The following is a 72089-nucleotide window of genomic DNA, read 5'->3' as shown; positions in this document are numbered from 1 at the left end:
GTTAACAATGGAAAATCACCTTTTTGTTTTTTTTTCACTTGGGAGTTGAATACAAAGCTGGTTTTCTGTGTTTCAATTTCTTTCTGAACTTGAAAGTTGACATGGTGGATTGGTTTGTGTACAGCTAATTTTCAATGACAGTTTTTGGAAGTCAAGTTAAAAACATATGTAAATTTTCTAAATAGTAGGGAGTAGTCATGGGACAGGAGACTTGTAAGTTTTGTTTACATTGCCTTCATGGTTTAGCTTTTTTCTGCATCTGAATTCTGCATGTATATGGCATGACTAAGCAAGTGTTGGAGATGAGTATCTGAGAATAGCGTGAATGTAGAGAATAGAATTTGGTGCCAAAAGAGAATGTAGAGCCACTAGATCCCTGTGACTTAATGAACTTCATTAAGGAGTTTGCATAAATTGTAGAGTAGCACTTCCATCACCCTTTTTACTCCAGGCTGATCTCCATTTACTCCATTACTAGTTTCCCTCCAAGGGTACAGGAGTTCATTCCTTCTGTTGGAGTAAAGATTGGCAATGCAGATCTTAACTTCACCAGAGACCCTGGCCATGTAACCATATGTTTGCCATAATCATTATGTTGCTAAAACTTCTTTCCAATCCTTTATTTATTTTTTTAATTGAAATAAATCAACTTGCCAGGACCTTCTGTCCAGTGGTCTTAAAACACTTTTATTCTTTCTTACCTATAAATGCATTACATTGATATTTACATTGGTCTATTGTAATTTTCTTTATTAGTTTTTGTATAAAAAAAGAAAGATGCAATCAGCATGATATTTAGGAGTCTGCACAGAGATAAAGGTAAAACAGGGTTTTGCAAAACCATTCTATGTTTCAGTTCACGCCACCAAATATGTAGATACATTCCATTTAGGGATGGAATGTATTTTTATCATTACTTTTTCTAAACTACTTCACATTTCAGTAATCCTTTCTAGTATGTTCCACTTGAATGTCTCTATTGACCGGGATTGCTGCTTAACAGCCTATTCCACAATATTAGGTAAAGAGGATTACCAGAATCACCCAGTTATCTTCTGTGCAATGGCCCTAGTTCTGACATCTAGAAAAACAGAACACATTTACTCTTTCTTACGTATGAAAGAGATTTGCTACTGTGAATACAATGGGTGATTGCTTGCCTAGTTTGAATATCATCATTCAAACCCACTCCATATGGCATAGCTCCTACATTCTTGATGATCATGGCCATTATCTTATAGTTATGGTTGATTTAGCTAGGAGTCCTTTTTGTTTATTAGTCTAGTATCTACTGTGTGTCAGATATTGGGTTAGACTTGAGAACATTTATTATTTATTTATGTACTTATGTATTTATTTATTTATGTAAAGTTTATTTAAGTGTATTGGGGTGACAATTGTTAGTAAAGTTACATAGATTTCAGGTGCACAATTCTGTAATACATTATCAATATCTCACATTGTGTGTTCACCACTCAGCATCAGTTCTCTTTCTTTCCATCACCATATATTAGACCCATTTATCCTCTTCTAGAGCCTCCCTCTCACATTACCCTCTGGTAACCCCTCAATTATTCTGTCTATGAGTTTTTGTTCCTTCATTTGTTTGTCTTGTTCTTTTGTTCTTTTCAGTTTTATATATACCACATATCAGTGAAATCATATGGTTCTCTACTTTTGCTGTCTGACTTATTTTGCTTAGCATTATAATCTCAAGATCCACACATATTGTCCCAAATGGCAGTACTTCATCTTTTCTTACCGCCGAACAGTATTCCATTGTGTATATATACCACAACTTCTTTATCCATTCATCTATCGAAGGACATTTTGGTTGTTTCCATGTCTTGGCTACTGTATATAAAGCTGCAATGCCACATGTCTTTATGGATAAATGTTTTCAGATTTCTTAGGTAGATACCCAGGAGAGGGATTTCTGGGTCATATGGTAATTCTATTCTTAATCTTTGAGGAACCTCCGCACTGCCTTCCATAGCAGCTGCACCAGTCTGCATTCCCACCAACAGTGTATGAGGGTTCCTTTTTCTCCACAACTTCTCCAACACTTGTTACTATTTCTCTTGTAGATAGCCATTCTAACTGTACTGAGGTAATATCTCATTGTGGGTTTTATTTGCATTTCTCTGATGATTAGTGATGTTGAGCATTTTTTCATATATCCATTTGACATTTGAATGTCCTCTTTGGAGAAATTTCTCTTCATGTCCTGTGCCCATTTTTCAATTGGGTTGTTTGTTTTTTTGTTGTTGAGTTGTATGAGTTCCTTGTATATTTTGGATATTAGCCCCTTATCTGAGATGCTGTTTGCAAAAATCTTCTGTCACTCAGTTGGTTGCCTCTTTATTTTGTCAATGGTTTCTTTTGCTGTGCAGAAGTTTTTAAGTTTGATATAGTCCCATTCATTTATTTCAGCTTTTACTTCCCTTTACTTGCCTTTGGAGTCAAATTCATAAAACGCTCTTTGAACCCAAGGCCTATAAGTTTAGTACCTATGTTTTCTTCTATGCAGTTTATTGTTTCAGGTCTTATGCTTAGGTCTTTGATCCATTTTTAATTAATTTTGGTACATGGTGACAGATAGCAGTCCAGTTTCATTTTTTTTGCATGTGGCTTTCCAATTCTCCCAGCACCATTTATTGAAGAAACATGTTTTTTGCTTCTTTGTCAAAAATTATCTGTCCATATTTATGTGGGTTTATTTCTGGTTTCTGAATTCTATTCCATTGGTCTATGTGTCTGTTTTTCTGCCTATACCATGCTGTTTTGATTATTATTGCTCTGTAGTACAAGCTAAGTCAGGGAGTGTGATACCTCCAGCATTGTTCTTTTTTTCTTAGGATTGCTTTGGCTATTCGGGGTCTTTTGTGGTTCCATACAAATCTGATGATTTTTTTGTTCTATTTCTTTAAAAAATGCCATTGGGATTTTGATGGGGATTGCATTAAATCTGTATATTGCTTTGGGTAATATGACCCTTTTAACTATGTTGATTCTTCCAACCCATGAGCATGGAATGTCTTTTGCCATTTCTTTGTATCTTCTTCAATTTCTTTTAAAAATGTCTTACAGTTTTCAGCATATAGGTCTTTCCCATTTTTGTTTTTTTCTTAGGTATTTTATTTTTTTGCATCAATTGCCAAAGGAATTGCTTTTTTTTTTTTTCTTTATCTGAGATTTTATTGTTAGAATATAGGAATGCAATGAACTTTTGTACGTTGATTTTGTAGCCAGCAACTTTATTGTATTCGTTGTTTCTAAAACTCTTTGGTGGAATCTTTAAGGTTTTCTATATGTAGCATCATATCATCTGAAAAGAATGACAATTTAACTTCTTCATTCCCAATTTGGATGCGTTTTATTTCTTTCTCTTGCCTGATTTTTCTGGCAAGGATTTCCAACACTATGTTGAAAAGCAGAGGTGATAGGGGACAGCCCTGTCGTATTCCTGAACATATAGCAAAGGGCTTCATTGTGATATTAGCTGAGGCTTTGTCATATATAGCCTTTATTATATTAAGGTATTTTCCTTCTATACCTATTTTTTTAAGTTTTTAATCATAAATGGATGTTGTATCTTATCAAATGCTTTTTTTTGCATCAATTGGTGTAATCATATGTTTTTTTTCCCTTTATTTATTTATGTATTTATTTATTTATAAGAATATCTTTGCTGGGTATATTATTCTTGGCTCCTAATTTCTCTCTTTCAATAGTTTGAATATTTGGTTCCACTCCCTCCTGACTTGTAGAGTTTCTGCTGAAAAATCTGATGATAATTTAGTTGGCTTTCCTTTGTAGGTTACCGTCTTCTTTTCCTTGGCTGCCTTGAGGGTTCTTTCTTTGACATTAATTTTTGACAGCTTCAATACAATGTGCCTTGGAGAAGTCCTGTTGGAGTTGAGGTAATTAGGTGTTCTATTTGCTTCTTGGATTTGAGGATCCAGTTCTTTCCACAAGTCTGGAAAGTTCTTGTCAACTATATGTTTGAATATACTCTCTGTTCCCTTCTCTCTTTCTTCTCCTGATATGCCCATTTGCCTTATATTGCTTTCTGATGGAGTCAGAAAGTTCTTGTAGAGTTCTTTCATTTCTTTTAAGTCTCAAGCCTCTTTCTTCTTCCATCCATGTCATTTCCAGATTTCTATCTTCAATGTCACTGATTCTTTCCTCTGTTTAGTCAACTCTACTACCTAAGCTGGCTATTTCATTCTTCTTTTTTCAGAGTTCTTAATCTCCAGAAATTCTATTTGGGTCTTTAAAATTTCAATCTCTTATTTTTAAAATGTTCATTTTGTTCTTTGATTGTGTTTCTGAATTCATTCAACTTCTTGTCTGTGTTTACTTGCATCTCGTTGAGTTTTTTAAGAACTGCAGTCATGAATTCTCTGTCATTTAAGTCACATATATCCATGTCTTTAAGTTCATTTTCTGGAGACTCTTCATTTTCTTTCTGAACCATCTTGTTACCTTGGTTATTCATGGCAATTAATGATTTATTATTTTTCTTCCTAGACATTTACAGGAGCGGGTTCTGCAACAGGTTGATATAAAAAGGTCTTTCTTTTGTTTTCCAGTAGGTGTCCAAAGAATGTTTTATTTTCTCTCTGACTGCAGCCTTTTATTGTCTCCCACATACAGTGTTTTATTTTCTCTGCAATATTTTGGCTTCTCACACAATGGGGAGATTCCCTGGATGGCAGGCTTCTTCTCTGTGAACAGTTTTCCTGGGCCACAGGGCGCTGCCTCCGTGGGGGCATGTTGAGAGCTTCTGATGAATCAAACCTCTTCCTGCACCAGATTCAGAAACCATGTGTTTCAGCAGCTCTGTTTACTCCTGCAGGGATCTGCCCAGATGGGTGGGTACAAAGGCAAGGTGTGTTGTGAGAGGTGGCCCAGAGCAATGGCCGTGACCACCACAGCCAGTCCTGCTTCCTCGGCTCCCTCCCCTTTGCCGGAACTAGTTGGGCTGTGAGTCCATCTCTGCGGACCACAGTTCTCAGAACTGCAAATATTCTGTTCTTTTGATCTGACTCTGCTACTATTCTACTTCTAGCACTGGATGAGGGGAGAGCTCTGGGAGGGTAGGGAGGGCGCAGCTAGGCTCAGTGCCTAAGGCTTCTGTTCTGTGCTCAGCAGTGAGGGCTTAAACCACCGTTTTCAGCCTTCTTCCCTCAGTTTTTGCTCCAAGGTTTCTGATGTGAGCGTTGGGTTGAGGTGTGTTATATGCTATCCCCTCAGCCCTGTGGGCTATAAGCAGAGCCCTAGCAGTCCGAATTCTTCCCTCTCCCACAGCTGCAGTAGTTCCGCAATGCAGTGAGCTCAGAGCACTGAGCTAGGTCTGCACCCTGCGCCTGCGTGGCCCAGTCTCCGCACTTTTCCATTTCCTCCTCCCCCACTTGCGCAATTTGCCCACCTTTAGAAAATTTCAGTAATGTGCCTCTTAATCTTGCCTGTGTACTGTGCAGGGAGTCCTTTGTAGAGTTACAGTTGTTCAATTTGTTGTAAATTCCAGGGGAGATTTCAAGAGGCTCGCATCACACTACCATTTTTATGACATCCACTTCCGTAACTCAGGAACATGTATTTTTATTTAAAAAAGATTTGCATATTACTTCCTACGAGGTCTGACAATTAAATTCATGAACTTGTTGCAATGATGTTGCTAACTTTTTTGATAGCAGAGGGATTATTCATTATTAATTTGTATCAGCTGGACAAACAATTAACCTACTTTACTATTTGGAAGTGCTGAAAAGACTGCCTGAAAAAGTTAAACGACCTGAACTTTTTGCCAACAATTCGTGGCTCTTGCATCATGACAATGCACCAGCTCACACGGCACTGTCTGTGAGGGGTTTTTAGCCGGTAAACAAATAACTGTATTGGAACACCCTCCCTAGTCACCAGATCTGGCCCCAATGACTTCTTTCTTTACCTGAAGGTAAAGAAAATATTGAAAGGAAGACATTTTGGTGACATTCAGGACATCAAGGGTAATACAATGACAGCTCTGATGGCCATTCCAGAAAATGAGTTCCAAAATTGCTTTGAAGGGTGAACTAGGGGCTGGCATTGGTGCATAGCTTCCCAAGAGGAATACTTCAAAGGTGACCATAGTGATAATCAGCTATGAGGTATATAGCACTTTTTATAGGCTGAGTCATCAACTTAATTGTGTGACCTCGTGTGTGTGCATGTGCGTGTGTGTGTAATGATTATAAAATAATTAGCTAGTCCTCATATATGAACTGAAACTTAAAATATTAATAATGGATACATTTGTTAAATGTTTACCATGTGGTAAAGTTTCTATGATGACCTTATTATTCCTCAGGTAGACTCTAAAGGTGAGTGTTTTATTACCTTCATGTAATAGATGAAGAAACTAAAGCCTCAAGGGAATAAATCTCTTGTCTAAAGTCTTAACATTATTTAGATGACAACTGAAATTGAACTCAGCAATCTGACTTCAAAGCCCAATCCCTCAACCGCTTTTGGCTCCTTTCCTATTGAAATGAGTGGGACACCAGACATCACTTTTCCTGCTCAGACATTGTTAGAATACCTCTTAGTTAATAATAGTGAGGGCCTGTTTACAATCTACAGAATAAGGGTGGTGTTTTTAATGCAACTGGTATAACTGTCTTGGGCTAGATTTCCCTGAAGCAGATCCAGAGAGCAGAGATTCATTAGGAAGAGCTTTCAAGGAGAAGTGGTCAAGAAGAAGTAGAATAGGGAAATGGAAGTACCTAGATCTTTTTTTTAATTTTATTTATTTTATTTTTTAATATTTATTTATTTATTTATTTATTTTTTGGTACCTAGGTCTTAAGCATGAGTATGGATTCAATCAGTCCCAGCTTGTTTAAGCATACATGTTAGCTCTGGAATGTGAAGTAAACATTTAAGTGTATCCCAACATGAGGAGAAGACACAGGATTTTCATACTTCTTCACTAGTCATTTATCAGTGAAGGGCTGTTCTGAGAGACTGAAAGTCCCAGAGTCACGTACAGATAACAAACTCAGAAACAAATCACACAAAATGGAAGTAGAGGGGCTAAAAGAAATATTAGAATGGATTCAAGGGGCAGATCTTAGTTTGTTGGTTCAGGATCTTCCCACCCCAACTTGTATTTCTTTCTCACATTATCAAATTCGGCTCTGAAAGTTTCTTTATTTCTTTTTTCTTAGTTTCAGGTGTACAAAACAATGTAATAGACATTTACACCCCTCACAAAGTGATAAACCTCCCAGTCTACTATCTGTCTGATATTGTACATAGCTGTTACGATTCCATTGACTATATTCCCTATGCTGTACTCCACACCCTGTGACCATATATATATATATATGCCACGTTTCCCCAAAAATAAGATCTAGCTGGGCAATCATTGCTAATGCATCTTTTGGAGGAAAAATTAATATAAGATCTGGTATTATATTATATTATATATAATATACCCGGTCTGATATTATAGTAAAATACGATCGAGTCTTATACTAATTTTTGCTCCAAAAGACGCATTAGAGCTGATTGTCCGGCTAGGTCTTATTTTCAGGGAAACATGGTGTGTGTGTATGTATGTGTGTGTGTGTGTGTGTGTGTGTGTATATATATATATATATACACACACAAATATATATATATATATATATATATATATATATATATATATATATATATATTTGTGTGTTTTTTTTTCTTTTTTTTAATTATAACTGACATTCAATATTATTCAGCTTCAGCTTCAGGTGTACACTGCAGTGGTCAGGTATCTACACCATCCATGAAGTGTTCTCCCTAATAAGACAAGTGCCCATCTGACACCCTACAAAATCTTTACAACATTAATTGATTATATTCCCCAAACTGTCTTCAGATACCTGTGGCAATACTATGTCTACTAATTTGTACTTTCTAATCCCCTTACCTTCTCCCCATCCCCAACCCCCTTCCATCTAGCAACCATCAGTTTGTTTGGTTTTTTTCCCTTATATCTCGAAGAATGAAATCTTATCATTTGCAATGACAAGGATGGATCTAGAGGATATTATGCTAAGTGAAATAAGTCAGATGGATAAAGACAAATACCATATGATCTCACTTATATTTGGTAGCTAAAGAACAGAATAAATAAACAAAATGGAAAGAGACTCAGAGATATAATGAAAATTTCTTTTTTCTATTTACAAAAATCTTTGAAGATTAAAATAATAGAAATAAATCAGCATCAGTAATGACTGGAATAAATTACTTGTTTAGATGTAGACATCAACATACTGTCAACTTTCATTTGGTAATTTTTTTGCTAATGCACCCACCTCTTCACCTATTGGAGAATATAAATATGTCCCAAAGTAACACATAAACTCTTTTTCGTGTATTAAGATGGGGAGGTTCCATTTCACAGATATTCCCTAACATTGCTAGCAGTGTTCACATAAAACCACCTGATTCTTCCCTGCTTCTCAACAAATAATTGGTTTTAGGTAAAGTTCTGTTTGCTTGAGGTGCCGAGGAAGTAGAAGTTCGTTATTTCACATCATTAAAGCCCTTGTTTCTATTTAACTTTTTGCTGTTGATTCTTGCCACTCAGAGACCATTATTTACACTTTGCCATTGATTGCTAAAAATGCTAACCAACTCTGTGCTGGCCAGTATAAATTATCTCCAGTTGTACAGATGGGCCCATTAGGATGGAATTATTATGAGATGATGGTTGGCCCAGGCCTATTCTTTTCTTGTAGTTTTCTCCTTTTCAGGAGACACAAGTTCTCTTAGGGTAGACAATATGATGAATTTGTTCTCCTTGGGACTCCTTAGCACAAGAATATCAAAGATTGTATATCTAGATATCTGTTTCTTTGCCTTTGGACATTAAATGATAGTTAACAAGTGCTCTTATCGTTGTTATAGTACATTAAGTTTACAATTCTGACCATCTATATTTTACTTAAAATCAAATACTTGGCTACCTTTCAGATTGTTATTAATAGTAAATATTGATGTGTGGATGCATGTGTACTATGCATATGTACATATACCATGCACTGAGTCGTGTTAATAATTACAATGTTCCAATACAGAAAAGTAGGTTTTCTTATCTTGACTTTATAGAGGAATCTAATAACAGATAAAATTAGTAACTTTCCTAGTGTATTAGTTTCCTAAGGCTGCCGTAGCAAAGTACCACAACTGAAATATATTCTCCTGTAGTCTGGAAGCTTGAAATTCGAAACCAAGGTGTTGACAGAGTTGGTACCTGCTAAGACCTCTGAGAGAGAATCTATTTACTCTCTCCCAGCTTCTGATGATGATTGGCCATCCTTGGTCGTTCTTGCTTGTAGGTGTATCATTTCCAAGTCTACCTCCAGCTTTACGTGGTCTTCCTCTTATAAGGCATCAGTCCATTCATTTAGGAGCCACACTACACAACTAGGATCACATCTTAACTAATTATATCTGCAACTACCCGGTTTCCAAATAAGGTCATATTCTGAGGTATTGAGGAATAGGATTTCAACATTTTTGTGGGAGACAAAACATAACCCATAACATCAATGTACTGCCAAAACAGATTCCAAACTAATTTTGTGCAACTCCAAATTCCATGACATTTCTGCTTTTGGAGTATAAGAATGAGAACCCTGATACATAAGTAAAACTACAAAATGAGAAGAAAACAGAAGTAGATTTTCCCTCTGCCATTTGTTTTAGAAAAACGGACTAAGAGCACTTTTAGATTTTGTCACTCTTATTGTCACAGAGAGTTTTGTTGAGCTAAATTAGGGGATAAACAAGTAGGTTTTAAATGAATAGTATGAAACGATGTGTGAATTTGAGGATAGACAGACCAGAGTGGAAGAAATGGGTAGCATGTAATTTAAGCAGAAAGACATTAATAATGTGCAATATTCCATAAACATTGTTTCACTGATTTTGTTGCTTGAGGCTTGCATTCATATAAAGGAGAGAGTAAATTATAAGGCAATTGCTCAAATGTGGGAGTAGAGATATAATTAAAAAAAAAAAAGAAGTGATAACTGGAAAAAATAATTGTTTCTTAAGACAAATACAACCCTTATAATTATAACCTCATTTGCTTTTCTAAAAAGAGAAAAACAAACAAACAAATAAACAACAACAAAAAAAAAAACCCCATGAGGAACAGGTTAGTAAATTTCAGAAGAAACATGCAATATTTAAGGTGAAACTCAATGTAATTTAAGGAGTGGGGACTTTATCTCATGAGAAACTGGATTAATGATTAAACTCAAAGTTAGAAAGGTAGAAAATGTCCTATCTAATGGTGAAAGAGATGTAGAACATCTCCACAACTGAGTGAAGAAATTGTTGAATAAATTAAGGAAGGAATAACTCCATTATGCATTTTCCTCCTAAATTACCAACCCGGCATACTATTTTTACTAGTAAAAACATAAATAATGCAGTGTCTTTCTAAATAAATCCTTTGTGTATCTTTAAGAGAATTATGCACCCAAATGCCTTTATGAAGCCTTGGAACAAAAGTGAGCTTTCAATGTAATGGGTAGGTTGTTGGGACCCATTTCTATACAATAAAAGTCTATAATTACAGAATCTAAGTCCTCATTTTAGTTCTTAGAAATAGATAAGAGATACAATTTGTAATATTATAACGAAGAATATTTTGATTATTTTCTCTTGAATAATAAAATAAAAATACTATAAGACATTAATCTTATGTAAACATCGTACTACAGTGGAGCTATTTTGGTTACAGACTGGGAAAGTAGAACTTTTGTGAATGCAATGAGAAGCCACATATTCTTTTTAAATATTTGGATAATGCTTCATTTTCTTATGTGATGCACATGTGTTTGAAAGTGTATACTAATGTAATCTTAATTAGCAATCAAAAGTATATTGATAATGTATAACACCATTATATGATGTATTTAAATATTTTATTTGGATCCCAAATTGAAATCATGACTCTACAGCCTCTTAAAATGGATGTGGTTATATTGAAGCCAAAATTAAAGAAATTACATAATCTGCCTCATGAAAAAGCTGGAAACTTTTAGGTTTTCTAAATCCTTTTAAATGTAATTATAAATTTGAGTTACAAGTTCCTTAAAACTCAAGGAATTTGACAGGCCGTAGCACAAAGCTTGGCATTCTACAACACCACCAATATCTGGCTTAATTTTTATACACCAATTCACTTTAATTTAAGATTTTGCTTAAGGGCAGAATTTTCAGACTCCTGTTAGATCTAAAATTGTAGAGTGTTAGCCAAGGTCATTTAGCCATTCACCTGCCCCTCTACTGGGACACATATTTAATTATATAATGGGGAGAAGGAATCCAAATTTTAAAGTTTCTGTGAGGGAGAAATTCAGACAAATTTAGCATTTGACATAAAAAAAAGCCTTTTCTAGGTTGACAAAAAGAAAACTCTTCTTTACAGAAGAATGCTAGATGATATATCTAAAGGAATGATAGAATTACAAACTATTTTCCATCCCTCAATGTAATGTAATCAGGCATGAATCAGTAGATGATAAAATCATTCAATGAAAGGTTATTGCAGAACAGGATATTCATAACATGCCAGACATAACGCCATACACTGCTTAACTAAGTATGTTTACTAATTAATTACAAAAGGGCAAATACAATGGAAGAAACTGACAGTCATAATATAACTTCCTTAACCACAGGGCCAAACTTGACATCACTACTATCGGGGCAGTTGATATTAATATATATGCCTTTTGATGTGATACGATATGAAATACTGAGTATCAGCCTTGAAATATTATTTTCAATAAAGTGTAACCTGAATCTAATAAAACATTCAGATCTTACTTCCTATTTACAATATTCAGGAAATAAGAAGTAAAACATAAATAATGTCACAAAAATTAGACAGATTTAATGTTGAAATTCTGTAAGACAAATAGCCTGGTTTATTTAAAAAGGAGAAAGAGAGAAAGTCATGATAATCAAATGCAATGTGTAAATCTAGATTGGATAGAAAAATAAAATAAGCAGGTACAAAAGCCATTTGGGGACAATTTGAGGAGTCTGAATATATAGACAGGGTGTTAGATAACATTATAGAATTATTGTAATTTTTTGGGTATGCTTTTAGGATTGAATTTATATAGAGAGAATGTCCTTCTTTTTTAGTAGATTATGCTGAGGAAGAGTCATATTGCCTGCAACTTACTTTCAAATGGTTCTGAGGGGGGGAAATGGATATATGCATAGAAAGAGATAAAGCAAACATGGCAAAATGTAAACAATCGGTAAATTAAGATAAAGAGAAACAAATATTTATTGAACTATTCTCTCTATAAGCTTGATAACTTTAAGAATAAAAAGTTAGGGCAGGAAGGCCTTTCTCTTATTAAAGCTAAATTAATTCTGGATTTTATATCTTTGATACCTTTCAAGACCTGTGATCCTTCGTGGACTAAAAGGTTCTTCAAGTAACAGCTACAACTTTTGATTATAATGAATTTGCTATCAATTATGTGGTATTTTGGCTAGAAATATTTTTATTAGGTGGAAGATTTTTGTTTACTCGATTTAAAAAAAGTAATTATATTTATCATAACAGAAATTAATGCATTGCTTTACATTGTATTTTTTTCTACTTTTGCTTTCTACTAAGGGAGCTTCTGCATTAAGTTCTGGTATTCTGAATTATGTTTCTACTGTGCTACATGTAACTGAAAATCTATGTGCATGATTGCTATACTGTTAGCTAAAGTAGCTGCTAGAAGTTTGGGGGTCCCTATGCCTTGTAGATTTTCTGCTTTCTCTTCTAACAGAAACCTGATATGCTCATGATAAAACAGTTGCAATAAACAAAAGTATATTTAACCTTGATACATGATACTTGCTTTCTCCTCATGAGACTTACAATGCTCTAAAATTTCCTTTCTCCTGTTGCTGAGGTGATAGAGAAGAAACTGAGGTAGGTTAAGCTCCATTTCCTTTAGCGTTGGCAATGGGTTCTTCTGGGAGTAAAGAGATGAGTTTCTCTCCTTTTGTAACCAAGAGTTTATAGGGTTTCTGTGCTCAGAAGGGGTGAGGATCCTATTGTTATTTCAGGGCCACTGCCTTCTACAGACACTATATCGTACTGCCTTTTACACTACTGTTAGCAGAACAATATCCAAGAATGTAGTTGAATGTAGCCTTACGCTGTCGTTGTCTTCCCGACACAACCAGTACTCTCACTAAAGCCACAGAAGATACTAAGAATGAAGAAGCCATGTGACTCTAGCCATTTTATAGCTACAAAGACATGTGACCAAGAACGGGAGCAGCAGTAGCACTAACAATGGAAAGAAGACTTCATTTGTAAAGTGTTTAGAGAGAGACTTCTACATGCAAGTCACTCTGCCTCTAAGTTTTTATAGTAAAACAGTGAAGAAAATGTGTTCTTGATCTCCCAAACTTTATTATCACATAGGGGAGGCAGAACTTGAACACAAATGGCTAAAAACAAGGCAATATCTGAGAATGTTCCTAGAGACAAATATGTGGAGATGAAACAATCAGGTGATCCTATTGCCTTATTATCACAAATTTCAAGCAATAGCAGGTTGTGGACAAATTATGAAAGCCCTTAAATGCTTAGATAAAAATTTTGAGTTTTATTCTTCATACAACTGATTCTAAAAATCTGATTGAGAATCATATGTATCAGATTCCATGCCCTACTTGTCAAAAATATGGAATTCCTAAGAATTTCATGAGAGCTACCAACTTTTGGTTTCAGGATATAGGATCTGCAAGTGAGCATGCATAAAATCACCTCCACTGCCTCTTAAGAGTAACACATTTTGGATAATATTTCCTTAGGCATTAGGGTATTGTTGAGGTATTTTGAGGTAGGAAATGTATAATCATTGCTAGATTTTATGTAGAAAGATCTAACTAAACAAACATTCTTGCTCAAAGATATTGGGGCCTTTACTAATCCCAGGACAAGTTACTTTCAAGAAAGGAGGGAATCCTTTGTGTAATGTACCCCTAGGCATCCTAGGGACAGGGGGATACAGAATATGCTAGTCCTCATAGTCTGGACTGGAGCTGGCCTTCTGAAACCGCATAGATGTTCAAATCACATTCAGAGACCTTGGAGAGAGAAGGGACTATATTACAGTGTTAAATTTTTCCTTAGTGGAAATTCTGATCATGCCACTTATTGGTTACATGATCTTATGCATATTGTTCCATGTTTTACTTTGTTATAAAGGGCACACAAACAGTAATTACATAATTATGACCATTACAAAAGATAATGCCTATAAAGCATTTGGGTATATTGAAAGAATTGCTAGAAAATATATACGACCTGTAATATACAAATCAATGAGATCGTAGATTATAACCTCATCTTTGTGTATACCTTTTGTCTGTTATTTTATATGTTCTTCTTAGTTGCAGCTCATGTGTTTTTGTTTTGTTATTATATGTTTGTTTATTATTAACACTAAGCAAAAAACACATTAACTGTTTCAAAGCATAAGGAAAGTGCATTGTAGCATCTATGGGAAATAAAATAAAATAAATTTAATCAGTTATCACAGTAAAGATAAATAATATTTGTACTTAAATAATTTGACAGCTAGTAAGTCCTACTAGTACATAGTACAAAAAAATAGTCAGACCGAAAAACATGACATTATTTAGTTGTTTACAAATTACTTAGGAAGAGCCATAATAATTTGAACAAAATCTTAAGTCAAATATCAACATGTCACAGGCAATCAATTTGCATGTAAGTTAATAATGGCTAAGAAGGAAGATAGTTTAAAAATATCATCATCCCTTTACTTTTTCCTCAAAAATATATACTACATTGTGGAAAATTAGAAGTGTATGATTTCACTGGATCATTTACCAGTCGTATTGTACTGTCATCTGTCATCTTTTTTCAATGAATTACTATTCTTATCAGTGGACATGGGATATTCTATAAACCACCCCATTCATATGCTCCCCAATTGATGTCAAAAGCTCACATAGAATGGAGTCTAAGGCAGGTAGAGCTCATGCAAGCTGCAGCATGAAGTTCTCACCAAAACATGTAGAATGGTGGTGACCAGGAAAAAGACCAATACAGCGTTAGTCAGTTTTGCCATGTGGCAAGTCTACCACTATTCTCATGGAATATAGATTTTTTTTTCACCCTTTTCCATGATTTCCAAAATCACTTTTTGACTACTATTGAAATTTGAATTGCTTATGGCAAAACTGTGCATTGTCATGACAAGCGTTCCTCTTAACATGGCCTAGCAAACATTGTGTACCGTTATCTTTCCTCTCTTTCATATTACCTACTATAGCTTAATGATTCTGCCTTGCTTATATAATATTCTATTCTCCTCTCTACCTAGAATCTGGCACTGCTATTCCCCTTTCTTTTCATTCCTTTAGTAAACTTTATAATCAAACTCTTCAACTGCAATTTTATAACTTTGCAAGATCACCTTGTCAAAATTAAACTTTCTGAAAACTTTTGCCATTGCAAACCATCTCATGCCATGTAAAACAAATTACCATATGTGATGAGTTAATGACAAACATGTACATGTCAGATCACTTTTACCAGAACAAAAGCTTCCTGAGGAGAGGGACAACTAAATCCACTGCCCAGTCTTTCCTAGCCTTTGCTCAATAGCAATTGAACAAATATTTCGCAAATTCATGTGTTAGTGAATGAATAAGATAAAGAGAATGGTATATCAACTTAGGTCTATATCAACTTATTGATGGCTTTAACTTCAGGTTTCAGTCCCTACCTTTAAGGAGTAACCAATAAATATTCTGTGAATTAAGGAATTTGTGATGCCAAGAGTACTAAAGTAGAGAAGAAAAATTTTGCCAGTAACTAACAATTTATTTCCAATATATATTTAAAGAAAAAATATGGTTTTAAAATAAAATGACCAATCATTATATTTTTCTATGGTAAAACATTATAGTAATTTTTTTTTCTTTTTTTTCACTTAGTTCTGTTCTGATTTTTATTATTTCCTTCCTTCTGCTGACTTTGGGTTTCATTTGTTCTTTTTCTAGTTCTTTAAGGTGTAACATGAGGTTTTTTATCTGGGATTTTTCTTCTTCTTCTTCTTTTTGTTTTTTTAAAGATTTTTCTTCTTTCTTGAAATAAGCCTGTAATGATATAAATTTCCCTCTTAAAACTGCTTTCGCTGCATCCCAAAAATTTTGGTAGGATGCATTTTCATAATCATTTGTTTCTATGTATCTTTTGAGCTCTCCTATTATTTCTCCTTTGACCCAGTCATTCTTTAAAATTATGTTGTTTAATCTCCATATATTTGTGGTTTTTCCAGCTTTCTTTTTGCAGTTGATATCCAATTTCAAAGCCTTGTGATCAGAGAATAAACTTGGTATGATTTCAATCTTCTTAAAGTTTCTGAGGCTAGTTTTATGTCCCAATATATGATCTATTCTTGAGAATGTTCCTTGCACACTAGAAAAGAACATATAGTTTGATGTTCTAGGATGAAGTGCTCCATAAATGTCAATTATGCCCATTTTGTGTAATGTGTCAGTTAGGGTTGCTGTTTCTTTATTTAATTTCTGTTTGGATGATCTATCCATAGCTGTCAATGATGTATTTAGGTCCCCTACTATAATTGTGTTTTGGTCAATTTCTCCCTATTTTCTGTTAGTAATCGCTCTGTATATTTCAGTGCTCCCTGATTGGGGGCATAAATATTGATGACTGTTATGTCATCCTGTTGTACAGGCCCCTTTATCATTATGAAATGTCCATCTTTGTCTCTTGTTACCATTTTTATCCTGAAGTCTGTTTCATCTCATATTAGTACAGCTACACCTGTTTTTCTCTGAATACCATTTGCTTGGAGTGTCAATTTCCACCCTTACACTTTGAGTCGATATTTGTCCTTGTAGCTGAGATGTGTCTCTTGGAAGCAGCGTATGGTTGGGTTTAGTTTTTTGATCCGATCTGCTACTCTGTTCCTTTTGATTGGTGAGTTCAGTCCATTTGCATTTAGGGTGATTATTGATATGTGAGGATTTCCTATCATTCTATCTTTGGTTTTCTGGTAGGATGGAGTCTCCATTGTTTCTTTGCCTTTTTGATGCTGTCTGTTATTTCAGTGTGGTGGTTTTCTATGATTTTCCTCTCTGTTTCTTCTTTTTTAATGTTATATATTTCAGTTCTGGATTTTTTTTTTTTTTTTTTTTGCATGGTTACCATTAAGTTTATATAAAAGAAAGTTTTATATTTAGAGTATTCCATTTTTTTCAGCATGGTTCCTTTCTCCATTCCCTTTTGCCAGTTCAGACCTTTACTCTCTCCCCTTTTATGTTTTTGTTGTCACACATTATCCCTGTTTATGCTGTGAGTTGATTTCTGTGCTGTAGTAGCAAGTGATCTTTCTGCTCTTGTTTTTAAGTGTTTGTTTTTTGTTTGTTTGTTTGTTTGTTTTTGTTCTTCTTTTCCCCTGTATGTTATGTTTAAGTGTACAGTGTCCTATTTGGTTCAGGGGTTGCTATTTCCTACTTCTGTCTGTCTGTTCATAATACTACTCATGATTTTGTATTCTTTTACTTTTTTGTTTCAGGTCGAATAGCCATCTCCAGTATTGCTTGTAGTGCAGATCATGTATTAAAAAATTCCTTCCGCGTCTGTATGTCTGGAAAGCTTTTTATTCCTCCTTCATATCTAAAGGATATCTTTGTTGGATATATTATTCTTGGCTCATGATTTCTCTCTTTCAATAGCTTGAATATTTGATTCCACTCCCTCCTGGTTTGTAGAGTTTCTGCTGAAAAATCTGATGATAATTTAGTTGGCTTTCCTTTGTAGGTTACCATCTTCTTTTCCCTGGCTGCCTTGAGGATTCTTTCTTTGTCATTGATTTTAGACAGCTTCAATACAATGTGCCTTGGAGAAGGCCTGTTGGGATTGAGGTAACTAGGTGTTCTATTTGCTTCTTGGATTCGAGGATCCAGTTCTGTCCACAAGTTTGGGAAGTTCTCATTGTCTATTTGTTTGAATATATTCTCTGTTCCCTTCGATCTGTCTTTTCCTTCTGGTATGCCCATTATTCTTATATAGCTCTTTCTGATGGCGTCAGAAAGTTCTTTCATTTCTTTTAAGTCTCAAGTCTCTTTCTTCTATGATCTGTTTTATTTCCAGATTTGTATCTTCGATGTTACTAATTTTTTTCTCCATCTGCTCAGCTCTATTACCTAAGCTGGCTATTTCATTCTTAATTTCTTTTATTGAGTTCCTAATCTCCAGAATTTCTGTTTGGTTCTTTTTTAAAATTTCAATTTCTTCGGTAAAATGTTCATTTTGTTCTTTGATTGTGTTTCTGAGTTCATTAAACTGCCTGTCTGTTTTCTTGCATCTTGTTGAGTTTTTTTCAGAACTGCAATCTTGAATTATCTGTCATTTAAGTCACATATTTCCAAGTTTTAAGTTCATTTTCTGGACACTTCATTTTTTTTCTGAGCTGCCTTGTTACCTTGGCTATTCATAGAAATTGATGAATTATTATTTCTCTTCCTAGGCATCTACAGGAGTGGGTTCTGCAACAGGTTGATAGGAAGAGGTCTTTCTTTTACTTTGCAGTAGGTGTTGGTGGAATGTTTTATTTTTTCTCCTACTGCACCTTTTTATTCTCTCATGCTGCAGTGTTATATTATCTCTGCATTGGTCCAACTTCTCACACAATGGGGTAGGAAAGGGGTGTTCCTTGGAAGGTGGGCTTTTCCTCTGTGTGCAGGTCACAGACCTCCGTGAGGGGATGTGGAGAGCTTCTGAAGTTCCGAAACTCATCTTGCACCAGTTTCAGAGCCTGTGTAACTGTTTTTTAATATTTATCTTTCATCTTGTTGGTTGGCTTTGTCTTTTCTTTTCTTTCTTTTTCTTTTCTTTTTTATTATTATTATTTTTTATCAGCAGCTGTCATAGTTCCTGGAATGTAGCAGGGATATTTTAAATGAATGGATGAGTGAATAAATGAATGAATATAACTCTGTGATCTATTAGTAAAATTATATTATAATTTTAACGTGTAACAATAAAAAAATTCAACAATAAATCAAGAATGTATCAATCTACAAATGTTTTTTATTGTTTTATTTCTTCACTTTAAAATATTTTTTGAAGGCAATAGAGTATATACAGAGGAACATGTGGGCTCTGATGTTAACCTGGATGTTAATGCTAACTGTCTGATTTTCTAAGTAGACTAATTATTTAAGAGTTTTTGTTTCAATTTCTGTATTTACAAAATGACAAAACAGTGACCCTTTCTTCTACATTTTGTATATTAAATGAGACAATTTGTGCATTGTACAGAGCCCATGCTAACTGGCTTCAACTGGTGATTTACTGAAGAATAACATCTCTATTCCATACACAGTACAAAATTAATCAGAATACTGCATGTAATTTGCAATGATTAAATTAGCCCATTTTACCTCTAGAGCAATCCAATGTTGTAATTAACTACTTGATTAACAGTAATTTCACAAAAATATCCATATAAAAACAAATTTTAATATGGAAGTTTAAGTTCGAAAGCAGAGAAGATAATTTTTTTTTAATACTAACTTTTGGAAAACTTTGTAAGATGTAAAATTTCCCCCAAGAGAATGAAAAGTTTGCCTCTTTGATAAGCTGACATTAAAAAAATAAATAAATAAAATAAAAATTGTGCCATGAGAAGCTGGACCTAATGTCTATAAACCCCTGGGCTTAATGTCTATACTTTCTTTGAACATTCACATGCATAAAATCAGGATAATACTGTTTTTCACTGCACAATTATTAACTTGCTTAAACTTTTCCTTCATTTTCCTCCCACCTGTCTAATTTCTTTGAGCTGGACTAATAATCAAAATAACATGAGGCAAATTAAGAGGAAATAATGATCAGTTTATTATGTGTGTATGTGTGGGGGTTCCATATGACCATGAGACCGCAGGATATTGGGCAGTTGAGACTGATATGACCTTCTGGACTAAGGAGAGGGAGGCATGGGTCTGGGATTTCAAAGGGAAAGTAGGCAATTCACAGGTAGATGGAAAGAGCAAACATGTGGTAAATAAGTTCTTGCTCAGTGACTCAAAAACAGTGAGACACAGAAGGGAGTCCAACAAACAGACTTGCTTGGATTATCCCTTTCTGCCACACTTAGTTCATACATGAAGTAAATATGCTAAGGTTCCCTTCCTGAAGCTGGTTTTTCTAACTGAATTCTTTTATGCAGGTAAGGGGGAGGGTCAAAGGTTCTTTCCAATTTAATGCAATCCCCATCAAAATACGAATGGCATTGAAAGAAATAATAGAACAAGAAAACATTCGATTTGTATGGAATTACAAAAGATCCTGAAGAAGCAAAGCAATCCTAGCGAAAAAGAACAAGGCTGGAAGTATCATACTCCGTGATTTCAATTTGTACTACAAAGCAGCAATAATCAAAACATCATGAAATTGGCAGAAAAAACAGACACACAGACCAATGGAATAAAATTGAAAACCCAGAAATAAACCCACATAAATTGGACAGATATTTTCAACAAAAGAGCCAAAAAACATACAATGGAGAAAAGAAAGCCTCGTCAGTAAATGGTGTTGGGAAAATTAGAAAGCCACATACAAAAAAAATTAAACTAGATTGCTGTCTGTCACTATATACCAAAATTAACTAAAAATGGATCAAAGACCTAAATATAAATTGCATAGGAAAATAGCATAGCTGCTAATCTTATGGCCCTTGGGTTTATAGATTTTATGAATTTGACCCCAAAGGCAAGGGAAGTAAAAGCAGAAATAAATGAATGAAACTATATCAAACTAAAAACTCCAGCACAGCAAAACAAAGAAACAAAAACGGTAACGAAATGAATGGGAGAAGATATTTGCTAATAATACTGCTGATAAATATATAAAAATCTCATAAAACTCACCAACAACTACAAAAAACAAACAACACAATTTTTAAAATTGGCAGAGGACCTGAACAGAAACTTCTCTCAAGAAGACATACAAATGGCCAACAGATACCTGAAAAAATGCTCCACTTCACTAGCTAGTAGGGAAATGCAAATCAAAACCACAATGAGATATTATCTCACACCTATTAGAATGGCTAGTCTCAACAAGATCAGTAATAAGTGTTAGAGAGGTTGTGGAAAAAAAAGGAACACTTATACTCTACTGGTTGGAATGTAAATTGGTAGAGTCGCTATGGAAAACAGTATGAAGCTTTCTCAAAAAATTAAGTAGTACCATATGACCCAGCAGTCACTCTTCTGTGTACCTAACCAAAACATCGGAAAACATTTATCCATAAAGATATATGTACCCCTATATTCGTTGCAGCGTTATTCACGATGGCCAAGACATGGAATCAACTGAAGTATCCTTCAATAGATGATTGGATAAAGAAGATGTGGTACATATACATAATGGAATATTTCTTGGCCATAAGTAAAGATGAAATACTGCCATTTGTGACAACATGGATGGATCGTGCGATTATCATGCTAAGTGAAACAAGTCAGATAGAAAAAGTTGACAACCATGATTTCACTCACATGTGAGATATAAACCTGAAAGCAACAAACAAGACAAACAAAACAAAATCAAAACTCATAGACACAGACAACAGTTTAGTGTTTACCACAGAGTAAGAGGGGAGGAGGCTGGTACAAGAGGGAAAAGGGGATCAAATATATGGTGATGGAAGGAGAATTGACTTTGGGTGGTGAACACACAATGTAATATACATATGATGTATTACAGAAATGTATACTTGAAACCTATATAATTTCATTTACCAATGTCACTTATAAATTTAATAAAATAACTTTATAAAGGCTCTTTCTGAGTCTTGTTTCTTAAAAATAATGAGCTTAAAATAATCAATATCCCAAAAGACATATTTTGGGGTGGCAAGCTCTGGTACCCCCTCAATTTCTCTCTTTTTCTCTCTCCCTCTCTCCCTCCTCTCTTACCTCCTTTCTTCCCTTCCTTCCTTCTTTCTTCTTATTTATTTTCCAAAATACCGCTGCTATCTTCTAGGAACTCTAATACTAAGCTCTCTGCAAGTGCAGTGAAAACAGATATCATCTCTTCATTCTTGCAGCTAACAGTCCAGTGGGAAGGAAGGAATCTATACAGACATTTCAATAAAGCAAGATATATTATATCAGTAAAAGTTTTGGTACTATGAAAATTTAACTAATGAAGTATCCCTAAAGCTTTGGAAAAACATACATACAACTATTAAATAGGAATACTGTGTAATCTGAAAGTAGCCACTCAGACAATGTGCAATTTAACCTGTGCACATGGCACACTGGACAAAAGAGTGCTTTTTCTCTATGAGAAATTCCTTTGTCTGCAATGACTGGAATTGTGCCAGCTGTCCAATTACATTAGGCCTCTTCTACTCTAATAATGGTAAGACATGGTTTTCATTGTGTCCAAGTGACTGATCTTTCAGTTACTGCTGTACAATTGCTTTTTCCTGTGAATTTTTTCAAATGAAAAATGGCATATTATAACAAAATTCACATATCCATTTTTCAGCCTTATCTAATATTACTTTGGCATATTCTTTTCTGATTTTTAAAATAAACTATACAATACAGATGCAGTTGAAGTCCCTGGTGTACACTGTTTCAATTTCATCTTGCATTCTCCTTTCTTGCTGAAACCTATATTATGTGATTGTCATGTCATGTAAATATTTGCAATATTACCATAGTATTTATAAACATAGTTAGCATTGTTTTGCATATATTTAAAATATATTATCAATATGAGAATGTATGTATTATTTTGCATCTTGCTTATTTTGCTCATTATATATAATACAATAATTTATAAATATATATAATTCATATATGACACAATATGTAAGTGCACGTGTATATATACATATGCATGTATTTGTATACATGTGTATATATACATGTATATATATACACATTGCATTTTAATGGTAATTCTGCATTCCACTGCTTTATATCAGAAATCATTTACCAATTTTTATAGAAGAACATTTAGTTTCCAATTTTCATTATTACAAATGATTCCATATTATTATTGGAAGTTCATATATATAAACTCTCTCTATATAAACAGTATACACACACACACACACACACACACACACACACACACGGGGTGCCAAAAATGTGTATACGTTTTAAGAAAGGAAAAAAGTGTATTAAAATTGTCATACTCAATATACACCGATAACAAAAGATGAATACAAGTCACATGTATACATTTTTTGGCACTGTGTGTGTATGTAGGTATCCGTGTATATATATATATATATATATATATATATATATATATATATATATATATAGTATATGTATATATATAATGTATATATAGTATATATACTCTTTATAAACAGTACATAGAAAGAAAGCAGTTTGGGATTGCTGGATCAGAAAGAATGTAGATCTTTACTAGATCCCTCAAATTGCTCTCCAAAAGATTGTACTCATGCTTTCACTAGCCATGAATGGGATTTTCAATTTCTTCTTCTTAAGAAAATACTTGTGGTTGTGTCGTGGGGGGCGTCCGGCGGGGTCTCTGCTCCCGCTCCCCACATAAGAACATAGGATATGGTGAGGCCAAAATGGAACACCCACGGAGCCATAAGTAGGGGAGTCATATCACTATATTTTCGCTGGTGGCATCCGCCTCTCTGTAATCCAATCTTCCTAGCTCAGCCAACCATCTTCTTGCTAGCCCCCATTTTCTGCTAGTGTAGCCACAGCAGTTATATTAGTGGCCAATGGCTCACTGGTTACAGCTGACGGCCAACTAGCCACAGCTGACGGCCATGCAATCACAGTTGATGGCCATTTACTACCTGAGCCAGCACCTTTCTACGTGAGGCCGAGAGCCTGGAAACTGCTCTTTGGGTCTCTGTCCCCACACTCCACCCCTACAGTCTCTCGCCTCACAATCTACGCGACAAGCGTGTTCCGTGAGGGGCCCTGTGCGAGGAGCCTGGAGGTAAATGCAATATCCTAGACACAGCCAGTCTCTCTGGACACAGCCAGGGTTTCTCAGGGAACCACCAGTCCTTCTGGGCACAGCCAGACTTCCTGGGCTTCTTAGGGTACCACCAGTCTCCTGGGACACAGCCAGGGTTTCTCAGGGCACCACCAATGCTTCTGGGCACAGCCAGACTTACTGGGCTTCTTAGGGTACCACCAGTCTTGCCGGGCACAACTAGGGTTTCTCAGGGCACTGCCACTCTCTCTGGGCACAGCCAGACTTCCTGGACTCAGCCAGGGCTCTCGGGGCACTGCCACTCTCTCTGGGCACAGCCAGACTTCCTGGGCACAGCCAGGGCTCTGAGGGCACTGCCACTCTCTCTGGGCACAGCCACTGTTCTCAGGGTACCACCAGTCTTTCTGGGCACAGCCAGTCTTTCTCACATATTCTCCATGGTGGCTGGTCGAGACACAAAAGCAAACATCCACCATTTCCACTGCATGGTGGTATGTTCCCAAGCAAACAGTCAAGCTGTCCATTAAATTAGGGATAGAAGGCAATTCCCCATAGTCCATAGTCATTCTTGCTGGGCTGTCCTGGGGGTGAGGGACGACCTTGACCTGACCCTCATCTACCACGAAGGACTCAGCAAGTGTTTCCTCCTGGGACTACAAGTCCTGCCTCAGCAAGAACTTCCCAGCCCACAGGGGCGCAATGATCCTCGCTTTCTCTGGCCTGTGCTGGTTGGGGAACCGTCCATGTCTTCCCACCCCTCCACGGGGGTCCAGCTCTCCGGCAGCTGCTCCTCCTGGTCTTCCTGAGACTGAGTGTTCATACGCACGAACTGCTCCACTGCCCTTCGGAGAGCTTTGGCCGGCACCGAACCCTGCTCGCTGTGCCATGTGTCATGCAGGGTGTCACGCGGGGTCTCTGGTCCGGCTCCCCACAAAAGAATGCAGGATGTGGCTAGGCCAAAAAGGAACACCCACGGAGCCGTAGATAGGGGAGTCATACCACTATATTCTCGCTGGCGGCTGGGTTGGAGACACAGGAAGCAGGCGCCACACTATCCACAACCTGCTGTCCACTTCTCTACTAACCGAGAGCCTGGAAACTGGTCTTTGGGGCTCTGTCCCCACAAGTTGCCAGATTTTAAATTATTTTCAAAGTGATGAACTTGAAAACGTATTCCATGATTATTTTATCTGCATTTCCCTGATTACATTGTGATTAAGTATCTGAAGAGAACCAAAGTTTTGCGACCCTGAACCTGCCTTTTGGGATATTGATTTTAAGCTGATTATTAAGAAAGAAAAGACTCAGAAAAAACCTTTGACACTCCCCCCTCCCCCCCACACACACCCTTTTCCTGCCTAAGAGATTCAGACAGAGAAAACTGCTTCAGGAAGGAAATCTTAGAATGCTGCCTTAGCCTAATTTGAATTAAGTGTGGTAAATAGGAGGGTGTCACACGGGGGCCTGTTACTACATACCCCTGTGTCCCAGTGTTTCTGGGTTGCCCAGCAAGAATGTTCCTGCCATGTATGATCCCCTCTTCCTCAACTACCTCTAAATGGCCCATCCTCACTTCTGAAATCTCATAACTTATCCTCCCTTCTCTCCTTTGCCCAAAATGTCATATACGGCGGTACCTCGGTTTTCGAACGTCTCCATTGATGAACGTTTTGGTTTATGAATGACATAAACCCGGAAATAAATGCTTCAGTTTTTGAACACGACTCAGAAGTCGAACATGTGACACGGCTTCCACTGAGTGCAAGATCCTGAGGCCTAACTTTCGGCTGTTTTCGAACGTTTCAGAACTCGTGGTTTACGTTCGAAAACCGAGGTACCACTGTATATGCAATGTTGCCTCACTGTTTTTGGAATTTTCATGCTTCTGTAAATTCCCCATGAGCATGTATTAAAACATTTGATTGTCTTCTGTTAGTCTGTCACTGTTAATTTAATTATTAGCCCAACTAGAAGAATTTAGAAGATGGAAGGAAAAGTATCATTTTTTTTTTTAGATCCCATGTATCTATTCATGTTTCTTGGTCACTTGCGTTTCTATTTTTATTAGCTGCTGGTTTAAATTCTTTGCCAATTTTCTAATGGGTTGTTTGTCTTTTTCTTTTTGATATGTTGGAGTTCTTAGTAATTGTACATACTAATTCTTTATCAGTTATATGATTTAAAAATACTTTTCCCTTTCAGTGGTTTTTCTTTCTTTCTTTTTTTTATTATAATTTATTGGGGTATCAATGGTTAGTAAAATTACATATGTTTAAAGTGTACAATTCTGTAATACAAAATCTATCCATGGTGGTTTTTCGTTCTCCTTTGTTTTAGTAACTTTTGATGAACTGAAGTTTATGACTTAGGGCAGGGGTGTCCAAACTTTTTTCAACGTTTTTCACCAAGGGCCATATTCGGTAAAATACACAAACAGCCGGGCCACTCACTCAAGGTGAAGTACGTATTGCCTCACCTATTTTATTTAAGCAAACTAAATATATTTTTGGAATTTGCTGCGGGCCAATAAAAAATGGATCGCGAGCTGCAGTTGGCCCGTGGGCGGCAGTTTGTACACCCCTGATTTAGGGCATTGTCATGCAGGGTGGCCTGTGGGGTCTCTGATCCTGCTCCCCACATAAGAACGCAGGACATGGTGAGGCCAAAAAGGAACACCCACAGAGCCATAGGTAGGGGAGTCATACCACTATACTCTCGTTGGCGGCTGGGTTGGAGAAACAGGAAACAGGAGCCACACAATTCTCAATCCTCACTGCGCCACTTGCAGGCTCAGCCACCATCTTCTTGCTAGCCCACATTTTTCCTCCTAGCGTAGCCACAGCAGATATATTAGTGGCCAATGGCTCACTGGTTGCAGCTGACCGCCAAGGAGCCACAGCTGATGGCCATCCAGTCACAGTTGATGGCCATTTACTACCTGAGCCAGCACCTTTCTATGTGAGGCCGAGAGCCTGGAAACTGCTTTCTGGGGCTCTGTCCCCACAGGCATATATATATATATATATATATATATATATATATATATATATATATATAATTTTAAGAAATCCTTCTGACTCTGACATAAAAATATTTTACATTTTCTTCTAAAGTTTAAATTTCTTATAGGACAATTCTTATATTTGCTTTTCTTTGATTTATTTTAACCTTGCTTGCCTTTTTGTTCTTTTATTCATTTATAAAATCAGCTTGATTGTTTCCATTAATGAACCATTTGAAATTTTGATGAAATGTCTCTAATTTATGAAAATATTTGAGCCAAAATGATCTTTAAACAAAACTAAGTTTTCCAATTAATGAATATGATACATCTTTCCATTTATTCACATCTTATTTTTGTCTTTCAGTGATATTTATCTTTTTTTAATTCCAGCAAATACTATTGGGCACAGAGAATTTATGTATTGTTCTATCTTGCTTCTTTGAATTTGATAATTTAGTTTTAATTATTATGCACTGTCATGAGGGAGACCCTGCTCCCTGCGTCATTTGTCATGCGAGGTGGCCTGTGGGGCCTCTAGTCCTGCTCCCCACATAAGAACGCAGGATGTGTTTAGGCCAAAAAGGAACACCCACGGAGCCATAGGTAGAGGAGTCATAGCACTATAGTCTCACTGGAGGCTAGAGTCACACAACCTGCAACCTGCTGTCCGCTTCTCTGCCTGCCAACCAACTGAATAACTCGACTGGACCCAACAGCACAGTCGCGACAGTTATATCAGTGGCTATTTGTCTAACTGGTTACAGCTGATGGCTAATTAGCCACAGCTGACGCCATCTACTACCCGAGTCAGCACCTTTCCATGTGAGGCTGAGAGCCTGGAAACTGCTCTCTGGGACTCTGTCCCCACATGCATATATATAGAAATTACATCAAGTTTTAGAATTTTACCTTCTAAGCAAGATTTATGCTTAAATCTCTATTGGCCCTATACATCTTTTAGATTGTCTCTGGAGACATACTGTCTGACAATAAATAGAATCTTTTGTTACTTTCCTTCCATTTCTTAAAGCTCGTTTTTATTTTGCTAGTCATACTGCCTTGGCTATGATAATCTACATGAAATTGGTAAACATGGAGGTGGAAGAATCATTATCTGGTTATTATTTTTGAAGGGCATGTGTATAAAAGTTCTCCATTAAAGTGATTTTTGCAATTGGCTCGGTTAAGAAAATTTGCTTAGTGCTATTTCTTTTTTTAATCAGTAACTTTTCTTAAATATGTTCCTGAATCTAATATGATGAGCATATCGTTTCACCTTTATCTATCCCTGTGATATATTTTATTGATACCATTTTCTACTGTTGAAGTCTCCTTGACTTGCTTTCAAGAATCCTGTTTAGCCATGGTGTATTTGTTTTCTTTTTATGCACTGTTGGAAACGATGTGCTAGTTTCTTTCTTTTTAACTTAGAATATTTGTATATATTCTTTGGTTTTGGACATAAAATTATTTTTAGTGTTATAAAATGAATTGATTAAATTCACCTACTCCTTTACTCCCTGAAATGATTTATAATAATTATAAGAAACAATTCCTTAGTTATTAATAGCTAAAATGACTTAAACACATGACTAGAACTGGTGAATTTCTGAAGTAGAGGTTTTGATTTCCTACTCATATTTTAATGTTTGTCTAATTCTCCCTTCTCCACTCCACCTCTCCCCTCTCTCCCTGTCTCCCTCTCCCTCCTTCACTCTCTCCCTCCCTTGCTCCCTCTCTCCCTCATCCCTTCTTCCTGCTTCCATCTCCCCTTCCTGCTGTCATCCCCCTCTCTTTCTCTTTCTCATGTTTCCAGCTTCTCTTCATTCATTTTAGGTCTTTCTTGATTTTAAAATTTTCTCTCAAGGGTAGAGATTTACTCCTAAGTATTATTTTCACTGTATTCTCTAGGTTTTGATATATGATATCTTTCATTGTTGTTTATTACGTAATTTCACTAGTGCTTTTCTCTTTAATCCATAATCATTGAGGATTGCATGTTTAAATTTCTAAACATATGGTTTCTACAGTTTATTTGGAAATGTGCTACGAATTTAAGTTACAATGTTATTGTTGATGCTTTCTTGGATTTTATTTTGGTTCAAGTTTTTGTTGGTAGCACTGCAATTTTTTAAAAAATTCATGAAATTTTGAGTATTTATTTAAAGTTTTATTATCCTTACTAAATTTTTTGGTCTGCTTCATTTATTCTCATATGATAGAAATATGCATAATAAAATCTTGAAGTTCAGAATTTGAAAATATTTTTAGTAATTTTCTTCAGTTATTTGTGTTATTATTTTAGCTCTTTACAAGTCCATTATTGTTATAAATTAGATATCATTGGTATGTGTTCTTGGTGGATTATTACATTTTATTACTTTTTTATGTTTGTATAAATTGCAGATATTTATTATGTTAGATTATATATATTTTATTATACTTTTTGTATCATTATAAAATTATTGTCATATTACATATTATATTGTATCGTATTCTGCTTTATCTTTATTTATTTTCCCCTTAATTATATTTTGTTTATTATATTGTCATGTCTTTGTGCCATATCAGTTTGTACTACTTTATTTTTAATCTTAATATGTAGTTTTTTAAAAAAGTGTCTTGTTATAAAGCATCTTATAACATGATTAAAAAATACAATCTAAAAAAATACAATCATTTTTTAGGAACACTCACCTATATTGCTGAAATATTTAGACTTGTTTTGTAAATCATATATTTTTGTTGTTCACTATCATCATTTTTCTTTTCACCTTTAACCTCACTTTCTAACTTCTATGCAATTGATCAGGTTTTCTGTTACTTTTTTGATATTTTTCTTCTTTCTTTTCTTCTTCCTTTCCTTTCTTCCTTTTTGTTCTGCTGATTTAGATGTTACAGACTATGTGTATATTATTTTGTAATTCTTTATAAGTAGTGCTAATTTTCCGATAAATCTCAATTTATTCTGCATAGCCATCTTATTCTAAACCTGACATTGCTCTCTAACCATCTGTTACATATCTTATAGCGTGTCCTAGCATCCTGTCATCATTGCTTTGAAATTTAGAGTTTTGTAAAACATAAAAAATACTTCTCTTACAGTCAATAGCTGTATGTTTTCCACAGCATATTTTATTAATTTATCTTCTCTTTTGTCCTATACATTCTTTCTTATTTCTTTTTTCATCTGGATGAATATATTCATTAAGAATAGTTTTAATGTTAATACTTATATGACAACAACACTATCTCTTGTGATATTAGAAAATGTCTACTTCGTCTCACACTTAAATGGTAATTTAGCAGGTTATAATATTTTGGGTTGACAGTTGGTTTTCCCAAGCAATAAGAAAACATTATTACTTCATTCTCTTTTAGATTCATTTACCACTTTTGCTGATAAATGTATGCATTTTTCAAAATTGTTTTATGGCAGAATATTTTTATTTTGCTGATTTAAAACCATAATTCTTTATTTATCCCTGATGTTGTGCTGCTCACTATGCTATGTATAGATGTGAGCTTATTTTTATCCTTCTCTATGATAGGAACACAAAACTGGAAACTCAGCCATTTGCTTGATTGAGTTCTTCTGTAAAGACTATTTGAAAATATATGATGGAGACACTTTAAACTATGTATGGCAAAACTATCAGTATCTTCTACTTCAGCAATTTTCCAAGAGACTGTGGCTATTCTGGTGATATTTTATTAAATAAGTTCATTTTTTATTTCCAAGATTTTTAGTTTTTTTTTTTTTCTGTACCATCTGCTCTTCTTATACTTATGCTAATTTTATTACCAAATTCAATGCTTTAGTTTTTCACTCTTCTTCATGCAATGCTATATGTATGTATGTGAAATACTTTGCTACTTACTCCATAAATTAATTGCATCTGGAATAAATATATGTTACACACAGGATGGATATCTTTCTTGGCCTTATCTTGCTTCATGTGATTTATAATTTGTGATGGCTATCTCAACGCAATTTGTTCATTAATCTATTCATTTATTGTCTCTCTGACTCAATTGCATTACTTGCCCATCGCTTATGAGTTGTCTCCATGGGTCTCCACTCAGGGCTTTTGCCAAGAGTCATATATTATAGTGACCTCTGGTTCCATTGTTTTCAAAGTTAAAGCCTTGATCACTGCTTTATATTCCATATTTCCAATTTATATTCCATTTCTGACCCATTGGAAATGTTTGTGTTATTTTTATGCATGGAATTTTGTTTGTGTTTTTATTTTTCAGTCTTATCTCTCAATGGATATTTGCAGCACAGGTGGTGAATCAAAGCATAGACTCGTTTTGCCATTTTAATTGGAAGTCTCTGTGACTGTTTAAATGCACTTTTGAGTCACGATGGGACTTCCTTATCTCTTTTTTTCCTATGTTATGGATCCTTCTCCAAGAGCTCATTGTTATTTAGCATCACTTTGGGGAAACTTCAACTGTCATAATGTTTTATAAGTTGAATTTTTAATATAGAAAATTAATTTTTTGCAGATTTGGAATTACAGTTGCTCAAATTACTTTGTAGAGAGTAAACTGAAGATATTTGACTTAAAATATGACTTAAGGTATCACTTAAAGTAATAATAACTTATGCATTATAGGCAAGAATTATACAAGGAAATGTGGGCATTTTACACATGGGGCAGAGTAATGGGGTGGCAGTGCAGAATATTGAGAATAACATTGCTTTTGGTTTAGGGGAGGGAAATCTACTCTGGGCTTTTTCAGCAAATAGGGAAAAAAGATTAACCAGATCTGAACCTTCTCTGAAACTTTGTTTCTCCATTTGTGAAGTTAAAGTGTTTATATACAGAACTTCTGATTTTTTTCCAGCTCTAATGTATGATCCTGACATTTTAATTGATTTTATGTTTCTGAAGTGATATCCAAAATATGCAAGTTGCTTTAATCAAAATGCAAGTAAATTTTATAGAGGCTTTTATAGAGGCTTGAATGGAATGGATTCCAAATGAGGCATTTGGATTTACAAAGAAAAATAACTGGCAATCATGCACAGGTAGGAAAATAAATCATAACAGAAAAGAAAATAGCTGTAGTCACACAATAGTTCAATTTCTGAAGAGTTCAATTTCTTTTCTCTTTTTCTGGAAAAGAACATTTTCTTCGGGCAATTGAAAAGTACAAGATTGTGTTTTCAATTTTCAAGTTTGAAAATTACTTTAATCCACTGCTTAGTTTCTATTTTGGTCTTGAACATAAAAAGAGCACAGAGAATTTAAATAAGCTGAGTGATAATACCAGCATACTTTATAGAGTCTTCCATTCAGTGACTTGTTGTTGTTTTTTATGGGCATATAGGGGAGTGGACAAATATGCACTCACTTGCTGAAAAGGTAAGGGGAAACTATTCCAAGGATCTGGTTTCTTTCTGTGGACCCAAGAGAAAAGCTACCAATTGGCAAGGGCTCCCTGTGGGTAACTAGGTTCAAATTTAAAAGCAGAGCTTAGCAACCATTTCTGAACAGGGACCTCTTACTCAAACCGAACCTCAGGGAGAAGCCTACACTGAACTGCCTGCCAGCACTGTGTTCCTGACATGTGAGCCAGTCCTTAGTAAGGAGTTCCTGGAACTGCATTTTAACAAATAGGACTGAGGCTTTCCCCTTCCAATCAGAGCTACACTATATCCCCATCCATATCATCACCAATCAATCAGAGCAGCTCCATCCTGACCAATCAGGTAATGCCTTTTGGATCAATCAAACTGTGAGGATTTGGAGTCCTTATTTGCACAAGGACAAACCAATCAGGCACCAGGGGTGGGGACTTTTATCTATGTAAGTTAGCTCCCCTCTGGCTATGAGATTGCAATTTCCCACACCACTGAAGGCTGCATATCCCTGGCTAGAGCTAAAGTACCAAAGCCATCTTGTGGTAGCAGAGTGGAGAAGAGCAGGTGGAGCAGGGCAGAGTGGAGGAGTACAGAACAGAGCTGTCTAGCTGGAGAGTGGAAATCATGGTGATATCTTCAGTTCCTATAGTAATATTTAACTCATGTTCATTGTGTGTGCTTGCTGTGTTCATATTAATTTTGAGAATGCTAAGTGGGTAGAGATTTTAAATGTTCATCAATCTAGCAGAATACACTTGTGTATATCAGGCTTTACTACACTCCTTAAATATCTTACACAGGATTTAGAGTTCCTTACATAAAGCTCCTTGGTTGGAGAGTTAAAACTATCTTACATTTTTAGAAATATAATTTTTGTACAAACTGCATATTATGTATCATCTGCAGAAGTACCTAAAGCAGAATCTTATTATTACATAGTTTCTGTAGGGGAAAAAACAAAACAAAAAACAACAACAAAAAATATATGTTCATATTGGGATAAATAGCTTCACATCAGATCAGGTTTTTCTGGCAAGTAAGTTTCTGGCATACTTAACAGAAACAAAAGTTTTATCAGAGATTCTTGGTTTTGGAATTGCAGATAAAGCAAGGATGGTATACTTACATGATATTACAAGTATAGAGGGGAACATGAAAGTATGTTTGAAAATATATTTGTATTATGCAGAAATATACTGTAATTGAACAAATTCCAAGGATGTTGATGTAATGATATAGTAACCCATTTGTCATGCCCTCTTGAGATACAGCAAAATTGTGAAGATAGCTTGTTCGGTGGACTTTGTGGGACAATGTGTATCAGGAAATGGATTTATTTTTTATATGATGCTAACAACCTGGAATGGAATAGACCTAGGGCCTTGACTTCTTCAGATGAACACTTAACGACTGAATCAACAGAAATAAGAAAAGTTAACAGGTAATTAAAAAGTAGTTTAAAAATTGATGAGCCATTGTTAAAATGCTAGAGCCACTCTGGGTAATTTGGGCTATCACATTGCCCATATATGAAGCCACATAAGAACAAATTTAAAAAGAGAAAGATTCTTTCAAGAGGGAGAGAAGAGACATTTGTTAAGTAAATAGATAAGTTAATACATTTTAAATAATAAACATAGTTGACACATAAATTTGATTAACAACAGAAGGAAGTTTATTAAATATGATGAAAATGTTTAACATTTTTCTATGTAAAATTTTGAGTTCTATACCATGAAGTGAGTGTTAATATAAGTACTCTCTGTATTTCAAAGTCAACGATAAACATGGAAGAGAAATAATTGTGGTTATTGTGAAGAGGATGCTGTCTGAAGTAGAATAATTCATTTAAGCATAGAAAGACAAAACATAACAAAGAAATTCTGGAAACAAAATGATTTCTTTAAGATTTTATAGCCTTCCAACAAGTAGTATTATTCTTGTGTAGCAAAAATAAGTAGTATGCATGGAAATTATTTTTGTGTCTATACATCTTATGATTCTATTATGCAGTGTAGTGTTCTTTACCTTACTATTAGGGGAACTAGGAGTGAGCAGTGTGCTAGCGACGTAGAGATATTAAATTCGGTGACATCTCAGGCTGAGCACCTTTGCCAGTCACGACAGTGAATGTGAATAATGGCCTGGAGGGAAGTCATGTGCTTCTGAGCTGCAAAGCTCTGGTGAAGGAGTCCTGAGCTGGAGTCAAACAGCAGTGCTTGCCAGTTAGACAACCCTTGGCAAGTCACCTAGTCTTCTCATCGCCAGAGGCTCACAAGGACGTCCAAGAGAGGACTCAGCCTGGGGCAGCGGTGACTGAGTTATTGTTTCTGCATAAGAAAGAATTCAGACAAGACAGATGCAGAAAAGGGAAAGTAATTTATTGAAAATAAAAGTACACACTTGAGAGGAACATGGGAGCAAACTCAGAGAAGAGTGGCTCCCAGTAAGTTCTGACCAGGGGTATTTATACCCCCTGGGGGCAGGTTTTGGTAACACCCCATTATGTGGGTAACACCCACAATGCAAGTGAGATTATAATAACATTATAATTCGCTAAAGGTCAGGTCCTGGTCATAGGGATTAGCCTTGCTGCAAGAGACTGGCTCTTGTTGTTCTCCAGCTGCAGCTGCTGGATGCATTCAAGTTGTTACTGGTGTAACCAGTGAGGCACCTCACCCCTGAAGAGGTTGTCAATTTCCTAGGCTGCATGTCCTGCCTCATTCTGAATCTCATTTCTCTTTTGAAATAATGGCAAACTCACAGATTTGCACATAAGAGCATCTGTAAACTGGAAAAGGTAGTAATAATAATAAAAGGTGGCACTACTATTATGTTGCTCTAAAAGAATAATAGTGGTTTAGAATCTCTTGGTCTGGTTCAAGGTCTAGTGTTTCACCCAACCAACTTCTGACCTTAGACAACTTACTTAACCTCTCATGCCCTCAGTTTCTGAAGTTGCAAAACAGAGATAATATCAGTAATAGTAACTTCCATTCACTAACAATGAAAGAATGCATATAAAATGGTGCCTCCTGTAGAGGCATAAACTAAGTTCTTAATAACATGTCTTTCCATCATGATGGGTAAAGGATAATGACTATGGTGGTGAAAGGTACTATCCATGTCTTGCAGAGCAGGTTAGGCGCAGAGACTCAGGAGCAGGTCCCAAGAGAATGCTTTATCAAGAGACTAAGGCTACACAGAAGGGGAATCGCCATGTCTAAAGTCACTTTGAATATTTTTAATCTATTTTTTTCTGAGTTAGTTTTAATATCCTCCCCTTTTCTCATTTAAACTAATTTTTGTGCTTTGGTTCATGATTCATCATTAATTACAAATAACTGTGCTGTATCTACTGTGCAGCAGATAAGTGCTTTTAAAAAAATAGCAAATTCTCTTTTCATATCAAAAATTATTCAGTAGGAGTAAAAATGGGTCTTTAAGGCTTATGCACTGCAAGACTGAGCTAGTTGATAGATAAAAAGTGAATATGAAATAATGATCACAATAACATTTTAGAATTAACTTTGAGTAAGTTTTTCAAGATTTATAAAAAGGCAGTAAAAAAAAGTTTGTACACACTATCATTTTTCCAATGAGATTTAAGAATTTGGTCATTTGGCTAGATTCAGTGAGTTGTCTACATCTCTCCTGTTGTACATGTGTTTTTAAGCTTCTCAGGATTTTTTTGTATGTGATCTGAAACATTCTTAATACTCCTTTCATTCACTTAAATGAAAGCAGCTTTTCAGATAGATATTTCTGATTTTACCACCTTGCTTGTAAAGGGAATTTTCCAAATCATAGGTTCCCTTTTTCTTTCTTATAAAATTATATTTTATATTGTAGAAATGTTTCACTATCCTAGTTTTCTTCCAATTTATTTATATTCTGGTTATTTATGGCATCTTTTTATAAGTTACCAGTTTTTACATATTTCTCTCCTTTTCCATAAATGAACACATTGCTCCAAATTAATGTAAAATAGATGATAAGTGGTCTTACACAAATCAAAGGCGGCGTCATGTAAATAATATTTTATGAAAAGTCATAATTTTGTTTAGCTTATATTTCATAATAGCTGTCTAGGCTAGGAGGCAGAAGAGCTATAAATAGAAAGAGGAGGGAAGCTATTATAATCTTGATTAATAATGAATAATCTGAAAATGCATCTAGGCTTAAAATTCTTGAACAAACTCATACTTCTTTCAATAAATTAAACTGCATTTGAAATCATCCAGTCTCTTTTTCTATTTTCAGCCAATGGCAAATTGTGACCTCATTTTCACAACTGAATTGGATCAGATCTGTAATTTTACAAAAGTGCTATCTATCTCTCTTATTGCAAGGTAAGTTATTATTTCTTTTCATACTTCCAATGTGGGAGCCAAATTGTGTAGAAAATTATTTCACTTTCAAAGGTCTTAACAACCGAGTCCTTTTCTACCATGTTTAATTCTGTGAAACCATTTTAATATTTCTATATTATGTTCAGCAATAATCTAATGTTTATAAGTAAACATTATTTCTATATTATGTTCAGCAATAATCTAATGTTTATAAGTAAAAATTCTAATGATATGCTTATGTTCTATATTATGTTCAGCAATAATCTAATGTTTATAAGTAAAAATTCTAATGATATGCTTAATGGAAAATTTATAAAATATGTTTGGATTGTTTAACGTTTACTGCAGTATTATTATATACTTTAATTTCCTTTTAGAAAAAAAAAACAACAACATGGTGTGGTTAACGATTTGGGGATGCATTTCATTACTTTATGATCAGGTTAGATATTTACAGGCCTTCAATTGGGGAAAAAACATCAAAAAGGTGAGGGGGTTACAGAATAACCAGGTGGATATCCAATAGGAAGTAGCTACATTTGTAGAAAAAGAAGTTACCATTTTCCTATATGTTTCAGATGAAAAAGAGAATAGTGATAACAGAATTCCTGAGTACAGCTGAATGAGGACAGTTTTATACTTGCAGGTATTATAGCTAATTTTGGAAGTCCCAACCTGCTGATGGTAGACTGATGCCCTTATTGATTTCAATGGAAGGAACGCCTATGAGAACTACACCAAAAAGGGGTAATATGGACGTCACAGGACAGACTCCTTTACCTGAATAAATGAAAGTGACAGCAGTGAGGAGTGCAAGTGATTTGATAAGCATATCTGAAGTCCCAGAGTTACGCGTTACTGTAACGAAAGGTCATGTATTGAGAAACGTTCTAAATAAAACTGGGAGACAGATCAAGGTCAGCTTGAGGTATGAATCCATGATTAGCTGAAGGATTGACTGAATGATCACAGTTAAAGATTAGTGAGAAAGGTATTGGATTTTACAGAAGTGCATCGCTACTTGATGGTATAATTAACTATACTCATTAATCATTGTCACTTAAGTTGTTTTAATGGAAATGTTCTGCTCATGCCAATCATTTTATAGTAATATGTAAGAACCACTGGCTTCAATTGTAATACAACCATGTATAATTAAAAAAAAAATCAGTAATTGTCTACCAAATAATAGCTTCAAATACCTTGAGTGGGGTATAATCCTCTTGTAAATTTCATCTATAAATCTAAACCTGTGAGACCAGAGGAAACACCACATTCCGATTATCATAAATCAGGCTCTGTGTTAATATTTGTACTTGTCTATTTCACAAGAAACTTTGAAGGATGTGACTAATTTTAAGGAACTGATACACGAAAAGAGGGGCTCAAAGTGCACAGTAAATTTCATCTGTGATTTAGTCTATTATGTCAAAACAGAATGCTGACTGGTAGAAATTTCAAACAGGCATAAGTATAGTGCATCCCAATGACAGGTGGATAATCTAGAGAAACGAATTTCACAAACAAAAAGGGGCTTAATTCCCTGTCAGAAAGTAGGATGTACTTATAATACAAATGTATTGAATGATAGAAAATATTTTCAATTATTTTCACTGGTTATACTTTAAATAGATTTTGATAGGGAATTGCAGTTAGCACTAGCGCCATTTTCTCTGGTAAACTGAAACTTCAAGTGCAAAGAACATTATTATTAATAGTTAATTTCTTCTTGAATGCAGTGGAAATACCTCTGTGGTGTCAGCTATGGTAGCAAGACTTACTTTAAACACAAGGAAAACTAAGGTGAAATGAGGTTAAATTCTTTTCCCAGGGTCAACTATGAAGTTGGTGGTGGGAAGATTTGAAATGAAGAGCAAAAGGTAGTTTATACTGAGTAAATTCAGGAAACAAATCCAGACACATCTTGCTACTAGCAGAGTATTTGAATTATTGTCTTTTTAGCTCAACAGTGGTGTGTGTGTGTGCATGTATGTTAAATCGCCATATTCATTGGTACAACTATTTGTTTTATTTTTCATTATACAATTTTTGAGTGATAACTATGCTTAATCGACCAGAAGGAATCAGTTTACCTTGGCACCAACTTCACTTGGACTTATCAATTCTGAAGGGAGGTTGATCCTTCTAAATTTTAACTTAAGCCCTGGTTAAAAGCTTTGAAGATCTTTGATAAAAATCTTAATAGTGAATAAGTTTTTACATAGGAACTTATTTTGCAAAAGAGAATCCACTTATAGATAGGGAACTCATCTAATTTTTAAAAATCCAGTATGTTTACATTTCAGGGAAAAAATAAAACTGACATTGTGATAGATCCTTCCATCCTTATTTTTAAACTGATTAAAGGTTTTAATGATAATTTAAACCAAATGTGTCAGACTTACAACTCAGTTCATTAAAGATTATTGAATTCTGTGGAGGAAGGGCGTGACAAGGCATGGACTTCACAGAAAAGGGGTTATACTCTTTCCTTTCTTCCTTCCTCTCTCCCTCCTTTCCTCTCTTCCACGCTGTCTTCTTCCTTCCTTCCCTCCTTCCCTTTCCTTCCTTCCTTCCTTCCTTCCTTCCTTCCTTCCTTCCTTCCTTCCTTCCTTCCTTCCTTCAATTCTTTTATTTCTCTATCTAAGAGAATATTTTTATTGAGATTTACAAAAGTTGTAGAACGCTTTGTTTATCAATGGTGAATTTGACATAAGAATCAAATAGAGATAAAAATATTAGCAGTAAAATAAAGAATAATCTAAAGTTTTCTGCTTGTCATCTCCAGCCCTAAGTCACATCCTTGCAATGCACTGAAGGGAGAGGAGAGGAGAGTCTCTATACAGCAATAAGATTTACATGAAGCCTTGCATCCTGCCTTGAGGCCCTGTACAGAGGCCCTGGGACTTGTTTGAGAGCCTACTCCAATCCTTTCTCGGGCCTTGAGTGAAGCATTCTTATAATATTGACTCAGGAGTGAGAGTAGAAGGTGCTCAGCTTGTGGGCAAGCATTGCTGACATTAAGAGTCCAGGAGAGCTTAGGACACATAAACATAGCAAACCATTTCCAAATTTCACAAGGCGATAAGTCATTCTTCCTCTGGGTTCAGAACTGGAGAGTGGCTTGGGATAGGAAAAAAGGAAAAAAGTTTCTGAAATTTTTTTGTAAGGCAGAAAATAATGATTAATTTATAACTTTCTGTGCTGATTGGTCATCCCAAGCCCGCCTGCCCCTTCTTTCTCTATGGCACATCCCCAATTCACTGTCTTGCTGCCGGAGTGTATTTTAAAGCAAATTAAATAATTTTACCAAATATAATAATAGAACGATTTACTAACCAGTGATTTTCAGCCCTCTCTTTACATTGGAATCACCTTGGTATCATTTTAGAAGAATAATTATTTTAGGGTTTCAATGCCTGAAAGACTTACTTAATCAGTCTAAAACAGGGTCTAGTCATTGTATTTTTGTAAAGTTCTCCAGGTAATATGATCATGCAAATGGGTCGAAACACCATTGTTCTGAACCGAACAGCAATTGGCAGCAAAAAGTTTAAGCAATACATAAAATGTGACATTTGAACTTATATCTTTATGATGAGTAATTATTTTAGAGGTCATATTCTAAAATTACTATAACATCTTGACATAAATGACTCAGAAACAAAGATCCATGCAGGCCCGTATTAAAGCCTCTTCTGTCTCCAAACAGAGGCAAAATACAGAGGAATCCAATGGCCCACGTGGCTCCCAGTTTTGTCTGATCTGTTTGGGGACATGGGTCTGGCGCTGTTGCATAGGACAGACTGAGGGAGGACAGCAGGGAAAGAAGCCAGAGGCTGTTTACCTAGTAAGTGGGAGTGAGGAGCTGGAGCAGTGCCATGGGCAAAAGCATTAGGAAGGAGGTGCCAGATAGTGTTTTGTGGTAATTACTCCAGCTACTGTAGGAGTCTGAAATACTTTACAAAGTGAAAATTAATTGTCTTTATATGTGAGCTTAAGTTAAACAAACAAACAAACAAACAAATAAATCTAAAACAAAACAAATGCTTTCCTAGCTCTTAGAAAATTACTGACCTTGCAAAACTTACTCCTTCATTCCAACTTAGGTTTGAATGAGCTTTTGGAGTTTCCCCTAGGATCCCAGTGTGTCTGGAGTGGTACTCTGATATTGGAGATCAGGGGGACAGGACAGGGTTCCACTCTCGTCACTCGGTTCCCCTCCACTTGTTCAGAGACACCAGCTCCTGGCAACCCACAGCCGCCAACAGGCTCGAGCTCTGAGTTAGAGCCCGGAGCTGTTGGAACCATGTCAAAACGACCCCAAACACAGTCCAAAGGCGCCGTAGCCAGGGGTCTTCAGATGGCGGTTACCATGTGGAAATGCAGGGCCGCACGCCAGATCTTCCTATTTTTCAGTAGAGATCACACATAAGAATGTTTACATGATAATGACTAATTCATAAACTCTAGTGTGGAGAACAACAAGAAATCTCTGAGTTAGCACTAGCCCAAATGCCTCCAGGTTGAGGCCTTTGGCTGAAAGAGGCAAGGACGGGCTGTGGCTCGGCTCCCTTACCCTAAGGCAGCTCCCCGAGGCTGTTCTCCCGTCCTATCAGCAGACACCTGTTTGGGCCCAGTGTAAAGGGACATCGTCCATTCATTCCATTCGCCCAGTCTTTTCTGAGCCCTCTCCACTGCCTGATTTATGGGTGGATGTGCTGTTTCGTACCGGAACGTAGGCACCATCATCTGATTTCAGCACTTAGCAGAATGCTCTGCCTGGGGAGATCCCCAGTAAGGAAGAAGTGGGACATAGGTAATTATCTCTAACCTATAAATTACCATGGCACAGGGGCTATGATTATTGTTATTTTTACAAATAGAGGAACTGATTATATAATCTGTCCCAATTTAGGCAATATGTGGTAGAGCTAATATGTTTGGTGGGTGTGCCCTAAGCCACTGCAGAGTGTATCTGGCCCAATCTTTCCCAAGGTTACCCATTCTTCCCTATTTAATACAGTGAAAAAACTCACATAGGAGAAATGAGGTACAGTCAATTTGCTACCTGATTTCTATTCTTCGTGGGCTACAAGTGAATTAAAAATAGGTGCCAAAATATTTTACATAGTCATTTTCTTTGTCACAACATTCAGTTAACATTTACCAATGTTAACTGATTTACCAATAAGTAAATCAGTTAAGAAGAATAAATAACATTTCCAACACTAATATGTAAATATGTTAGGATTTGAAGCCTGGTAGTTGACCAAAAGTCCAATTATTCAATACTCTTTACCCACTTTTTACTTATTTACTCATCTTTTTACTTTTTACTTTATTACCTCATCTTTAATCAAGGAACTATGTGGAAACATGGATTTTCTTTGACTTCAGAAGGTTCCTTATCCTTTTCTTTCAAATGACAGTTACCAAACCAATAGGGAATCTTGTTAAAACAAGACTACTTTGTTGCTTTAGTTGCAAAATTCTGAACATAAGGAAAGAGAATGGGATTGCAGTCATTTTTATCAATTTTATGTTTTGAATAAAGAAACATAGAATATAAATCTTGGAAAGATATGTTGAAAAATATCTTACTTAATATGCAAAAAACCACAAAGCTCTTTATGATTTAACTAGACAACAATATTTTTTTTCCTTAGAATTTCTCTTCAATATCTAAAACTTTGGAATTCAGAAAGAAGCCTTGAAAAGTTTTCATTCAATAATATATCACTATAATATCATACTTATTGTCATCAACTTTTGCTTTCATTCTGAATTTATAGTTCCTGTTGTTCTCTCTTAAGAGTAGTTTGACTCTGTAGGCATTTGTCTTCTCTAGCTGAATATAATAGCGTCATACAATAGATTTTTCAGGTCCTAGAGTTTCTGTTCCTGAATCTTTATGAATTTTGTTCAATAACAGAAATCTTGACACTAGAAATCAAAATATTATGTGAGATCTAGAAAGGCTATGCTATTAATTTGATTCTAAAATAATGGGTCATTTTATTACTGCATATTTTCTATGTTCCCTAGTGTATTTTCTATATAAATAATGCATTTGTATGAATAGATTGCCATTTAAGAAAATAAAAAAATAGATTTTTATTTAAGAAAATGAAAAATATTGCTTAAAAAATGTTCAGAGTCTTGATCCTTCTGATTCCTTCATCTTGACTTCTATAGCAATGCTAACAAATAAACAATTTGAGCCATAATCTTCATAAGAATTTTAGAAAGGTTCCCCCCTAAAAAAAAAAAAAAAAAGAAAAAGGCAAATAGGTTTATAGTTGTTTCTTGGCAAAAAAAAAAAAAAAAAAGAAAAATACTGGCAAGAAAATATTTTAAGAGTTAAAACAGTGTTAATGTGCTAATAATGTAACAGCATCCAAATTAATTTCTTTCCAGAAAACAATTTTCTGCTATCATTAATAAAGTTAAGTACCAAGTAGCCATTTACTGACAGTTTTATTTGAATTAGTTTAACAATATATATTATGAGACTTAACGTGATCTGCTCTTGAAAGTCAGCCAAAGGCAAAGCTGGAGTATCAAAGAATTGTAAATACTGGACCACCATATGATATTTAGATTTGAAAATTTAATAATAATCAAACAATAGCCCTGAACCTTTACCCTACCAGAGGAAAATACATAAATAAAAAGATATGGAGGATTTGCAATTTTCCTTTTGCTACAGGATGCTGTGACCTCTGGTCTTGTGGCCGCCTCTGAATGCTAAGTTCAATGGTAGGTGGGTCTAGACTATGGGGTGATGGTGATTGTGCTCTTACAGTTACCCAGCAGTGCAAGAGCTTAAGGAGCCAGAGTTATGCTGATGTTAGCTTGATCTCAAGGGTTACAGTATCAGAGATGTATTGAACAGCTCACGTCTCCTTAGCGTCCCACCAATGCCCGGATACACACAGATATCTGTATAGATATTTGAAGAATGCATTATTTGGGTGAGAGAAAGGTGTCTAGGTTGCTTAGAAGAAAAGTTAAAATAGCCAACTGAAGGAAGATCTCAGTAAGACACTGTGGGAAGGAAGGAAGGGTAGGTGGAAGAGAGGAAGACAAAGAGTACCAGGGGTGTATAACATTAGGTTTCGTTGCAATAAAAAAAAAAAAAAGGAATTCAGAGCACAGTCGAGTTGTGCTGAGAACTGAGATAGAACAAATTGTGTGCAGCTCTCAGGTTGTCTTGGTAACAGGACTTTCAGCTATTGTTAATGAATTTATAATGAGAAAAAACCCTTATCAGATAAGATAAATAGTAAACTAATCAACTATATTTCAGTAACATTAAATTACATTTTAAAACATTTTCACACATCTAGCCTGAGGTAAATTTTAACCCAGTAGTATGCAGCATGCTTTATGTATCAGGGCATGGAAAGGAGATATTTCACTGCATTGGTGAGTGAGATATGTGGTGTGAAAATCTCAATATTCATGAACGTTACTAGCTAAGACTCTAAGAAAAAAGTGTCTTTACTGCTACTACCTAGAGGTAACATTAGTCTCTAATGAATGTATGAAACTGGTGAACACATGGAAATGAGTTCCTCATCCCAGCTGGTGTTTTGTTTATGCACCACTCTGTGTTTGGATGAATATGGCATCGTTATAATCCTGTAGTTTAGATCCAAATGGGAAAATAATGTCATGTAATAGAAAGAATATGGAATTGACTTTAGAAAACCTGGATTTCCCAAATCTGTCATTGTTTTTCCTTTCTTTTTTTTTTTTAATCAAGTGACATACAACATTATATTAGTTTCAGGTGTACAACATCATGATTCAATATTTGTATGTATTATGAAAGGATCACCACAATAAGAGGTCTAGTTAACATCCATTACTGTACATAGTTACAGATTGTTTTTTCTTGTGATGAGAACTTTTAAGATTTACTATTCTAGTAACTTTGAAATAGGTGATACAGTATTGTTAACTGTAGTCACCATACTATGCATTACAACACCAAAACGTATTTGTTTTATAAATGGAAGTTTGTCCATTTAGACTCCCTTCACCCATATTGCCTACCCTGTACCCCCACTTAAGGCAATCACCATTTTGTTTTCTGTATCTGTAAGTGCAGTTTTTAGTTTTTATTTTTTGATTCCACATATAAGTGAGACCATAAGGTATTTGTCTTTCTCTGACTTTATTTTATTTTATTTTATTTTGCACATTTTTGGTGTGTCCCGAGAGGATTCAGTTTCCTGTTCTTCCTGAAGCTGTTGCTTCCTCTTGTCTGCTGCTGTCACCTCTTCCTCAAGCCTCAGTCCACCTCCCTGATCAGCCCACGGAGGCTCTCTCCCTGGTAGAAACAGCAATTTTGAAACTATTAGAAGGAAGGAAAGCTTTAAAAGGTGAACAGCTTTTCCTCTAACTTCATCAATCCATGATTCACAGATACTTTGGAGTAAATTTTAAATTCCTTAGTTTAGCAAAAAATGCTCGTTCTGGTTCTGTTTCTGAAAACCTTTAGCCTCATTTCCTGCTCCTTCTATAGCAGTCTTTTTTGTCAGCCCCACAAACTATTTACACTTTTTTAATGTATCACGTCATATTTCCCACATATTTCCTTCCTGCTTCACCTAGAGTGTTTTCTCACTCCATTCTTTCTTTGCCTTTTTCTAACTCCCACACTCTGTTGTGTCCCTGTCGATTGTATTTATATACATTATTTTCCTTTCTGTATTTTTTAAATAGTTGGGTATTGGACTTTCCATATTAATTCTCCAGATTTCTTATATTTCAGCTCATGTTGTCCTTCCCTTTTCATTCTCTTGCAAGGGATATTTCTTAACTTTATCTATCAGGTTGATCTTTGAATTGACAATTTATTCTAGTATACTTTTGTTTTTCAAGAATTTATTTCTTTTATATCACTTTCTGATATACCGTATTTCCCCGAGAATAAGACCTAACTGGAAAATAAGCCCTAGCATAATTTTTAAGGATGACATCCTCTAAACATAAGCCCTAATGCGTCTTTTGGAGCAAAAAATAATATAAGACCCGGTCTTATATTTGGGGAAACATTGTAGTTACATGAATCAATATATTTTTTTTTATCTCTCTGAGATTTTAAATCATAATTACTGATTTTTAAAATTTTTTCTGATTTTCTGTCCTTTCAACATCATATGCCTGCATGTTTTCAATTAATTTTTTTGGTTGGTTGTTTTTTGTTTTGGTGTGTGTGTGTGTGTGTGTGTGTGTGTGTGTGTCAGTGTTTTAAGTTTCTTACTTTGGTTTTTAAATTATATGTCTAGAAACTTAATTAAATAATCAACAACTTTTTGTTTCCATTTGTTTGTTTAATATGGTGTTTAAAGCGGAATATTTAAAACTGAAGTACTCAGATGCTACTGGGAAGCTTGTTTTGCATAACTGGGTTATTCTACAGGTGACCTGATCACTTTATGGGGATGCTGAAATGTCAGAATATGTAGGATGTTTATTTGAGGCTGCTCAGTTTCCTTAGAGAGTAATTCTTCAAGTTTTTGCCTGGGGAATAGCAGATGGATTACAGTTATTTGAATGCTGATTGGTAGGACATGGGCTGATTCTCACTATTCAGGAAGTTCTCATTTGTCCCTTAAGTAACACTATAGGGAATATATGTCCTTTCTGATGAGTTTTAAATTTGGAAAAATAAATTGTGATTTACCTTTTTATCTCAGTTGGCTCTAGTCCACCATGAACGTCTCTTCCTTAAATTCATGTGCTCAATATAGAAATTAATTAATAATGCTCTTAAATTGGTGACCATTCAATATAGAATGCACAGATATCATTAGTTATTGGAATTATTTATATTTGTATATATATTTTTTAATATTTTAGATTATACATTTATTGTTTAGACAAGATCACATATATAATCACAACTTCTTAAATTTGGGGGATTTATGGAGGAATTAAGAGGTCAGCAAACCCCTTCCATAAAACCAAGCATAATACTGCACAAAATTGTTACAAACAACCACTACAGGGCTTTGGAATTTGACAGCAACTTGAGAAGTGCTTGCTTATTCATCAACCACAGGTAAGAATAATCGGAGTACAGTCCTCTTGCCTGGATCAGCTCCATAGCTACATGGATAACGTATTTTATCAGGGCTGGGCTAACCATGAATACCAGTGGTTTCCTTTCAGAGAGAACTGACATGCTTTGGAGTGGAGGGCAAGAATCTGTGTCTAGTAAAATTTCCATTAAAAGTAGCAAACTTTGTAGGAAAAAAATGGGGGAGAAACACAGCTCAAATAGTTTGAAGTTGCTGTAACTTTTTTTTTTTAAGTTTTATTGGGGAATATTGGGGGACAGTGTGTTTCTCCAGGGCCCGTCACCTCTAAGTTGTCCTTCAATCTAGTTGTGGAGGGCGCAGCTCAGCTCCAAGTCCAGTCATCGTTTTCAATCTTTAGTTGCAGGGGTGCAGCCCACCATCACATGCGGGAATTGAACTGGCAACCTTGTTGTTGAGAGCTCACACGCTAACCAACTGAGCCATCCGGCTGCCCCAGAGGTTCCTGTAACTTTTGAGGCAAGTGGAGGTCTAGACAGAAATTTAATGGGGAGATCCTGGAAACAAAGGATCCATCTAACTGCTAGATAAGTTCCCCATATGTCCCTGGCTGACTGGGAAAGTATGTACATGTGTGATGTGGAACCAGTGAAGGCCAACAGAAAGTAAAATCTGAGGCACACATTAAAATTTCCCAAACTTGAGTGTGCTCCCCTACACACACAAAAATCAATTCCCCCATCATGGATTCTACGGGTAGAGCACAATCTTGGCCCAATCACTGACTGTCCTATGGCATTAGGAAATGTTTTGGGTGTGATGAAAATATTCTAAAGCTGAACAATGGTGATCATTACACAATACAGGTACTATGAATCTCCTGAAAATGATGATACTGTATGCATTTACAATAGTTATGTTTTATATTATGTAAATTATACTCCAGTAAGTAAATATGCTAAGAAAAAAAAGAGGTTTCAAAATGAAGTTTCCTTTTCATATTTTTACCAAAGGAAATTTCACTTAGCATTTTTACCTTTTATACTTACAGGGTGATTATTCCAAGTGAAAAATAATTTCTAAGTGCTTGTCCTTTGAGCATCTTTTTTTTCTCCCCCACTCAATGATCTTGCAGAAATCATAAATCTCTAAGGGTAACAGCGCCTTTTCTACAGAGAGGTCTATAAAACAAAAACTAATTTTCTCATGTTGGAGCGGAGTTATTAGTTGTTAAGTATGCAAAACTTTACTTTTTTTCCTTGTGTTACACTGATTTCTTTCCCCTTCAGGAAGCAACACATGTGAGAATTCCAAAATGTATCAGCTACCTTGCCACACCTTAAAACCTTGGTTATCATCTATTTACACATGCATGGAAATCTTCCAGTCTGTACTAGGCCCCAGCAGTCCTTGGGACCCTCTTCATTCCTGATTTTGCCATCCCAACTAAAGGATGTATGAATGCTATTGGGTCACCTAGGTCCCTATTCTGAATTCAGACTATTCTCTTCAAGGGAAAATTGTTGGGAGTCCTAGAGAAGAAGTCTGGAGGCCTGATTTCAGGAATAATGATGAAAACTGTGCTGCAGAAGTGGACTGACATCAGACAACTCTACAACAAGGAAGCTGAAATCAATTGAAACACTAGTATATGAAAAAGTGCCTAATCGATTTAGAAACACATAAGATTAGTTTTAATAGAACATGGAAAGAGAAGCAAATTTTGATTTAGTTTAAGATTAAGTAGTAATAAGAACGTAGTTGGACAAGATTTTCCAACATGCTGTTGGTACCCAGAGGTGTTGTGAGTTTTAAAGGACACCTTTTAATATGGGAGATTAGAAGAGCATGTCTCATGTGATGCCCCAAATCCGGCAGGTCATGAATAACTGATAATGCTGGAAAAAGATGCTAAAGTTTGAGCTAGGATAGGGTTAAAGCTGATTTTAGATTTTATGTGCCACTGGGTCTTTCTTGGATCCATATATTAATTTACCATCACTTTCTCGAATAAAAAAGAGAGAAAAATGCCACACCTATATACAAACAACTGTCAAAGTTTGCTGATATCATATTGACAAAATATAATGTGAAGAATTGTTACTCTTTCCATTGTATATGCGTACCACACCTTCTTTATCCACTCATCTATCGAAGGACACTTTGGTTGTTTCCATGTCTTGGCCACCGTAAATAATGCTGCAGTGAACATAGGTACATGTATCTTTACAGATAAATGTTTTCAGATGTTTTGGGTAGATACCCAGGAGAGGGATTGCTGGATCAAATGGTAATTCTATTCTTAATTTTTTGAAGAACCTCCACACTGCCTTCCATAGCGGCTGCACCAATCTACATTCCCACCAACAGTGTGTGAGGGTTCTTTTTCCTCCACAGCCTCTCCAACTCTTGTTATTATTTGTCTTGTTGATGATCGCCATTCTAACTGGGGTGAGGTGATATCCCATTGTGGGTTTGAAGTTGAGTATCTTTTTATATGTCTGTTGGACATTTGTCTGTCTTTTTGGGAGAAATGCCTGTGCAGGTCATACCCATTTTAAAAATTGGATTATTTCAACCAAAATGTCTTTCGATAGATGAATGGATAAAGAAGTTGTGGTATATATACACAATGGAATACTATTCGGTGGTAAGAAAAGATGATACAGGAACATTTGTGACAACATGGATGGATCTTGAGAGTATAATGCTAAGCGAAATAAGTCAGACAGAAAAAGCAGAGAACCATATGATTTCACTGATATATGGTATATAAATCAAAAGCGACAAAAGAACAAGACAAATAAGAAACATAAACTCATAGACACAGACAATAGTTTAGTGGTTACCAGAGGGTAAAGGGGGTGGGGGATGGGAGATGAGGGTAAAGGGGATCAAATATATGATGATGGAAGGAGAACTGACTCTGGGTGGTGAACACACAATGGGATTTATAGATGATGTAATACAGAATTGTACACCTGAAATCTATGTAATTTTACTAACAATTGTCACCCCAATAAATTTTTTTAAAATTGGATTATTTGCTTTCTTATTGAGTTGTGTGAGTTATTTATATATTTTGGATATCAACCTCTTATCAGAGAGGTTGTTTGCAAATATCTTCTCCCATTCAGGTGGTTGCCTTTTTGGTTGATGTGTCTTTTGCTGTGCAGAAGCTTTTTAGTTTGATATAGTCCTGTTTATTTATTTCAGCTTTTACTTCCCTTGCCTTTGAGGTCAAATTTATAAAATCATCTCTAAGACAAAGGCCATAAGTTTAGTACATATGTTTTATTTTATGCAATTTATTGTTTCAGGTCTTATATTTAGGTCTTTAATCCATTTTGGGTTAATTTTGGTATGTGGTTGCAAATAGCAATTTAGCTTCATTCTTTTGTACGTGGCTTTCCAATTTCCCCACCATCATTTATTGAAGATGCTTACTTTTCTCCATTGTATGTTTTTGGCTTCTTTGTCAAAAATTATTTGCCCATATATATGTTGGTTTATTTCAGTCTCTCAATTCTGTTCCATTGGTCTGTGTATCTGTGTTTCTGCCAACAATATGCTCTTTTGATTATTGTCACTTTTGTAGTATAACTTGAAGTCAGGGAGTGTGATACCTTCAGCTTTTTTCTCAGGATTGCTTTTGCTATTCAAGGTCTTTTGCGTTTGCATACAAATCTGATAATTTTTTGTTCGACTCTTCAGAAAAAATCAGTCGTTCTACCACCACCCATACCAGTAAAAGCTGAGCTGAGTGAGGAGTCTAGAATTCCATGCTGGCCAGCCTGTAGTGAGGCACCCCAACTCCCTACCAAGATGGTGTCTGATTATGCTAAACAGGAAGCTGGGTCTTTCCTACTCAACAGGTAGTGAAAACATTCTGCCTTTGTTCCCACAGTCAGAGGAAACCACGTGGAGAGTCTGGACTTCCACTTCAACCTGGCAATTAGAGGAAAGCTCTCCCTTCCCACAGTGATGGTATCCGAGGAGGCCTGATGCAGAGTTAGGACTTTCACCACGCCCAGGGACAATGAGGTTGGTGACAGTCACTCTAACGAGGCACTCTTATGGCTCACAGTCAGAGTGGTATCAGCAGAGGCTCAGTGGGTGAGCTGGGACACCCACCTCTGCTCAGAAGGAAGAAGAGCCCCTCACATCTTTCGTCCTTTCTTCTCCCTCTTCTCTCTGCAGCCCTGTCCTTCTTGCCTATGGGAACACCATCACCTTCTGGAACAGTGTCAAAGGAAGCCCATCAAGAACATTTTAAATAAAGCTGAGAGTCTCATGACATAATAGTCAAAATGCCCAGGGTTCAATAGGAAATAACTTGTCATACCAACCACCAGGACATCATCAACATGAATGAATAAAGACAATCAATAAATGTCAACACCAAGATGACCATGAGGTTTATATTATCTAATAAGGATTTTGAAGCAGTCATAATAAAAGTGTTTCAATAAGCAATTATAAATATATACTCCAAAACCTTTTTTGAGACCACTATTACTAAAATTATACAATGACAGCACAAAAATAAAATAAAAACAAATACCATGAGTATAAAAATAAAAATCCTTAACAAAATATAAGCAAATTAAATTTAGCAATATATAAAAGAATTAAATACCATGATCAAATGAGGTTTATTCCAGGGATGCAAGGCTAGTTCATTATTTGAAAATCAATTAAGATAATCCACATATTAATAGGCTAAAAAAATCATATGATCATATCAATTAATGCAGAAAAAAACAGTTGATTAAATTTAACACCCACTTATTCTAGGATACAGGGGAACTTCCTCCACTCAACAATAAGCATTTACAAAAAATCTACTGTTAATATACTAAATAGTGAAAAACTGAATGCTTTTCTCCTAAGGTCAGAAACGAGGGAAAAATGAGCCCTCAGACAATTCTTATTCAGCATAACATTGGAAGTTCTAGCCAGTAAAACAGGCAAGAAAAAGAAATACATATTGGAAAGGAAGAAATTTCCATTTTCAGGAAACACAGTTCTCTATGTAAAAATCCTAAGGAATCTCCAGAAGAACTTGTAGCAATTATGAGTCCAGCAAAATTATAGCATACATCAGCGACATACAAAAATTGTGTTAGCAGTGAAACCATAGACATTTTAAAAAAGGAACATTTACAATGCTCATACCATAAAAACATTTATGTACATATTAGGCATAAATTTAACAAACTTGAACAGGATTATATGCCAAACAATTGAAAATGTTGACAAAAAATTGAAAATTTAAAATGTCACGATAAAAACTAGTGACAACAACAAATGCTATAGATGAACTGGGGAAACGAGATTGCTCATTAGTGCTGGTGGGAATGTAAAATGATAAACCCACTCCTGACAACATTGGGGCCTTGCCTTATAAAACTAAACATTAAATTGCCAATCGACCTAGCAATTGCACTCTCTACTCTAGAGAAATGAAAACCTATGTTTATACTAAAACTCATACACAAAAGTTCAGAGCATCTTTATTTGTAATAGCCCCAAAACTGGACTCAGCCCAGACATCCTTCAATAGGTGAATGGAAAACAAACTGTGGTGTGTACATCTAATGGAATGCTACTCAGCAATAAGCAGGGATGGACTTCTGATACATACAATAACCTGGATGAAGCTCCAGAGGACGTAACCGAATAAAAAAAAGCCAGTTGCGAAAGGTTAAATATTGTATGATATCATTTACATACCACGTTTGGGTTAAGGGACAGGCATAGAAAGAGGGACAGGAAGAAAGAGAGTGTAGCCATAAGAGGTCAACCTGCACGATCCTTACGGTGATAGAAACGTGTATATCTTGCCTGTGACAATAGACATATCCTGGTTATTCGATTGTACTATTGCTTTGCAAGATATTACCATTGGGATAATGTGGGCAAAGGATATACGGGGCCAATCTGTATTCTTTCTTATAACCATGTAAATTTAGAATTCTTTCAAAATAAAATCATTTAAAAATCCTAAGAAAATCACAAACTATACTGCTAAAAGATTGTTGTCTATTTCATAATGACTTTAGGGTCCTGTGTGCATGTTTTAAAATAAATTGTTTGGAAATCCTTTTTGGCAGTTCCCACCTTAGTGTAAGTTTCTGAGTCATATTTTTATTGGTTGATTTTCTTTTTTATTTTACAAACTTCCTGTTTTTACCCATTGCTGGAATTTTTAACGGGCAGTATTTTTTTTTTTCTTCTGGTCTATCATCAGTGATTGCAGGTATTCATATTTTTGAGAGAAGATTTGTTTTTTCTCTGAAATAATTCAAAGCCTATGTCTAGTGAATGGAACAGGCACTCAACCTATAGTAATAACACTTGGTTAAAAACAATATGCGATTAGAAAATAAATTGATTTTGTTTGTGATGTTAAAACTGTCTCTGCAATCAGTTTCCAACATTGTGTTTCAAATATGCTTTTAGTGGTGGAGACATAAGTTATCTGTATGCAGATTAGATTCCCAAGGCTAGGAATTTGGCTGCTTTCCTTTTGGAATATTTGTTTACAGGATGTTTAATGGTGTTATTTAAATGTCTCACCATCTCTTGCTCATTCCTCCTCTTAGCAATAGCAAGGAAAGAAACTGTGAACCAATGATTAAATAGCTTTTACAGACTGGTCACACAGTTCTGCATATTTTCATGTTTGTTACTTGCCTGACATGCATTGGCACAGACTGCTGTAGCCCTCTGCAACATAAGTCCCAGAGAAACACCTGCGGGAAAACACCCAGATGGAGAAAAACCTGAAGAACCCAGTGGGATGATGAGATTGTTCTAAATTAGAGGGTATGCAGCTTGAGCGAGGCAGAGTGGGAATGGGGGATTTGTTTTGCTGGGGTAGTGGTATTGCAGCTGTGGGATAATAAAATTGGGAAGAAACTTTAGAGATCTTGATTTTTCTCACTGCCATTGTCTTGGGACAATTAGTGGCAATTTAAGAGTCCTCACAAATAAAACTTTGGCTGCAAGAAACCCTATCTTTAGAAGGAAATACAAAAAAAAAATAAAAGTATTATTATTGTTTTTTAATCTACTTTGACAGTTTCTAACTTCTAATTGGTGAATTTAGCCCATTCACATTTATGGATTTTTTTCATCTATTTGCCCATATTTCATCTATTTCAGATACCATGCCCATAACTGTTGACTTTTCATTACATCGGTTTCTTTTCTTTCCTCTTTTTCTAACTTTTCTAGCTTTAAACAAGCATTTAATATGATTCCATTTTATCTCTTCTCTTAGCATAGCAATCATCCTTCTTTAAAACTATTTTACAAGGTCAGCTTCTGCCTATTCTACCTGAGCTCTCCAATGATGACCCTTCATCTCCTTTACATGAGGACCCATGGTCATGGTCTTTGAGGACATTTGTTGTAAGATACAGTCCCTCTCAGAAAATAAGAGCGCTTAGAGTAGAGGCTCATGGGAAGGCAGTCAGACCCTGAGACACTGCTCAGGTCCTCTGCTTTGGCTGTTGCTGGGAACGAAGCAGTGATAGACCTGGGCTGTGGATGTTGTCCAAAGGGTGGTCACGTGAGACGTTGAGACTCAGAACGTTTGTCCACTGACTAAATTAAAGTACTTTGACTTTCTGGGATTCAGACTGCTCTTTGAGATAACTACTTTGAGATTGACCAGTGTTCTTCACAGGGTGGTTTTTGAGAATCACATGAGATAACACGTATGAAAGAACCATGTGAATGAGAAAGCAACATTCGTCTGAGCCTATTATTATTGTGGACCATGTGACGTTTTAATCTAACTCTTAAGTCTCTCCAAGTTCAATTGATCAAGGGTACTTCTAAAGAACATTGTAATTAGCCTCTTCTAAGATCAGTTTGCTTCATCACTCTCCTGGGTCTCAGGTTGGAGAGCTTACCAGAGCAAAGTAGATAAGGCAAGGATGGTGTTTTCTCTTCTGCAAAGGTGACTAAACATTACCCCCCTATTATATAACCCTTTTTTTAGCACAGTCCATGAATTTTGAGGGTCTTAGTGAAGCCTGGGATGGACATGGGAGGGAAAATCCCCAGAGTCAGATTGTGAAAGTCTTTGGGAGAGGGCTAAAAATGTACACTGTGAGATTAAGGCAGTAGGGGGATGTGAAAAGACTGTATGCAGTGTGAGGCTCTTCCTTTTCCAGGCCTCCTCAAGTCCTATATATTTGTTGTGGTCCTGGCTACAGCATCGTACCTCCTGCCTCCTGTGGTCCCCTGGGCCAGCATCACGATAGCATGCACTTTCATCAACTGTTATGTCCAGAGCCCTCATGTGAGTTGTGTAATAGCGCAACTGCTGAGGTCAATTGGCTGCTGTTCCAGGAGGATCTGGGAGATGCTACTCCCTCTGTGTCCCTTTCGCTTCCACAGCTCCTGTGACTGAGTCATCATTCACTCTGTCTCCTGCCTTCTCAGGTGTCCCACCAAGATACCCAATCCCCACCCTTCAGCCTGAGGCTTTCCACCACCACCCACAATTCCCTACCCTGATAGCATGACTCCTTAGCTGATTTTCTTTCACCTTCATCGAAACATCACTCTCTGCCACCAGAACCATTCCCTACATTGTAATCCAAATTCCCAGTGGAACTTAGGCCTCACCAACCCCTTGCCTTTGCTCCCTACCCATGAACTTAGAGCATAGATCCTGCTGTCAAACCAGAGGCTACTGTGTCCTGATTACCATCTTTTAACTTGATCCTGCCTCTTCCCAAGATATAAACTCCTTACCAGGTTTATAACAGAAAACGGATCCCTCTGATCCATTGCTTGTCATCACAATGGACCAATACTATCTATTTCACCACTACCAGACTTAGATTGAGTCACTTATCTGTGACTCAATCAAAGTCGATTTCCGTCTTACCGAAGCCTGTTCCAGAGGACTCATTTCTACATAGTCCTGATGCATTGTCCACTTATGTCCCAACAATCAGAGGCACTGACCATTCAACCTGTCAATCTCACACTTGTCCTGTTGTCAGCCACGTGATATTCCAAGAGCATGTTCGTCACCACATTATCACACTTTCATTTTCAGCGAGAGCATGTTTCCCTCCATGTCCCAGGGATCTCTCTCTGGGGAGACTCTGTTCCAAAGCACGTGGAGACCAGTAACCATTCTTTCCTTGGGCTTAACATCCAGCTACTCTTGGAGAGACAAAGAAAAAGAGAATGGCTTTTCAGATATTAGAGAAGAAAGACAAGGAGGAGGGACCATTTTCAAAACATATGTGACAGAATACCAACAGACAACTGCATGAATTTCACTCTAGCCACTTGAGGTACAGGATACCACAGCTCCCGAAACTGGATGGAACATAGAAGACATACCACAGCACTTTGGCCAGCATCTCTTTTATTTCAAGTCATTGTGGGAAAACTTGCAGCCGAAATGTAGCCAGTTCTTCAGGGGTCTTCCTTCTTTGCACAGTGAGTCCCTAGTGGCCACTCTCCTGGTTTTAGGAAGTGGCTCCCAGCTCCCACTGAGAGCCTCACTGTGCATTATTTAATGTTATCTGTAACACTTCTGCAGCGAAAATGCAGCATCAAAGATCTCCACCACCTCATTTCCATGTCCTTTCCCTACTCAATGTACATCCTCAAACTTTTTCCTAAATCATGCTCCATCCCAGCTATCACTCAGGTCTAGCGACAGGCCAACCCTCATTCCTGACTCACAGTCCTTCCATCTTCTCCTCTATTCCCGATTAGGGACTGTGGAGTGTCATCCCATAGAACCCAGAATGAGTTGGACTCTCATATCTTGACTGAAGATCAACACTGGGAATGGCATGTGTTGCAGAAGCAACAGGAAAGTTTTGGAGGTTTAGACTATATTCTCCAAAGCTCTCAATAGGCCACATGTCCTCATGCCTCTGACCTCATGTTGGGCAGCTCGTTGTCCTAGGCCTGTGTCCCATCCCTGGTCCATCTTCCCTGGCCATTTTCATATCATCTGTGAACCCCAGGAAATACTGTATCTCCACATCCCAGGGAGGATAATCACGCGCTGCTGCCTGCATGACTGTAGGAACCTAGACTCTCCAGCACCGATGGTGCCTCAACGTACATTAACAGAAACATCTCAGCAGAAAGGCAGTCGTGCTCACTCATAACTCTCTGAGCTTCAGGGCCAGAGTAGGAAGGATCTATCAGGACTGAATTGAATCTCCCAGGAAGATCCTATGAGAGCATCTCACCAAAATTTCAGCTCAGGAAGGACATGAGGAGGACTCTTGAGAATATCCTAGGGAAGAGCCCAGAAACCAGCCTACAAGACAGTCTCAGAATGCTACCTAGTGGAGGGTCTGAGGGTGGCCTCAGTCACAAAAAGTAACTGTGTGTGTCAATGAAGGAATTATGTAGGTAATGAATTATTAAATGTCTCAGTGAATGACACAGACCAGAATCAAGAGGAAACCATTCTTAGATTACATTTGAGCAAGCAGTTTTGGCAGGTCACTATTTTTGGGATCCCTATAGGTGTGTATTATTCATGGCTAGCAGAGGATATTACATTGCTTCCCTTCGGGAATTTCCAGAACAAAATGGAAAATGAAAATTCAAAAAACAGAATGATAGCTGAAGTACTGCCAGGTTACTATTCTAGAGCTTTCTTTTCCTGGTCCTAACACCACACAAGTGGTAGAAGCCCATATAATAAGGTTTTGCATGAGTCAGAGGTGGTGTCTACCCCTCAAGGTTGTTGAGTCCATAAAATTCTATACGTTGAGAAAAGCTAAAACATGGCTTCTTCCCCAATTTGAATTTCTCTCCTCAGCCACTCGTGTTTCTGGGGTAGAGCCAAAGTTGAGGTCTCCAAGCCCCTTGAGGGAAACTCTAAAACTTCTCAGGGAAACAAGGCCCAAATAACAAATTTAGGTCCCTGAATTGGCTGGATTGTCCTCTCTGTGCTTCCTCATCTGTGGGCAGTGAAGGACAGGGGGCCCTGAAACCATCACATGCTGATATGGACCATAGGCTCGCAAAGGATGTCCAGCTAACAGAACATAACACACAGACTTTTCAGGTCCTCACACACAGCACCACAGACGAGGGGACTACTAGACAATAGAAGCAGCCCAGATGTGTCCACGATGCAAGCTGGGTCTGGACCTAAGCCAAGGGATGAGAATGTGAGCATCCGTGACAGAGCAGAAATGACTCAGCTCCAAAGGACAATGGAGAATTTAGGCCATTTTTGCATGTCCAACATGTCCAGGAGATATTCTAGGCCAAGGAGCTGCATGCCCTTAAATCACTATCTTTGACAACTTGTCGACCAGGGAGTTGGTAAGCTCCCAAATGACTAATGTGAATCCTAGTAAAGTAGAATCTATAGTGACCAATTATTCCAAGTTATCACTCTTCCCCTCCATCCAGAGACCCTGTGCCTCGTGAAGACCAACCTGCTGACATCAAGTACTCCAGGCCTCTCCGGCCATGCTCACCCCTGATGAAGGCACCATGTTCAGAGATCGGACTCTTCTATTCAGACAGAAAACGCTTCCCCAGCACTTCCAGGGAAAAACCATTTCTCCAAAGGAATCACTCAGTCTTTGTTAAGAAAACCTCTCAGTTTTCAAGGTAACCCATCCTCTGATGAGAACAGTATTTCAATTTCAATCCTAGCACAACCAAGGATACTGAATCCTTCTCGATAAACATTTCATCAAATGGAGAGTTGTGTTATCTGTGTACTGCACTGGGGTTGTGGGCTTTCACTATTCCTGGACTTGTGCTTAGGGAAAAGAAGTGTTGAACTCAGCTCTTACACATTCTCTCTTCTGTTTTCTAAAAGATGGCCAGTACCTTGTAGACAGCCTAAGAGTGGCCTCCTCAGTTTTATCCTGGGGTCCTTTATATGAGGCTGCTGAGATGTCCTGTAGTTAAAATATTTTACTTTTCCATAACATTACAAAATATTTCCACTACAAACTTTCAGGCCATTTCTAACTGAAAAAACCCTACAAGCCCAGAAGTTGGCTCAAAGTCTCTTTTTATTTATTTCCTCACTCTTCACAATTATATAACCGTGTAGGGGAGGATGGGGTACTCTGGCATATTACAGCCAGAATTCCCCCTTGTTGCCTCCAGAAAGTTTTGGAAGAGGAAGTAGGGAAGGAGAATGTGTAGGCCCTTAGCTTTGTGGCATGGAAAACCCTCCCTCTTGGACATCTCGGTTATAAATATATATCAACTGCTCCTCAGAGGTCCTCTCTCCCTGAGGAAGTTTGGATAGACCTCGTTCCCCTCTCCTTCCCACACTCTGATGAAAATGGGTAGCAGTTTACTCTTTTGCCCTTCTCTACCCTTCATGGAACAGTAGGCAGGACAGAATATGCAGCTCTGAAATGACCTAGGACACAAATATTGTCCTGAAAACAGTGGCTTCCTTTAATTTAGAAAGCGTTGCTAATTCAAGAGTATCCTTTAGGTGGGCAGTCATTGATTAGGGTGTGTATGGATGAGTTCTGTGATTGTGGATGCTGGGTTGGCGAGAGGAGGGTCTAGGAAGTGGGTGGGTCCAGCTAGAGAATCTGTTACACATGCAGTGTTAATATGTCCAGAAGGCACATTCTGAGCTAGGCAATGAGCTCTTCCTGCTTGTGAGAGCACCTCACACAATGGGAAGCTGATCCTCAGGGAAATCTCTTCAGGGCGCCCTGCTTGATAGCATTACTGCAAGACCAAAGGGTCACCTGGCCATCCCTTGTAGGAATGGTCACCAGGCAGCCACTCAGAATTTGGGGGAAAAGGAGACAGAGAGTAAGGAAACTGTAATGGAGAAATGTGTCAGGAAGGAAGAACAAAAGGAGGAGGTGGAGAATGAGCTCAACATTAATACTGGTGACCCCATCCCGGCCATGCATTCCACCTGACACTTACCTTGGCTTCACCTCCTGGACACAGTCAGGGCTTGGTAGAGCACGATGACAGTAATCAGCATAAGAGGAAGTGGGATCATCACTGACCACTGAGAAGATATCTCCAGGGATGTTGTCAGAGAGCTTGTCCTCTTATTTGGTGCCTGCCTTCCCAGCCATGTTACACCATACACCAAGGTTAAAGTCATTTTGAGGTACTTCGGTCATCTCTTGGTATGTAAGTGGTACCCAAAATGAGTGCCTTAAAAGACAGGTATTTATTATCTCACCATTTTTGTGGGTCAGGAACCCAGGCAAAGTGTATTTGAGTTCTCTGCTTCACAGTCTCTCAGAAGCCTTCAATTCTGCTGTCAGTGGGGGATATAGTCTCATCTGAAGGCTCAACTGGTGAAGAACCCACTTCTATACTCAACAATATAGCTGTTGGCAGGATGCAATTCCTCGAAGTCTATTAGCCTGAGATCCTCCATTCCTTGCTGGCTTTTCCAATATGTCAGCTTGCACCATCAAATTCAGAAAAGAGTGAGATAGCAAGACAAAAGTTACAGTCTTTTGTAAACTAATCATGGAATCACATCTTATCAACTTTTGTGTATATTATCAGTCAGAAACAAAGCAATAAGTCCAGCCTTCACTCAAGGGGAAAGGTAATTACACATGGGTGTAAATATCAGGAATCCCTGGAAATTTCTTTGAAGGGTTACTTCTTGGAAATCCCATTCAGTTCACTGAAGCAAAAGTGGCCAAAGATGCCAACTAGATCTTTATCCTCATCCATATCCATGACATCAAGTCAAACTGTTTAATGACTAAGTGGAATGAAGAGAAAAACTTCAAAAATATTGGAGTATCCAATGAAGAAGGGAAAGGTGGCATGGAGGTAGAGGTGGTGTGAGGTTAACTGCCCAGAGGGCAATAGAGGGACTATTGACAGAAGGTGAGTGAATGATGGTGCCAAAACAAAAACAAAGCAAAGCAGGTGTCTACATCCTCTCTCTCACTGCCTCATTTCTGCCTTCTTGCCCAGAGGCAGGCCATTGACTGAAGCTTAGAGTTGCAGGAAATGCTGATTCCATGGACTGGAAAGTGTTGGGATGGAGCCTATGACAGAAAGTTGAAGTGGGAGGAATCAGTGAGAGATCCCAACTTCCACGTGGATAGACCATCTAACAAGCTGGCCTCTCACTGTCCACCCTTTCTTATCTCAGAGACCTTTACCCCCATTCCAGTTCAGTCACGGCCATATTCTAGAACTTATCACAGGAGCATTTCTGCCTTCTGAAAAACAAACAAACAAACAAAACAAAACAAAACAAAACAACAAAAAGAACCAGTATGATATCCCACTCTATGTGTATTATTCTTTCAGCTTATAACTTCTGTATGCTAATCCCTCAACCTCTTCAGGAACTACAAGCCACTTCATCCTTTCTCCCTGTTTCCTCTCCAAGGGAAACTTCCTGGTCCATCACTTAACCCCAAACACAAATAGCTCAACTCTGAACAGCCTACCCCACTCTCCTTTCATCAGCCTTGCCTGGTAAAATTCATCTTTGTTTTTTGTAGACCTGGGTCTAATGAGCGTCTGATTCATCTTGGACAAAGTCATACTATTCAGTTTGTTTTTATCACCATAAATGTATGTTTGAAACTACTTGTCAGCCCCAACACTGCCTGCAACAATCCATTCATTCCTTCGGTGTTTCGTGTGTGTTTGTTCCTGTTCTAAGCACTTGGGACACACCAGTGAAGGAAACAAAATCCCTGTCTTGGTGGAGCCTCTATGATTGCTTCCTAGCCAATTGTCTTCCCTAAGTACTCAAAACAATTTCACCTTTCCATAACTTCTCCACATTCCTCACTCATTGATCATATGTTATCATATGTTGTCTGGACCACCAGAAGGGAATGAGAAGTCATCAGATGGGGAGTTTTCAGTATAAAAACTTCAAAACAAGAACAAAACCAATCCTTAAAACCCCATCCTTTCTTCCCTTTCCTTCCCATTATACTGAAACTTTTCTCTTGGATGTGTTTCTCTACCTCCCAAGCTGGGATCTGCCCTTGCTTTCCAACTCACAGCACTTTTCACACCAGGGGGAACATCTGGCTTCATTATCTACCTTCCCAGAGGACCAAGACTGTGGTTACCTCATCATAGCCGGGTGCACCTAGTGAAGTTCAGAAACCTCTGCAGGAACCTGTCAGCAATGGGCAGGATTTCTCCCGGGCGGCTCCGCCCGCCGTGCTTGGTCCAAAGTGCCCAAGGAGCAACCAGCCTGCGGGGGCGGGGCCACAGCCATAGGCGGAGTCTGAGAGCCTAAGAGGTCTGGCTTCTTAAGCACGGCACCAGATGGCCAGGCGTCTGACCTCAGGCTTCTTGGTCACCCTTCCATGGCTTCTGGAAGATTAGAGTTGAGATTTAACTCAAAGACAAGTTCTGAGGAGGATTTCTGGACTCCCAGGTAACCTCCTCACTGCTCTGCACTTCCCTCCAACTGCCATCTCCACACCCAACTGCCTGGCTTCATGCTCTCTCAGCCCCCAGTCCCCTCACAATTCCATGCCGCCCCAGGAGATGCTCAGACATGGGTGTGGTGCTGCGCCTGATGGCCACCGGCCCCTTCACAGCGGCCACCTCATGGGAACGCCACCAAGGCGATGACAGTAATAAATGCAGTAACAATATTGACAGGTGTGAAGGCTTCACTTTCACTGGCTGCCTGGCCTGGCACAAATAAACTACATCTCAGATCTCATCTCTTGTGTAAGGAGATACTAATGCGACCTAATAGGCTTTGCTCTGAGAACTGGAAGGAACGAGTGAAAAGCATGAAATAGAGTTAAGTGTGGATGTCAGTGGGGAGGCTGGGGTCTTTGATGCAGTTAGCGCATGCGCCTTGCCAGCCCCCAGAGAGCCCGGTGCCGTGGACGTGCCTGCACAGGTCAGAGGGACAGTGACATGTCAAGGTGCCCCCGGTCTACACACTAAATTATGAAGTCGTCATCTGTGGGGACAGGGCCCCAGAAAGTAGTTTACAGGCTCTCAGCCTCACGTGGAAGGGTGCTGGCTCGGGTAGTGGATGGCCGTCAGCTGTGGCTGATTGGCGGTCGGCTGTGGCCGGTTGGCCGATTGGCCGCTAATATAACTGCTGCAGCTACCAAGGAGAGCTGAGGAGAGCGGAAGAGAGTAGAGGAACAGAGTCGAGGAGAGTGGAGGAGAGTCGTCGGTCGGTTGGCTGAAAGGCAGACGGCAGGTCGGGCGTCCGGTGGGCACAGCCTCCAGTGAGACCATAGTGGTATGACCCCACTACCTATGGCTCCGTGGGTGTTCCTTTTTGGCCTCACCATATCCTGCGTTCTTGTGTGGGGAGCGGGACCAGAGACCCCGCAGGCCGCCCCGCACAACAAATGGCACAGCGAGCAGGGTATGGTGCCGGCCAAAACCTACCGAAGCATCGTGGAGCGGTTTGTGCGTGTGAGAGCCCAGCTGCGGGAGGCCCATGAGGAGCAACACCAGGAACGGGAGGCACGGTCTGCCTGGGAAACTCAAGCCTCCAGCTGGCACACCCATTGTCGTACGGGAGACCCTGCTCGCTGCGCCATTTGTCTGCGCAGAGGCCTGCTCGCCGCGCCATTTTTCAGGCGGGGAGGCCTGCGGGGTCTCTGCTCCCGCTCCCCACACAAGAACGCAGGATATGGTGAGGCCGAAAAGGAACACCCACGGAGCCATAGGTAGGGGAGTCATAACACTATGGTCTCACTGGAGGCTGGGTTCACCGGTCGCGCGACCTGCCGTCCACCTTTCCGCCAACCGACCGACCGACAACTCTCCTCCACTCTCTCCTCTGTTCCTCTCCTCCCTTCCGCTCTCCTCGGCTCTCCTCTTCCACTCTCCTTGGCTCTGCTCGGCTCTTCGGCAATCCTTGGGGCAGTCATGGGCTCTCCTCCGCAGCCACAGCAGTTATACCAGCGGCCAATAGGCCAACCGGCCACAGCCGACAACCAATCAGCCACAGCTGAGCCAGCACCTTTCCACGTGAGGCTGAGAGCCTGCAAACCACTCCCTGGGGCTCTGTCCCCACAGCCATAGAAGGTGTTGTCCACCTTTTGTTGATCTGCTGCAGCCTTAGGATCCTAGGGTGTTGGACATCTTACAAGGAGGCTTCCACCCACTCAGACACCTGGCACGGTGAGCAAGATTCCAACCAGGTAGGAATGGTGTCTGACTCTGGGCAGGAGGACGTGTGGCCCCCACACTGTGTGGTGCCCGGTGGCCACTGTTCTCAGGAGTTGCACCCCCAAGGAAAGGTGGGAGGACATGGACGGCTCTCCGGCCAGTGTGGAGAGGGCCCTGCAGGCTCTGGCTGAGTGGTTGCCAGAGGAGGAGAAGGCTACAGCCGGCCGCGTGGGCTGGATGTTCCTCACGGCCTTGAGTCTCAACACGGAAAAGGCGCCTAATGAAATGGCCCAGGTGCCTGACCAGGTGTCCCGGTTGGAAGCGCTGGAAGCCCGGGTCTGCCTGTTAGAACAGGGGCCCCAAGGTGGAGACTCTGAGGCAGAGGCGGAGGAAGCAAGTGGAGACAATGTAGCTCCCAACCCCCAAGCCCGGCCAATCTTGAAGCAAAGGGTAAAACGTGAGCAACCTTTGGGCCCCGGGGGCGTTGCTGCCGGCAACCCAGCTGTGACTGAGTTCACGAGCTACACCCCATACACTCCCACTGAGTTGCAGGAGCTGGGGAGGCGGTACCAACAGCGCCCTGGAGAGCCAGTCTCGGCTTGGCTATTACGTTTATGGGATGAGGGAGCAGACAGCATTCTCTGCTCCCCAGGCGAGATGGAAAAGCTAGCCTTCGTGACAGTGCATCCGTCCTTGCTACAAAGGTTACAAAACTGCCATAGATTGGCCAACAACCAGGGCAACCATTCTCTAATGCAGTGGCTCACGGCTGCGGTACACACCGTATGGGGACAGGCTGGCGAGCTGCCAGACACTGTGAGTCAATGGCAGTCATATGCAGAACTTACGCAAATAATCCATGAAATGGGTATGAGACATGCAATTTTTAACCTCAACATGCAGGGCCCAGATGACAAGCTTTTTACTGCCAGCATGAGAGACCTGGTTTGGATACTGCACCTGCGAGTGCTTTTGTATCCTTGGTTGCTATTCTTAAACCGTATGTAGGGCGACAGATCCATGAAGTTACAACTGCCATGGCCACCCTAGGGGATGTTGAAAGCCGGAAGCGAAGGAAGTTAAGACAGGAGGTCCGCACAGTTGAGACCTGGAAGCCCAAACCAAAGGTAAAGGGGCGAGGTCGCGGGCCTCAGAGAGTAACATGCACACAGATGTGGCGTGGTCTCGTGGCAGCAGGGGTCGATAGGAAGAAAATAGACCGACAACCCAATGCACTCCTGCTTGAACTTTGGAAACAGTTGCCTCCGGAACAACAATTTCGGAGAAGCATAAAGGAGGAGTCTGGCAAAGTGCGACCCGTGTCCCTCCAGGACTTCATGTAGCCACTTGAGGCCGACTCCTTTCAGCTTGATTAGGGGTGGGGCCAAGGTACCCGATCAGAGGGGATGAGCAGGGACCGGAGGCCCCACGTGGAACTGTCCATACATTGGTCCCCTTCGAATGTACAGAGGGTTTTGGCTCTAGTTGACACTGGCGCCGACTGCAGTCTCGTTTATGGGAACCCAGAACTGTTCCCTGGACCAGCAGTCTGCATTGATGGCTACGGGGGAAAAACTGTGACTGTGAAAGCCATTTCCTTACCACTGGGTATAGGAAGGCTTCCTCCTCGTACCTACAAGGTTTACGTCTCCCCCGTTCCGGAGTATATTCTAGGGCTGTACGTGCTACATGGCCTCGGCTTACAGATGTCGGTAGGAGAGTTCCGTCTCCGGGTCCGGGTGGTGAAAGCGGTGACACGCGGGCATGCTCACCACTCTCCTCAAGTGTTGCCACAGCCCTGGCGCGTGGTTACAGTGCAACAGTACCGCCTGCCAGGAGGACAGGAGGAGATTGGTCGTACAATATTGGAATTGGAGAAGGCACATATTGTGAGGCCAACACACAGTCCCTTTAACTCCCCAGTATGGCCTGTCAAGAAGCCAGATGGGACCTGGCGAATGACTGTGGAGTATAGGGAGTTAAATAAGGTGACGCCAACCTTGCACGCTTCAGTGCCTTCAATTCATGATTTAATGGATCGTCTGACTGTCCGCCTGGGGACATACCACTACGTAGTGGACTTGGCCAATGCTTTTTTCTCCATTGACATTGCACCCGAGTGTCAAGAGCAGTTTGCTTTTACGTGGGATGGGCGGCAGTGGACTTTTCAAGTCCTTCCACAAGGATACTTGCACAGCCCCACTATCTGCCATGGGCTCGTGGCCCAGGATTGGCACGGTGGGATCGCCCATCCTCTGTGGCCTTGTTTCATTATGTTGATGACATTCTGTTATCCTCAGATTCTCTTTCTGATTTAGAGCAAGCAGCTCCCTCTCTTCTCCGCCACCTGAAGTCACGCGGGTGGGCAGTGAATGAGGAAAAGGTCCAAGGCCCTGGCTTATCCGTCAAGATTTTTGGTGTTGTGTGGTCGGGTAAGACAAAGGTTATACCTGAGGCAATCATTGATAAGATACAAGCCTTTCCCCAGCTGACCAAGGACTCTCAACTGCAGACATATTTGGGTCTGCTAGGATATTGGTGGGCGTTTGTACCCCATTTAGCACAAATGGCAAGGCCCTTGTACAATATGATAAAAAAGGGGGCCTCATGGGATTGGACTGAGGCTATAGAGCAAGCCTTCGTTGCCACGAAATGGGCAGTGCAGCAGGCACAGGCTCTGCAAGTAGTGGACCCCTGCCGCCCACTTGAACTTGATGTTCACGTAACCCAAGAGGGGTACGGATGGGGCCTCTGGCAACAGCTGGAGCGTCTCCGGTTGCCAGTGGGATTTTGGTCCCAATTATGGAAAGGAGCGGAGGTCCACTACTCTCTAATAGAGAAACAGCTGGCTGCTGTGTATGCAGCCCTAGTGGCCACAGAAGCCATCACAGGAACGGCACGTGTGTTGTTTCGAACAATGTATCCTGTCCAGGGGTGGGTCCGTACATGGACCCAGGGATCCAAAACGGGGGTGGCACAGACCACCACCCTCGCCAAGTGGGGTGCCTACTTGGAGCAACATAGCACCCTTAGTTCAAGCCCTTTGAGCACAGAGCTACAACAGGTCCTGGGGCCTGTGGAGCTTGTAGCCCAGGCTGAGCCAAGTGCTCTGCCTAGAGGGGAGGACTTGGAGCCCTCGCCCTACAAAGAAGGACAGTCCCCTGTACCTGAGGATGCCTGGTTTACTGATAGTTCTAGCTGAGGGGCTGCAGCTGTTTGGACGGCTATTGGTGTGCAGCCCAAAACAGACACCATTTGGTTTGATACTGGGATGGGCCAGAGTAGCCAGTGGGCTGAATTACGGGCTGTGTGGATGGTAATCAGCCACGAGCCTGGGCCCCTAGTTATTTGCACTGACAGCTGGGCGGTGTTCCGGGGCCTAACATTGTGGCTCCCTACATGGAAACACCAAAACTGGTTGGTGGGACACCGTCCACTGTGGGGTCAAGCCATGTGGCAGGACCTCTGGGATCTAGGGCAGAGAAAGGAGGTGACCTTAATGCATGTCACAGGTCACTCCCCCTTAGTGTCCCCAGGTAATGATGAAGCAGATGCCCTAGCACGGGTACGATGGTTAGAGCGGGCTCCTGCCACTGATGTGGCCCACTGGCTGCATAGGAAATTGCAGCACGCTGGAAGCTGAACCATGTGGCAGGTGAGCAGACACTGGGGCCTGCCTTTGAAATGGCAGGAGATAGCAGATGCCTGCTATGACTGTGCTGTCTGTGCCCTGGACAGCCCCCAAAGGCGGAGGCTCCCCTGGGAGACACAGCAGATTACGCGAGGGAGGGTGCCCCTCACTTGCTGGCAAGTGGATTACATTGGACCCCTGCCTAAGGCCCGCAATGCGATACACGCATTTACAGCAGTGGACATTTCTACCGGGTTGATGTTTGCTTGGCTCTGTCCGGCTGCGGATCAGCGGCATACAGTGGTCGCCCTTACATGGCTGTGTGCCTTCTATGGGCGCCCCCAAGTCATTGAAAGTGACAGGGGTACCCATTTTACGGGGCAAGAAGTGCAGCGCTGGGCTGCCAGGATGGACGTACAATGGTTGTTTCACACCCCGTACAATCCACAAGGAGCTGGCATGATTGAACGCTATAATGGCCTTTTGAAGCAAGGTCTCCGGGTGTCAAAACACCGTCCCACGATGCATGACTGGGCCTCGCGTCTATGGGACGTCCTGAGAGTCCTGAATGAGAGACCATGGAAGGGAGGGCCCGCACCAGTAGAAGCTCTGCTACATCGAACGGCCGCTCCCATTCAATTACAAGTTACCACGAGTGAGACTCTGTTAAAGCCAGGCTACGGCAGAAATGGGAACATTTTGCTGCCAGCACCCACATGCTTGAAAGCAGGGGAACGGCAGCAATGGACTTAGCCCTGGCAGGTCAAAAGCCCCCACTGTCAGTGGTTGGGCCTGATAGCCCCATGGGGGGCCAGTTTGACTCATGATTTGCAAGTGACGCCAGGGGTGATGGCTGAGTGGCCACCGCAAGTGACTGTAGTATACAGAGGTCCCGATACTGGGATGATTTTGCGAGGAAACTATGTGCTCTCACTATGGCCTATTATGGGGTCCCCTGTTCTGTTACATGTTGAAACTATGCAAGGGACTCCAAGCACTGCCATAAAGGTCTGGTACCACAAACCGGGAAGGGTGCCAGTGGCAATGACCCTCCTTTCCCAGGACAAAAAGCTAGCATGTATCCTCCCAGATGGAAGGGATTTGCCATTGTTGGTTCCTAAGACTACCGTTTCTTTTCATCCATAGGTGTCAGTAGGCTAATACAGCACAGGGACCCTCGCGGAAGACGCTTGTCACATAGATTGTGAGGCGAGACCCTGTAGGGGTGGAGTGTGGGGACAGGGCCCCAGAAAGTAGTTTACAGGCTCTCGGCCTCACGTGGAGGGGTGCTGGCTCGGGTAGTGGATGGCCGTCAGCTGTGGCTGATTGGCCGTCGGCTGTGGCCGGTTAGCCGATTGGCCGCTAGTATAACTGCTGTGGCTACCGAGGAGAGTCGAGGATTGTCGAGGAGAGCCGGGGATTGCCGAGGAGCCGGGGAGAGCCGAGGAGAAAGGAAGAGAGCAGAGGAACAGAGTCGAGGAGAGTGGAGGAGAGTCGTCGGTCAGTTGGTTGGCGGAAAGGCGGACGGCAGGTCGCGCATCCGGTGGGCCCAGCCTCCAGTGAGACCATAGTGGTATGACACCCCTACCGATGGCTCCGTGGGTGTTCCTTTTTGGCCTATCCATATCCTGCGTTCTTATGTGGGGAGCGGGACCAGAGACCCCGCAGGCTGCCCCGCACGACAAATGGCGCAGCGAGCAGGGTCTCCCGCACAACATCATCTCTGATTATCTGCAGGACCAGTGACCCAAAGAAGGATGTTCACAGTCCTTTGGTTGTTGTTTTTAGAGGAGCCTATGAAACCTGTAACTCCCCTGGGACCCATCAGTGAATCTAGTAGGAGTGGTTCCTGGGAACCCCAGGTAAAGGCCATGGAGGCTTTAGTGTCAGTGGACAGAAACTTGTCTTGCAGCCCTTGTCATACCCTGCAAGGTCCAGGACAGCAGCATGTGAGCCTCCCCAGCTGACCGGGTTTTTACAGGTAAGAAAATCTCAGGTAACTGCCTTGGATGCAGGTATTGCTAGGTTCATGCAATTACTGAGGAAGTACTGTGTGCAGTGGTTCTGTGTGAATAAGGGACTGTCACCGTGTTTATCTTAGAAAGAGGTGGAAGAGAATCCTTTGTGTGACTGTTTCTCCTGTCAGAAAATATCATTTAGTGAATCTGAAAGACAGAGAATTAGAAGAACTTTCAAGACAATTACTGTTCACTGTTTGATGTATCTCTTTCCAGATTTTGCTATGCCTATATTTACACTGCTTAAATAAAATGCACTTTAAAAGAAAAGCACACACTGTCATAAGAATTTTTATGTCAATATAAACTTTCATAAATAGTATTTTTAATTATGACATCCTAGACGTGGTAAAATATTGCATTCTACTTTTTTTTGTTATTTGGTTGATTTTTAAGTTTTTGAAATTTCAATATTTTACTTCACATGTTTGGCCATAATTATAGTTGCTCATAAACTGTTCTATGCTAAACCTATAAAGCTTTTTCCTGGATGTCTGCTTACCTCAGGATTTTGTCATGTCCTGAATGCTTTTCTTTTTCTCCAGTTCTCCTTAGACAAGTTATCCCTTCATGTGGTTAGTCATGTGGCTAGTCCTGAATTTCAAGCCATCAAAACCAAGTACTTGCCAAACATCCTCAACGTACAATCTCCCAAACTTAACCCATTATCTTTGCCCTCAAACTTCTCTGCCTCTTACTTCCCAGTATCAGTAGCAGCACCTGGACACAAGAGCCATTCTGTGCTCCTCCCTCTTCACTTCCCGCACAGCCTGTCATCTTCTCCATGGGATGGACAGATATGCTGGGCAGAGCAATCGTAAAGTTCTCATAGTCTACTACATCTCCCCAAAATAGATCGTAAGATTTTCAGATCAAGAGGTGTATTTTTGAAAATAATTTTTAGTTATATTAAATTATATATGTTCACATTATCTGAGTCAAAGTTAAAACATCCTCACTAGGATTAAATATCCCAGACATATAGATGGCTAACAGACATATGAAAAGATGTTCAATGTTACTGATAATCAGGAAATGCATATCAAAACCACAATGAGATATGACCTCACAACTGTTAGAATGGCTATTATCAAAAAGTCAAAAATAAGTGTTTGCAACAATGTGCAGAAAAGTGAACCACTTGTGAAATGTTTGTGGCAATGTAAATTGGGGCATTCACTATGGACAGCAGTATGGAGATTCTCATAAAAATTAAAAATAAGACTGCAATATGATTCAGGCGTTCCACTTCTGGGTATTTTTCCTCAGAAAATACAAACACTAATTCAAAAATAAATATGCAGCACTATGTTCATTGCAGCATTATTTACAATAGCTAAGATATAAAAGCAACCCACGTGTCCATTGCTAGATGAATGGATAAGGAAGAAGTGGTACAGATATACAATGGAATATTACTCACCCCTAAAATAGAATGAAATATTTCCATTTGCAACAACATGGATGGACCTAGAGGGTATTATGCTAAGTGAAATGAGTCAGACAGTGAAAGACAAATACCATATGATTTCACATAGATTTGAAATCTAAACCAAATAAATGAACAAACAAAACATAGACAGAGTCAGATACAGAGAACAAATTATTGGTCACCAGATGGAAGGGTTTGGGATAGGGTGGGTGAAAAAAGTGAAAGGGATTAAGAAGTACAAATTGGCCGTTGTAAAACTAGTCACAGGGATGTAAAGTACAGCATAGTGAATATAGAATATAATATTGTGTTAACTATGAATGGTGTCAGATGGGTACTAGACTTATCGGTGCTGTCACTCCTAAGGTATATAGATGTCTAATCACTATGTTATACACGTGAAGCTAGTATAATACTGTATGTCGACTATAGTTGAAAAATGAAGACAATTACAAAATAAATATAAAAATAAAGTCTCCCACTGATCACGCCTTCCTAGGAGGTAAACACTGTGATCACTATTCCTGTTTGGGATACATTCTGTGCTGTGCATTGACCTGGACTGTGTATGGTTCATTTATTGATTTTACATAAAACAGTATCATGTTGTGCACATTGTCTGCAGCATGTTTCTCATATTCCACAGATATCCTGTCCACCTACCTGTAGCAGCACGTATAGACGCCTCTGATACCTTTTAACCGCTGTATGGTACTTCTGTAAATGGAGAGTCAGCACGCTCAGATTGCTGCATGTCTGTGTCCTACTTCTCATTATTACAGACAATGCTGCCGTGACCATCTTTCTATGCACCTCCCTGTGCATACGTTCAAGTGCTTCTCTAGAGTATGTTCCAAGAAATGGATCACACTGTTCTGGGTCAGAAGGTCTATATTTTTAAAAGCATGTATTTACTTATGTAAAATACTCAATGAATAAACGTTTTGAATAGGAAGTAAATGCACATGTTGACAAAAATCATTGAAACGTTGTGTAGCAAAAGGTAGTGTCTTT

This window comes from Rhinolophus sinicus, linkage group LG01 (genome assembly GCF_036562045.2).
Source record: "Rhinolophus sinicus isolate RSC01 linkage group LG01, ASM3656204v1, whole genome shotgun sequence".
NCBI classification, from domain to species: Eukaryota; Metazoa; Chordata; class Mammalia; order Chiroptera; family Rhinolophidae; genus Rhinolophus; species Rhinolophus sinicus.
The sequence above is the reverse complement of the archived record's forward strand: the minus strand, read 5'-3'. Positions refer to the sequence as shown.